The 72089-nt window shown below is 35.5% G+C and overlaps 4 protein-coding genes and 1 long non-coding RNA gene across 8 annotated transcripts; 3 read left to right on the top strand and 2 right to left on the bottom strand.

The window, feature by feature from the left end:
- Positions 1-1594: 1594 nt before the first annotated feature.
- Positions 1595-15887, top strand: LOC148912488 (uncharacterized). 3 transcript variants are annotated; one of them, XR_016119329.1, is made up of 12 exons: positions 1595-1864; positions 6972-7118; positions 8116-8752; positions 9179-9317; positions 10231-10396; positions 11213-11584; positions 12298-12502; positions 13016-13205; positions 14515-14715; positions 15119-15275; positions 15358-15425; positions 15820-15887. XR_016119329.1 is itself a non-coding variant. In XM_089027734.1 (11 exons), exons 1-10 carry the CDS (start codon positions 1843-1845, stop codon positions 15257-15259), a joined length of 2223 nt encoding a protein of 740 aa, XP_088883860.1. In that variant the 5' UTR covers positions 1595-1842; the 3' UTR covers positions 15260-15275; positions 15358-15537. The 3 variants fall into 3 exon arrangements, 1 of the variants encoding a protein (XP_088883860.1); XR_016119328.1 differs by having other exon boundaries at positions 6969-7118; XM_089027734.1 differs by lacking the exon at positions 15820-15887 and having other exon boundaries at positions 6969-7118; positions 15358-15537.
- Positions 15757-26846, top strand: LOC116299166 (uncharacterized). Its single transcript, XM_089027736.1, has 8 exons — positions 15757-15927; positions 16618-16746; positions 18167-18346; positions 19322-19407; positions 20167-20323; positions 20399-20544; positions 20617-20909; positions 23615-26846. Exons 1-8 carry the CDS (start codon positions 15865-15867, stop codon positions 24292-24294), a joined length of 1734 nt encoding a protein of 577 aa, XP_088883862.1. The 5' UTR covers positions 15757-15864; the 3' UTR covers positions 24295-26846.
- A 7050-nt stretch (positions 26847-33896) lies between these two features.
- Positions 33897-37253, bottom strand: LOC116299172 (delta-actitoxin-Aeq2a). 2 transcript variants are annotated; one of them, XM_089027742.1, is made up of 3 exons: positions 37121-37253; positions 34413-34482; positions 33897-34206 (listed from the first exon to the last, which is right to left on the bottom strand). In XM_089027742.1, the coding sequence occupies exons 2-3, from the start codon at positions 34471-34473 to the stop codon at positions 34019-34021; spliced, it is 249 nt and encodes an 82-aa protein (XP_088883868.1). In that variant the 5' UTR covers positions 34474-34482; positions 37121-37253; the 3' UTR covers positions 33897-34018. The 2 variants fall into 2 exon arrangements, with proteins under 2 accessions (XP_088883868.1, XP_088883869.1); XM_089027743.1 differs by having other exon boundaries at positions 33897-34203.
- Positions 37254-40499: 3246 nt separating this feature from the next.
- Positions 40500-53206, top strand: LOC116299168 (uncharacterized). Its single transcript, XR_004197434.2, has 3 exons — positions 40500-41377; positions 51288-51366; positions 53074-53206. It is a non-coding gene; the product is annotated as an uncharacterized LOC116299168 (long non-coding RNA).
- Positions 42572-65355, bottom strand: LOC116299167 (meprin A subunit beta). The gene is made up of 15 exons (XM_089027735.1): positions 64983-65355; positions 63437-63548; positions 57772-57983; positions 54015-54063; positions 53124-53279; positions 51468-51591; positions 51256-51347; positions 50523-50606; positions 49529-49668; positions 49066-49144; positions 48102-48131; positions 47568-47699; positions 46219-46457; positions 45354-45439; positions 42572-42696 (listed from the first exon to the last, which is right to left on the bottom strand). The coding sequence occupies exons 1-14, from the start codon at positions 65316-65318 to the stop codon at positions 45359-45361; spliced, it is 1866 nt and encodes a 621-aa protein (XP_088883861.1). The 5' UTR covers positions 65319-65355; the 3' UTR covers positions 42572-42696; positions 45354-45358.
- Positions 65356-72089: the final 6734 nt, after the last annotated feature.

The raw sequence follows: 72089 nt of genomic DNA, 5'->3' as shown, positions 1-72089 counted from the left end.
CTCTCTGGGACCAGGGTATCAAATGCTATGCCAAAGACCCATTTTCTCTGTAGGCAAAATGGCGGTTTTGAAGGTGAAGTTTGAAAATCCAGTTCTATGGGTCTTGTTGTTCCTGCTAGACGTTTCAAAAATAGCACTCCATATAATGATTCATAGTCACTAAAGCTTTCCGGGATATTTTATAGATTTTGGCAACGAATCTGAGGTAGATAGTTTGAAAGTAGCGATAGCTACCCCCTGAAAAAACGAAAAGTCATTATAATGTCAAAAAAGAGAATCTTTGTGAAAAATCCAACCTACTTGGTGTGGAATGGAAGGAAGCAAACTTTGGGAATTTGAGGACTTTTGCATAGCGAATTTGCAGAAATTTTGCTCCATCAGAGTATGGAAGAGCTTCTAGAATGATGTAGGCCAAAGATATAAACAAAAATATAGGGGGGCTCAGTGCATTGTAGTAAATTGACTAGGGTTTTTTAAAACCAATCCGGTTAGTATTCTCCTCTCAAGCTTGATTAAATAGTTACTTTCCTTTCTCAACTTTATGTTCTCGATTCACTATACTATTGAATATCAAGTCAATTGCCGATATAGAAGTAGGGGTCATGGCAACTGTCTAGCATTACAGACATTATCCGTCGTTTCTAAGAAAGAAAACTATTACATCATCTGCGATGAATTTTTGTCACAAAATGTCACGATGTCAGGTGAAAAATATTAAAACTGGCTCAGGCTGAAATCTTATGCCGAAAAGAACAAAGAATATATATATATTTTTTATTTCAAATTGAGAAAGACATCCGAAGAAAGAATTATATTACTGGCAATGAATAAGTGTCGACGTTATTTGTTTGAACACGGGCCACCCAAACAAGATTCCTGTGTATGGTTTATATGATTTATAAGGGAATGTATGGGATATATGATGTAGATATGACAATAAAATGTTTCTCTCAACAATTTGCTTCAAAACATGCTGAAGTCATTGCTTGGGCCTTCTTCAGTCTTCTGGCGAAGTTTCAGCGCGATTTGGGGCCGTATAGTGGGCTTTTCCAAAATTCGCCCTTCTCTACCTATAATGGGAAGGCCGGAGATTTGCTACCCGATTTCGATAACATCACGCTAGGATATCCAAAAAAATTCTCACCTGTCTCCTCGAACCCCAATACAAATTCAACATATCAAAGGAATGATAATTTCTCTATTGTTACATGTATTCAAAATGCCATCACGCCTAATATTTCTAAAAATATTCTTGCTTGGAGTCAAGCTTTTGATTTCTTCTACAGCTTATATGTGATCGATGGTGTTCAAACGGCCTTTGGGAAGCGTGAGCAAAGCATGTTACATATTGCATTCTCATTGGCCAAACGTATGATACCAAGCTAGAGACAAATCCCCCTTCAAGGGCGTTAGGTTTGCTTTGACACGACAAAAAGTCCCGGGTTATTAGCAGTGTTTTAGAATATACATAATTATATATATATATTTACAGGAAACAACGTCTTAAAATATATTATTTGGGGGATTTCCTAGCGTGATGTGACCGATATCGGGTTCAAGTAACTGGCCTTCCCATTGTTTAGGCAGAGATAAGGAATTTGATTCCGCGTATTGAGTATCATACTGCAAAGTGATAAATTCGGTAAAATTAGCCTGTGTACAGCCGCATACAGGCTAGGCAAACTAGCTTTCAGTAATCATTATATCTTTTCAGACGTTCAAAGGATTACATATACATGCTAAAAGATTCACAGAAGCCAACTGGAGTTCCCTGATTAATGATAGGGCTATATCTGAGGACAATTAAGACAAAGTTTCCGGCCCCAGCTGCAAATACTGCCGATGACCAAAATGGCTAACCCAGGTTTGTACCATGGCTTACTCAGGTTTGTACCATATTGACTCCTCATTGAGGTGAAGGTGCACTTTATGAGTTATTGTAGAGTTCTTACAGAAAAAGGCATACGAAGGTTTGTTGAATTAGCACTTTGAAAGCTATTTAGCTAAGGAGCTTTTAGTATTAGCCAATATGTATATATAAGGTAATATCGATCATGTTTCCGCATGACCTAAGTGAAGAATATATACCCTCGGATATACCTCATCCCTCGGTGGATTTGAGACTATATCAACCCGAGACGAAGTCGAGGGTGGATATATCTCATATCCACCGAGAGATGAGGTATATAACCGTCCTATGTCATCATTGCGGAAGTGTCTTAAGACGGGGTTGATATAAATATATTCATTTCAATCTCCTCAGAAAGTTGATAACTAGATATCAACCTGGACATTCCTTCGTTTAATTAAGTTGGGTGAATATGAAGGATAAAGTGAACGAAAGAAATTGACCCAAGGATGATGTAAGAGTCTCCCCGATTAGTAGGGCGCTTGTGCCCGGCTAGAAGTATTCGAGACGTTAATAAAGTTATTATTATATTAGAGAGTTTAAGATTCTCGTTTGCGGCAAACGTGAAACGCCATGGCCAGTTGACCATTAAAACATTCTTTAAAATTAGTGAAAAGTATACCCAGTTGACCATTAAAACATTCTTTAAAATTAGTGAAAAGTATACCCAGTTTTTAGAAGAAGAAGATGGCTAGTGTATGTTGTTATTTGAAACCCCGGAAAATTCTGATAGTGTGACCTTCCATAATTACTGTGTAAAAATCCTTTTCTTGGCTCAATTTCAACCAAACTAGCATCAATGGACACGGCTTAAAAACGCGTGATTGGTTAATTCAAAGTATTAACTGAGGATGGCAGTGTGCTTTTCCGCGTCAGTGCAAAATGGCGGACGAGAAAGGATTCTTGTGGAGCGCTATTTTTTTCCGAAAATCGAAGTTTTTTTCCAAACATGACTGGATTAAATGCCGTAATTGATCAAGAAAACAAGTCAGATGAGTATCTTGATCTTATGTGAATGGTTAATCGTATTGTTTTCAGTGTTATTCGCACAAAAACAAGTCATCAAAGTGTATGTATTTTAATAAAAAAACAGCGAAGAAATGCAATTATTGGGCCGTTATTCTAAGTCTTTTCCTAAGTTCTGACCTATAAATGCTGTTTGATTGTCAAGATAACAATGTAAATGTAGTCGTGAGTGCTTTAAATTTGAAAATATGTAATCAAAACTATAGATGAGCATGCTTTACTCCGATTAATATGTTAAATCTGTTCAACTGGGTTGCTGTAATTCGATATCGTGTGTTAGATTCCTAGATAATTCTTCCTTTTAGGTGTTTCTTGGCGAAAAACAAAACGTACAATGGGAATACTCATCATTGAACTAGTTTGAAAGCATACATGAACCTCCCATTGACAAACAGCATTTTTTTCGTGAGAAAAAAAAAATTTTTTTTTCAGGAAAAGGGTTCTTATTATTCTCATTATTAGCAATGAATTAAATGCTACTTCATTTGTGTTTGCATGGCAATCTTACTTTTTTCATTTAATTTTGATATCTCTACAATATCAATGAAGAAGTTCTTAATATTTATGTTAAGTAGATATGGGAGAATCTCTCTTGTAAAGTACTCGGTTTGATCTTCCTCATATCTTCAGCCAGTTTAGCTAGGCTGTTTTTTTCCTTTGACTTTAAACATTTGAGTCATGCACAAGAGAATATTAAAACAACTAAAAAATAATAATAACTTTTAAAACTTTTTCCACTTAATGTTAGTGCTGCATTTATAGTTAAGCAAAAGTTGTCAAGGTTCTGAGTTTTATCAAAAACCTGTTATAATCAGGTACTCTTCTAGATAAGCACAATGAAACAACATTAAGAATCTTTGGCTTTATCACATCTGTGTTTAGTTTATATATAATGAAATTATTCATCAATGTGATACTAACTAGAAAGCCCTTTTCATATGGTATAATTTGCACTTGCTTTATTTTGGGTTCATCCAAAATGCTAATTCCCTCCCAGTGTAGTAGCGTTTCATGTATACATCGGTTTCCTTGTTTTTGTTAGTTAATTCAATCGTATGTTGTTGGTTGTAAAGGTAAGTGATTTCAGCATTATATTTGCATTGTGTATTTCATCAGTCAACTTTCATAACAGTCTAGGGTAGTTTTAATCAGTAGTTTTGCCCTGTTTTTACCCACCCATATGGTGCACAAGGAGGTTCTTTTATATTTAGTACACCTAGTGGCCTGTGTTGTTTGTTATAGATCATAATAATTAGAATACATTTTCTCCTTTCTGAGAATTGAGAATTATGATATTACCAAAGTTAAAAACCAAAGTAAATAGATTTTCCATCTACCAAGATACAATTTTTTAATTGAGTAAAGGAATATACTGTAAGCACCCTTATGATACACAATTGCAAATTTTAATTAATAGGCCTTGGAAAAATTCCTAAAGACAATATTGGGTTTTTTTCATGTTATTTTTTTTGCTAATAGTTATTTTCCCCTCACATTGCTTCATAAATATATACCCCATCTTCCAATTTTCAACTGTTTTGATACACTAAAATACTAAATGATAGGATGGTTGTTAGGAGTATGATCGTAACCACCCATAAAATGATTACATCACTCTGGTTATACCTTCCTGGTAACTGGTTCATCATTAATTCCTTTTGTTGAATCAGTTTTCCATTTCTAAACCTAGAACTGAAATGTTCCTTATAAGTGATATTGAGGGTGAGACCTTTGTTGTGAAAATATTTTGAAAGTATAAGAAAAGAAGTTAGTTTATTAATTCCATTGTATGTGTTTATTAAAATTAATGATTACCACTTTCAGGTTATGATTTTTCTATATAGCATTGTAACAATTCCTTCTGTCTAACAGCCTCAAGATGCAGAATAGCTAGGTTAAAGCTATAGTAGAATATTCCAGCACCCAACTTATGATAACAGATGATGCAAAAAGGGCTGAAATAGTTTCACATTGAAAACTTGTTTAAAGTTTTATTATGAAAATTGGTAAACCCAAACCTAGTTTTTGAATCAACAAGATTGGCAGAACCAGGAAAAAATGTCACTATTAATATTTTCTGACATTTCAGATCTAGTATGTCACTCAAAAATAATTCAATAAAACAAACTTTAGATTTATAAAAAAAAACATCAGAACAAAAAAGTCAGTTTTGAAATTTTGCAGAAAAATGTGAAGCCTATTCAGTACAAACTAAAAGACAATCTTCCAATATCTTTGCCGAGTTTTTGGTAAATACCCTTTAACTAAAGACTTGAACTTGGGTAGGTCGAGGATCAGAGATACATAAAAATGATTTCCAAATTAAAAGAAGATTTTTATCCTTCCTATCACAACATTTCATCACTGACTAAAGCTTTTATCCTTAGTCTTAGCGCTCCTCTAAACCAGCTCTTCGAAACAGGTGTCTCCTTGTCCACGAATACGTTTTATCACGAAGAACTTTATTTTTCAAGTACTAATAACTACATCTGAAGAATTCCAATGAAATAAATATATGTTAAAATCTAATATAGATTACAATTGTCCCAGTTGAGCAAGCAATAGTTGATTGTACTATTAATATGTCTAACTTCGAATATTTTATTACTTTGAATGGGAAAATCTAGCACGGCCGAACTTCAAATTCAATGGCCATTTGCAGTTTCTTACAACAGATATTAATGAGTGAAAATATCATAATTCTAAGCTTATCTCTGTTGATCTGACCTTATTTTTGACTAAGACGTAAACGAAACGTAAACATGACCTACATCAATTTGTTTCACAATTGTCGACTTTTGTACCAAAAAGTAATTTAGCGTATCTTGATAACCATAAACTGGCGAACAAAACTGGACAAAGCTATTCTGACACAATAACATATATTAGAACAAAGTTGTCGTTTGAGATTTTGAAAGCTGTAATTACATGCATTAGAGGCTCCCGCACTCCTTTTTATAAGAACAACGAAAGTGACTTTCTATTGGACTTTAGCATTAATACTAACCTTGCCGATATTAGATAATTTTAGACCTTTTTATAATGCTTGTTTTTCATTTTGTTTTTTTTTTTTTCTAGTTTTTTGTAAATAGTAACTTTTTCTCTTTAAATTTTCATAAAGTACATAATGTAAATATTCTTTTATTATTATTATTTTTTTTAAATGATTTACAAACTTATTATTATTATTACATTATTGTTATTAAAATTTATATTCATTCTAATTAAACTAAAATTATTATCATTATTATTATTATTATCATTATTATTATTATTATTATTATTATCATTATCATTATTATCATTATTATCATTACTATCATTATTATCATTATCATTATTATCATTATTATTATTATTATTATTATTATTGTTATTTGATAAAGGTACTTTTAGGAATACAATTTATTAAGAATGTTAGTTGTAAAAGACAACGTTTCGCTGTCATCTCGAGAACATCATCAGGTCTAATGATTATTTATTTTTTCCTAAGCGCGCGCGAATTTGTTTAATTTAATGCGCGCGCACATATGCCATGGTTTGATCGCGTTTTTCTTTGTCAATAGTGTAAAGTTTTTCATTTCCCTGAGGACGGCCGAGTAGGCCGAAAGCTCGGATCATATTTATTAAATCTATGGTTGATAAAACAAATTATTATGAATGTAGTTCTAAGATTTTTATTGTCATTTTTTCACTTTATTTAATCTATTTCATTGTTATTCATTGAACTTTCACACTTACTTTAGCTATATTTACATATTATAGTACAGTTTACAGTTTTCATTAGACCTGATGATGTTGTCGAGATGACAGAGAAAAGTTATCTTTTACAACTAGTATTATTATTATTATCATCATCATCATCATCATCATCATCATCATTATTATTATTATTATATTATTAATTTGGAACTCGAAACTGCGGAAAACCCCTACCCAAGTCACTCTTATGATTTTTTCCTTCTTTCTTTCTTTCTTTTTTTTTCTTTTTTTCTTTTTTTTTTTTTCTTTTTATATGTTTCGCAAAAACAAGAAGCTCCCTACTACGAGAACGTTATCCAGAATAACAGAAGTAATGAAAGAGGGTCCGTTTATGGAGAAATGTATTATTTAGCAACAGGAGTTTCTTTCAAGGGACCATGGAATCCTTCACCTCTAAAAGGAATATCATCCTATCCCCCAGGTAGGTATGATAGTAACAGCCTATACAAACAAACTAACTTACGTTTAGGATGCTGTTCAATATTGCTCATTATTTTTTTCCAGTCCGGTATCCTTAAAAAAAAACGTGCGTTGTGATTGGCTGTTTGAGCGAGCGGTATTTTATCAGTATCTGCCCGCGCTCGCGGTCTGGTATCCTTTGCCGCTAAACGACAACACAAAACGATTAAAAAAACAAGTAAAAAAATACGGGAAAATAATAAATAAGTCATTTACCGTCCTATAGTCGGTCCGGATAGGGAAAAACTGTGTCCTCGGTCTTGAAAACGAATATTTAAGACCTCGGGCACAGTTTTTCCCTATCCGGACCGACTATAGGACGGTAAATAACATATATTGCATCCTAACGTTGACTGTAGTAAAGGGAAGCAATATGCGTCTGCAAATGCACCGTGTATCACAGCTGTGGTCATAATTCGATTCTCGAAACGCTTAATTCACAACACGGTTGATTAGTCGCTGGCTATTATGTTCTAAGAAATATGAGGCTGACGAGAGATTGATTGACTGATTGGATTGATTGATTGATTTAATTTCACTCGAAATGCATAGCCAAATCACATTGCACGAGACTATACTCTCTATCCCATAAAATGCTGAAACTCGGCCAAGGTCACGGCAAGCCAGACCAATCACATAGCGCAAGTATTTACTCTCCATCCAATCAAATACCCGAAACACGGCATGAACACGGTCACGCCAAGGTCACGGTACTGCCAGAAAAAAAAACCAATCCAAATTCTAGAAAACATCACGACGCGGCAAGGAACGCATACGGCACCGACTTTTTCACAGTCATACGAAAACCTCTCTATGTAGCAACCACAATCACTTGGATGTCATCCTATGTATGCTCGCGGCAGCAATTTAATTGAATTATGCAACTGCTCGTTATTGAGATATTTTTCATAAGGCTAGCATGCAACTTCATGTACTTATATTTTCTCGTTGATTTATAGATATAGATATTACATTGGAAGAATTTTTCAATGATTACCGAAAGATTCTACCGTGGATCAGCGATACTCCGGTTGACAAACGAAACCCTGAGCACGTCAAGTTCCTGCTTCATTCTGTTTTCCCTGATCTCGAGACCAAGATAGCCAGGACTGGAAGAACTGAAGACATTCTCGATATTATTTCAAGACTTTCATGTGTTAAGCAATGTCCTGTCGTAACGCGCTACGCTCTGCACATGATACTAGAAGCATTAACAAAGACCAGCTACGATTCAGGAGGAATGTTTAATGATTTTCTTTTGAAATGTGAATCATTTCTCAGAGACTCTCTTCTCGACAACAGTCTCTTTGATCATGAAAATGCCGAAGATCAGGGCCTTAGGATTTTTGTGTACAGTCGATGTTTGATGATCCTCTATGCAAATATTGTACAAGGGACAATTCCATTAGCAAACATAGACAAAAATGCTGAGCTCCTTCTCGTAAGATTAGGGGACCTTGAAGAACAAATCTTCTTTGCAGAAAAGGACAAGCCTCGTTATGCCATATGCTGCATTAAAGAAACAATCGCAAGGTTTTCTTCAATCAAAAAGAAGGACGAAGAACAGAAAAACTGTATTCATATGTTTTTGATTTGGTAAGCAGACATTGTCAGTAAATACCTATAGCTGCTATCCCAAATTTCTTTATTAAATTCTTCCTTCCTTCCTTCCTTCCTTCCTTTCCCCATCCATCTCAGTATCAGTTGATAATTCATAGGTCCAACTCTCCTTAAATACCGTCGTTATGTCCCAAACGCTCAACCAATCATATAGAATATCTCAGAATCTAAAACTCTGATCACGAAATTTTGAATATAAACTGTTTCAATTGTTTGATGTCCTGCGAAAATCCAATAAAATTGTCTCGTAATCCTTGTCGTACTCTTTAAAACAGATACTGTGTAGTCGTTTGTGGGACAATATTTTAACTCCACCTGGAAAGCAGCTGCAACAGTTATCGGTTCGATATTGTCTGAGTCCGGTCTGAACTATGAATTCTAATAGAAATTGTTACCACACAGGTTAAAGAAATACAATAGTAAAGGAGAAGAAAACAAAGGCCAAAGAAATGACAGTGTTAAAAATTTCCTCTCCAAACTCAAGACTTCCAAAACAGGCTGGTATGATTTTCATGCTGCAGTGTTTTGCTTGGGTTCTCAGGTAATCTAGGACATTCTTATTCTTGTCTTAACTACTTTTACCTTAGAAGTTTGCCAAGTATTGCATCTTTCATTTCAAGTGCACCCCTTGACAATACTTTCAGTACTGATTCTACATGAAGTAAATAATTGAATGGTAAAATATTTCTTGATTTGAGTGATGCGTCTCTAAGTTATGAAGGTTTATACTTCTAATATGCTAATAAGTGTGACGTTTATTTAAGGCTTAATTAAATATACGAATTGAACTGGTTCATAGATACAGTATTTAAAAAGCATCATTATTTTACTCATGGTTTACATGAAAGCTATTTTAAATTTGTATTTTCAAAGTTGGCCAACATTTAGTATTACTAGTTACAACAAAAACACTCAAATGCCTTACCTGACGTCGTCATCATTAACATATTGGAAGTATAAACCTTTATAACTTAGAGAAGCATCACTCAAATCAAGAAATGTCTTACCAATCAGCTATTTACTTCATGTAGAATCAGTACTGAAAGGATTGTCGAAGGGTTCATGTACACTTGAAAGTAGTTTTCGTGTGCCTCTAACTGAAGTCGGTGCCATATGCGTGCCTTAATAACCGCAACATGATATTTTCTAGCATTTTGATTGGGGATTTATTTCTCGCGCAATGGAATTTTTCTGGCATTGCCATAACATTGGCGTGTCCGTGTCCACGCCGTCTTCATGTCGAGTTTCGGGCATTTGATAGGATGGAGAGTATTCTTGTGCAATATCATTGGGCGGGCGTATGCATACCTTGCCGTGTCGCGATCGTGTTCGTGCCCTGAACTTTTCATAGCATACCAAAGCTCAAAGCGCGCAAGTAATGCTGCACAAATGAAAAAAGTGATAGCACAATCGTATCAGTATTATGTAAAATGAACTCTTTTTTTTTTAACCAGATCCATAAAAAGCCAAAAAATAAAGAAATTCTAAGGTCCCTCGTTGAAAATTACGTCATCCAGCATGCTGATTGTTGCAGTAAATGGACCAGCGAAGGAGAGTGGCAAACAGGTCTTGTTCTGGGCAATGTACTGGAAGACATTCTAAATTACAACCATGACAGAAGTATGTAGTGTAAATATGTCAGTTTTGATTCTTCAAGTTTTCCTAAAGCCAAAATAAACTCATGGCAGGAAGAATCGTGGCTTTTTAAACATTCCTTTATTTTCAAAGAGTTAAAAAAATCATCAGCTGCGTTGCTAACTGATTAAGAAAAGGAAGAAGGGGGGGGGGGGGGAGAAGTTTTTTGTTGCCGTCCTATCAAAACTAGCCAATCGGTTCCTTTTATATTTTTGACTGGAGGCAGCGAGAAACCGAAAAAAATAAATAAATAGAATAAATTAATAATAATAATAATAATAATAATGATAATAATAATAATAATTTCCACGTGCAGCTTGCGACTAGCGAGTTCGCATGTTTATAAAAATACCAGTAATACACATTATTAGATAGTAACTAAGAGTAATTGTTTCACGGGTTTTTGAAAACCACTCTAACTCAGTAAAAACACCCTACTAAAGGATCGCTTGGATGCAAAGGCACGGCTACCTTTCAAGATGGCGCAAGGAACTGTGAAGGGGACTAAAGATCCCTTGCAGCACTTTTGAATGCAGCTTTATCTGTGGGACAAAACAATTGGTTCCAATTCTCAGGAGATTGGAATTAATTTGTTTTGTCCCCCACATTGAAATGCTTTGAAGTCACATGTAATGCATGGGTCTGTTGCAAAAAAAAAACTTTACAATTTTACTAATATCTATATAAACAATGTTACTGTCGAACTCTGTTTTAAATTTAAGCGAAAAAAGATATTTTTGATAGCGTGACGTCAAAGTTAAAAATCTCAATACAACGTATTATAATTTTTTTCCATTCTAGGCACCCGTGCACTTTTCTGTCTCTGTCTTATTCACTGCTTCAAACATTTAACAAAGCGAAATTCACTTGAGAAGTTGATGGTACAACAAAGTTTGCAACGCAGTCTTTATGGACCAAACAGAGACCAACGCCAAGTCATTTTAGATCACTTGGAACTTGGTGAAAGAAAAAGAAGAAAAAAAGGCGTTACCATGGAAAACATGCACGAGCATATCGCCATCACTCATTCGATGGATTATTTGGTTCAAAAGTACAAGAAGCAGCTTTTACCGAGTTCACAAGATTTCAAGATGAAAAACAACTTAAAAGGCTACTTTTCAGTGAGCTTTCGTGGTGAAAAGGCGTTAGTCAAAATCATAGAAGCGACCAAAGGTAATACACCGATCCCGGCTATGCTTGAGTGACAACCAAACAATGTGTAGTTTTCCCAATGGAATACAGAATGTCCTACCAACAAACTTTAATTCATAAGATACTTTAGTAGTTATCGATATGTTTCTTAATGTACCTTTACAATGCATTGATTCTAAGAACAATTGTCTGCAATCTGTGTCTGTTCCATGCTGTACATCCAAAACACATTTTTGCTTATCCGACTTAGCAACAGTAACTAAGGAGTTAGAACTAAGGAGTTAGAACAATGAATTTGGGATCGGTGAATTATTAAATTGCTGTAACTAAACTTCGTGGATTACCATCCAGCTGATCTGAGAAAAAATGTTAGCCAATCAGAATCGAGAAAATTTGCTAAACTAAGGTGTCTCACTCTCCTCTTGAAATCAGGGACTTCCAGCCACCAAATAAATAAAAAGGGGTTCTAATACGCGCAATAATTAATGAGTTTTGTAATTCTATTCTGTTTTTATTTTTCGCTGATCATTTTTTGCACGCTTCATGACACCTCAGTTTGCAGTGACGTCGTTTCTACGTACGTCACTATTTTATATCATCTGGCTAAGTTCATTATTTACTGATCCCGAGACTGAGAGAGAGAAACCATTTAAAAGTCCCCTCATAATTTTGACCATATTCACAAGTTAAGATCACTTTTCGAATGATTGCAGCAAAAATGCCTTATTTTTTAGATGACTTGGTAAGAGAAGCAAGAAAAGGACCAAGCAAAATCCACCAACAACTTGTTATAGAAGCTTACACCCTACGACGTCTGAATTCCAAGCTACACCCTAACATACTAAGGGTGTTCGCTTGCGATACGTTAGCTCAGCCGTATCACCTAATCACAGAGTTGGTGTCCGAAGGTTCTCTTTTACAGTTTTTGCACAGCTTAAGGTATGTTTAAACAGAATCCCCAATTTAACTGTTAGCAATTCCTAAACCCAGTGAAAAACAGACCACTACGTACTTTTTCAAAAAGCAAAATAAATGGATATAGGCATTAAAAGATTTTTAAGGACGTACGAGGGAATTGTTTCTAATGGCGGACGCATGCGCAAAATCCCAAAATAAAACATTAAAGAAGTAAGTATGTCACTTCTCGTATTAAAAAGCGGTTTGGACAGGATATCGAAAACACGCCAGTAGACCTTCGAAAAATGGCAAAAAAAAAATTTTTTTTTTTAAATCGAATTTCGAAAATTTGGTCGTAGTAGCGCTTTAACATTTGGAAATTTCTCTGTTTGCTTATAAGTAATGGCGCGCTTATAACTGATAGCTCACACATTCTCTCTCTCCAGTGGACCGATTGCAGAAAAAAAAAATCACAGAACATTTTGCTCAACCTCGTCCAATCGCTATATATTTTACGATACTATTGCTGGTAACACGGCATTTTTTCTTTAACAGGTATCGCCCAGAACCCATGCCAGTCCCATCAGCTTTAATAGAAATGATGTTTGGAATCATGGATGCTGTAATCTACCTCAATGAACAACATCTTGTGCATCTTGCCGTCATGGCCGCAAACTTCTTAGTTTCCCATGACAACGTCTGTAAATTAACTGGATTCCATTATGCAAGAGAAATGATAAAACAGGTATTATTCATACCACAACTGACAAGTATATATATATAGTTTCTAGCCCAAATCAAAGTTTTAGATGTAAAGGAAATCCTAAAAAAATAACTTTTATTGAACTTTTTGTATGAATTGGTAGTAATGTATGAAGTACTTTTTAAAAAACGAGAAGGAGTGTTTTATCGCATATAAAGCACGAGGAGCAGCCAAGCGGCTTTAGACCCGATAAAACATGATCTGCGAGTTTATTAAACGGCTTAAAAAAATCATGATGTATGTTCTCATATTGTACTGAATTCTTTACGAAATGAACCAAGTTTGATAGAGAAAATCCGAGTTAAAGTTTGTGCAAATGAAGACGAATCTATATCAGATATAAAACCTCCTTCATGGTCATGATTTCTATTGTGTTTCCTTATTAATTATTGATAAGTTTTTTAATAGTATAACTCGAGAACTATCGGACACGAACATAAAAAGTACCGTTATCCGTCCCAGAGGGCTAGTTCTGCCCTTTAAAACGGCAAGACAAACCTTTTAATGGCCAGCACTTTCCCTGTGCTGGTTGAATCTACTTAAAAATAGAAAGAGGAGTACAGATTACTTTACGCTATGTATGTTAGATTCATTGGATCTTAAGTAATCCACCTTAGAAACGAGTGAAGGACTAGGAACTAGTATAAGGAAGGTATTGATAATTAATCTTATTTGAAAAAAAAAATTTTTTTTATGACGAGCTCATCAAACCTAACAGGTTTATGTAATATGGCTTCCATTGGATTCTACATAGGACAGCATGCGAATAGGGGATTTCATAGAATAAGAACAATGCCCGAAAGCTATTGGATCTTATTTTCATCTTTGATTTTTCCATTCGGTAAAATATTTTAGCACACTTTCTTGGCTTCGACTACAAAAAGATTAATGGAGTTTCTTTTTGGGATTTGATTTTCGTCTGGCTTTTAACAATCAATTAAGATTCTTTGATCCTCACCTTCCGCGTAATGTTTTCCTATTTCAGACCACGTGTCAGTCCCCAGAGTAACATTTCTTTGTTTAACGGTTGTGCATGAGAAAACACATTAATATGGATACAACTCAAACGAAGAATCATATTGTCAAAAGAATGACACCTGGTCTGAATTAAGGAAAAAATTACTCCCAAGACGAAAAGTTCAATTGGACCAATTAATACATCTTTTTTTGACTTACTCCGACGAAGGACTAACGTCCGAAACGTCAGATTCAAAAAGCCTTTTGCGGTGATTCAATTTATCCACAAGTTCCTACTGTTTCATCTTTCTTTACATATATTTTATGCTTGCAGCAAAGTGGCAATTATGAGTATGTGTCGATTCATGATAAAACGGCAATCCGACATGCAGCCCCAGAGTGTTTGGAAAATGGCCTATTCTCAGAAAATTCTGTTTCCTGGGCAGTTGGGATTATGTTGTTTGAGATGCACACCTATGGCGTATCGCCATACAATCAATACAGCAATGATCAAGCCAATCAAATCCGGAGTCACGTAAGTCCATTTTTGTGATCATTCGCTTATCTTATCCATCTCACAACCCTGCATCGTTCATTGAACCTTAATATTACGCCATACGCCCCTACTGTAATATATTTGTGGTACTTCATGCAGGATTTGAGTTTAAACAAACGGATAAATCTTCTGGTTGGTAAACTAACCATTAAGTGGGACTTTCCATTTATTTTTACAGCTTCCATCTCCCGATGACAATCTAGTATCATCACATAAAACCCTCATTGTTGTTTTTTGTTATTTTTAAGTCACATAGGTAAACATTTGATAGAAAACCTTCTCAACTGATAAATTAATCAATTTATTATCTCGAACGTCCGGTCTGTGAGATGTATTTGGCTTCTTGCCTCCGTTCTCGAAATTATCTCTTACTTATTAACAGGTAACCAGCCGTGGTAAGCTACGAATGGAAGAGTGCATCCCAAGAGACGTTTGTGAGTTAATTGAAATGTGTCTTATTTATGAGAAAGAGGACAGACCAAGTCTTGTACAACTAAGGATGGAGTTGGAAAGAATTCATTAGCAGATAATTGAAGAAGGTGGGAGTACTAATCCTACGAGATGTTTGAATCAACATTTTGATGCTTATATCTTATGTGTATATTTCTTTTTCTTTTACAGAAAGGGACTGGCCAGCTGCAATCTATCCAGATCTAACGAATGTAGATCTCTCTCAGAATAAAAATGCGGTTTGTTTTTGTTTGCTGTTGCTTTCTCTTTGGTTTTTTATTTTTTATTTATTTTTGTTTTTGTTTTGCTCTGCTCTGCTCTGCTCTGCTCTGCTCTGCTCTGCTCTGCTCTGCTCTGCTCTGCTCTGCTCTGCTCTGCTCTGCTCTGCTCTGCTCTGCTCTGCTCTGCTCTGCTCTGCTCTGCTCTGCTCTGCTCTGCTCTGCTTTGCTTTGTTTTGTTTTGTTCCTTGGTATTTGAGGAAGAGATAATAATGTTTGTTTATTTTTAGCTGGGGGGGGGGGGGGGGGGGGGGGGGGGGGGGGGGGGAGGGGAGGGAGGGACGCGCGATTAATATCTTTAAATGATTGTCGTAATGTTTGAGATCGTAACAATAAAAATATTTTTCATACACAGATAAATTCGATCGCAGCACTTGAGGATCTTGATGAAGAAGAGAATATGGGTTTTTTTGGTTCTGCGACAACATCAATTGATAGACCAACCATTCGTAACTATGACATGGTAAGGGGAAATGAATATTCATTATGGCCAGACCGTTTGATGATATCATGAACCGAATTCAATAATGGCCGCCATTGACTTTCAGAAATTAAAAACTTATCTTAAAACTAAATTTTAAAATAAACACCACCATCAGACATCAGAAAGGGCATGCAGAAATTTGTAACTTTGGTTATATACATAAAATTCCAGGGAAGTTATGTATTTGGAATCAGGATTATATGTTCAGTCAACTGAGGACTTATTACTAGCTTCGCTCTTGTGCTTTTCACATTTAAGTTCTCAAAAAATTAAACTTTCTAACTTTGTTTATGTAATTTTAATCTAGAATATAAATATAATTTTGAATTAATTTATTAGTTTTAAAACTTATGATAATGAAGTGGCGACCTTATTGCATTCAATGTTGAATAATTTATGATAATGATGATAATGATAATAATAATAATGATAATAATAATAATAATGATAATAATAATAATGATAATAATAATAATAATAATAATAATAATGAAAATAATAATAATAACGAAAATAATAATAATAATGATAATAATAATAATAATGAAAATAATAATAATAATGATAATATCAATAATGATACTAATAATAATAATAATAATAATGATAATGATAATGATAATAATAATAATAATAATAATATAACTCGTTTTGGGTGATTTCTTTTAGGACAAAGTCATCAGAGAACTTGTTTTGAAGACCCAAAAAGAGGATTTGGAAAAACTGAAGTACCTAAAGCATGAGAACATTGTGAGCGTCATTTCATTGTCAAATCACGATAACAAAAACGTTGCACTGGTGAGTTATTTTTAGATCTTATTAACCGAGCTGGAGGTCTGTACGGAATAATCTTGACCGAGTTCGGAATGTACAGACCGAGCACAGCGAGGTCTGTACCCGACCGAGGTCAAGACTATCCCGTACAGACCGACCAAGCTCGGTTGATAAGAGTTTTATCATATGACCCCTTTTCATTGAAAAGGACAAAATGTTTTCGCCGTAAGATTAATATGCGATCGGACCGGTTAATACCGGAGAATCCAGACCAGTCCGCGATGCGATCTATCCAATCAGATTGCTCGATTTGCTAGTGTCCAGGCTCTAAGATTCACGGTCATATAATAAATGGAAGTATATAATTTTAGCACAATCATTATCATCATTGTTATTCACGATTATCAAGTATCGGAGTGTTGTTTTGATTTGATATATGCCACAGAATCAGTTCATTTGTAAGTTTACATAAGCAACCTAAATTTAGTCCCTGGAATATGAATGCACTGCTTCGACGATACGGTGGCCATCCTGCTAGTGGGCAAAACAAATTAAACGAAAATGACGGAATATTTATAGAGTTTCGTGTGTTTGTCTTTCTTTTAAGACTGGTTCACAGCAACTCAAACGCAAACGCAAACGCAAGCAATGTTCACACGTACAACGCAAATGCAAGTAAATTAAGATACGCATGCGCAGTAGTGATTGTTTATAGTTCACACGTATTTTCCTTGCGTTTGCGTTTGCGTTTTCTCCGGTTCACACTTTAAAAACGCAAACGCAAACGCAAGCACAAGAAAATGGAAAATTTTCCATTCCTTGCATTTGCGTTTGCGTTTGTGTTACTGTAGTTCACACGTAGTTTTCTTGCGTTTGCGTTTGCGTTTGCGTTTGCGTTTGCGTTTGCGTTTGCGTTTGCGTTTGCGTTTGCGTTTGCGTTTGCGTTTGCGTTTGCGTTTGCGTTTGCGTTTGCGTTTGCGTTTGCGTTTGCGTTTGCGTTTGCGTTTGCGTTTGCGTTTGCGTTTGCGTTTGCGTTTGCGTTTGCGTTTGCGTTGCTCGTGTGAACCAGGCTTTATGGGTAAAGGTGATCAAAGATCCTTCTTAATTCATCTCTTGTTGTATTCTTTTGTGGTGAGAGCTGTAAATATCAATGATCGTCATTACTGTCACAAAGGTTTATTTCCCCCTGAACGTCCTATGATACCTTGCATTCTAAGATACCCGCCGTATCGTCGACATAGGAATTCAATCCAAGGCCTTCAAAGTATAAGCTTGATGAGCGCGAAGTTCAATGAATTCAAAAATACGACCTTCCCTAAGGATCAACTGAAAACTCAAGTAAAGGATTTTTTTTCTATTTACATTATGAAATATGCTGTCGGCTCTCCATCAACGTCGCACATCAGTAGCTTCATGGTCACTGGTTGTTTTTATTATCACTTAGGTGACAGAGTATTCAGGACTTGGTAACTTGTTACAGAAAGTGTTAGTGGAAAAGTATCTACCAGAACAGCTCGTGACTTTTGTTGCCCAGATATCCCAGGGAGTACAATTTCTACACGATAATAATATAATCCACGGTGACCTGAGAGCAGAACACATCATGGTTTTTCCTAATGATAAGGTTTGTTCTTCCTTTTTTTATCAGTCAATTGGACCCTGATCTATTGACCCCTTGTAGCACGTCGGAATGCAGCTCAATTTGGAGGACATAACAATAGGTTTCCAATTCTCAGGAGATTGCTTTGTCCTTCCATTTGAGCCAGAGTTCGAGGGCAAACGCTGCCGAAAAAGGTTTGAAACTAAGACCCTTGAAAGTGCGTTTTAAAGGACATTTTTGTCATTGGCTATAGACGTTTTGCACCATCACGTGACGGCAGCCAAGTTAGATAGCAGGAACAATACAATCGTTTTACACGAGAAATAATTCAGCCCAGGCTATATTAATGGCATGGGCACGTGTTGGTGCAAAACCTCTATCGATATCTTAAATAGCAAACAAGTATTTCAAAATATGGTGTCAAAACTATAGTCCCCAGTCTTCCATTTTTCCCCTCGGCGATGCCTGTGAGCTGCTTTGACGTCACATGAAAGAGTTATAGCTTCTATGATGGTTTTGTCTCCATAGAGCGGTAGTTTCGTTTACAGAGGGAATTTTAGACCTACAGCACGTAAACGTTGCGACAAAACAAAAACTTTATTAACGAGGAATGCGTAATTCTTAAATTGCACGTTACGTCATCGCGGCATCTCGGGGAAGCGTTGGTGCCATATAAGAAATATTTTTTAGCATCTCTTGTTAATGGCCCCGAAATGGCCGCCATCTTTTTTTTTGCCTTTAAACCCATCAATAATCTATTAACGTTTTCTAACTTTCTCATGATTGCATGAGTACATGAGTTTAGAAAATAACTTCATAAAAAAGCTACTCGACTATCTAATTGATTATAGCAGTTTCTCCATTTTTTATTTATTTTTTACTCGTTTTCAGAAAATAACTCGAATATCTCATATTTTTTTATCGCCTAGTTTCTATAAGTTATAACAAAACTATATAAACCATTTATCAAGCCGAAAATGAAATATCATATGTAAATAGGTAAAAGTTTCACGTCTTGGTCGATCAAAGGCTGTTGGTATGATGATTGACACTAAATGCCCTATGCCAGAAGATGCTGTAAGATGGTAAGCTGTTAAAATTAATTCATTTTTAAAACCAACCACGCCCTATTCATTTCTATTGTTTGATGTGATGTTTGAAATTCGGTGGAAAACCGGATTGATACTAGGGGAGGGGAGAGCGGGGCTGATTTCAAAGCCCGGGACACGTGACTTAGAGTTGCTTTTCAGATAGCTGATTGCTTTAAATAGTTACACTAGTATTTTACTGGGAATTATAGGCTTTGCACCATCACGTGATGGAAGCCATGACAGAAGGCACAGCAGTAGAATATTTTTCCACTGAAAGACGGAATTATTTCTCACGTATAGTAAATCAGATAAGACAAGATTCCATTGTTTTTGCCACCTGTCATGGCTGCCATCACGTGATGGTGCAAAACCTCTATACGACACTCGTATTTTTCATACAAACTACATCCGGGACGCCAGTGACATATTTTTCATGTCCTTACTAGTGAAGATATAAATAACGTCCTTTCCAATCTTTCAGCAAGCTTTTGTTCGTGAATTTATGGGACTAATGGTTGAAGCATTAACTTAAACTTATATAGATATAAATTTGCTCTGAAAGTAGTTTATTTTTTTCTAATTAAGTTATGATAATTATTTCGTTATAATTCCATTTCAACCATAAAGAGAAATCTACATTGCATTAAGTCCCTGTTTGGAAAATGCTCAACAAAACAAATTGACCCATAATTCCTTTCGGTGAATGCGGTCAAATCATCTGGATCCTATTTGAATTTCATTCAATTTTGCTAGGAGCCCTCCAGAAGTGATAAAAGACGGTATTTACTCGCATAGCAGTGATGTATATTCATTTGGTCTCGTGTGCTATGAGTTGTTTGATGCTCTTGATGCAGCAAAAGAGTGTAAAACAGACGACGTCAAACCATTTCCTACCATCGAAGACAACCAGGTTTGTGTTTCTATGGATGTCCAGATCTTGTCTTCCCTTTTGAACAACTAATTGCATCTGTATTTTTTTATTCAGATTCTGGCCCATCTACAAGCAAACAAACGTCCAGCGAGGCCACAACTTATGCCAATATGGGTTTACCTGGTTGCAAAGCAGTGTTTGCTGCATTTGCCTTCTCAAAGACCGCCATTCGTTCTCATCGAGGATGCCTTAACTTCCTGGTAAATTTTCTAACAGTTGCATTCTATTCCCATAACACATTAATGTTATAATTCATTTTTCTTATTGTACAGCAAACCCTTCGAATCTTGCTTGCTGTCTCATTGGGTTAAAAGGCACGAAAACGAGGCCGACAACATTGACGTTAACGTGACTCAGTCAAAGAAAGCTAGTCATGTGATAAAAAAACCTCATAAAACGTTTGGGGAGCTCCTCCAGCTTGCCCCAGTTGAGGTGTTCCTGGATCACACTTATGTATACGCACGTGGAAACAAAGACTTTGGCGAAAAAGAGGGTGGACCAAGCTTTGTCGATGAGAGTAAAGAATCCGCATACGAAGAGATTCCTCTCGCCCTAAATTCGGAAGGTAAAGATTCAAATAATGAAGTAAATGTGTTACTAGATAATTATTATTAGTCAAATTCAACTAGCGGTCTGTCATCAATGCTGCATTCTGATTGGATGAGCTACTAGTGTGCTATACGTTATGGCTTACTAGTAGCAAAAAGTGCCGGCTTTGAAAGGCAAAACATTGAATTTCATTTTAATTGAAGACTTGTTTGCATCTAAATATTTGACCGAATAGTTGGATTTGACTAAAATAATTAGTTCTCTCGCACTATGACTATTAGTCAATATCTCATTCGTGCTCGAAGACTAATTGCTAATTTATACTCTTTTTTTTTTTGTTCATTGTTACATCGTATAGTTTTTTTTAAATACATATTTCAAGTTTAAGTTTTTGTTTTCTGGGGCCATAAGTTAGATAACTGAGAGGTTTTGATTAATGCACAACCATTCACCCACATATCTGAATAATTGACTTGTAGCCAACAAAAAAGTTATGAATATTTTTTGAAAAACACATTGTTTTCGTGTTCAGGATTAAACTTTCAAGAAGGCAGAATGCCTCTATTTGGTGCTAAATGAGCCACAATAAGTTTTGATTGCAGAAGCATAATAACTAAATCTTGAAGCTCGGGTAGTATCATACTAGTGGACAGAAGAAACACTTTTGAAGAAGTTATTAAAAGCTTTACTTATATACTCTTGTGATATTGAAACATGAATAATGCATTATGAAGATTTATCATCGAACTATTCAAATTATTTTTTGTTTATAATAAAATCAAAAAAATTGAGCAACTTAATTGGGACTCTACAGAGTACGATTTTGGGATTTAATTGTACTCCTCTTGTCCTATTATTTTGTTGAGTGTACTACAAGAGTACTAATAACGCAGGAGAAAGCCTGGAGCGAGTACAAATATCCTGCGATATTCATACTCTAGCTTTGATATAGGTATTATACAATATTGATATTATTATATACAAAATATAATGAAATATTCGTTTTGAAGTTGTTGTTTTTTTCCTTTGGGAAAAAGTGAGCGCAGTTGGATGATAAATAACTTGTTAGACCAGAAGTTTAATGATCAATTTAAACTAATATTTTAAATAAATTTGATTTAAGCTTCAATTATAAACCTACTTTTCAGTTTTATCCTAATTTCTTTTCTCATGACCAATATATTGTAAAGCGTTGTTGAAGCCTGGCGATATTGACGCTATATAAAATACTCTTTATTTTTATTATTATTATTATTATTATTATTATTATTATTATTATTAGATTTAAGCGTAGAATGCGAGTGGACATTTATTTCCTCTTCTTTGTATTTTGTCTCGTCTTCTTGGGCTCGAAAAAATACAGTAGAATCGAAAAGACCCGTACTCCAACTTAAAATGTCTACTAAGGTCTATGTAAAATAGGTCCTTTATATAATCTCACATATAATGAATTAGCATATCGGACTGGCCTAGATGCCTCGTTTTGTCGTATATGGTTATTAGTTTCTGTACTGGTATTATAAGAAACAATCGTTTAAAGGCAATATGGCGTAAGTCTATTATCTCTTATTAGAGAGTTTTAGATTGACTTTTTTTTCTCCCCGCAAACGACAAACGTGACCACGTTTTCATAGTTTTCCTTTATTTTCCTTTTTTTTCCCTTTATTTTACCTTTTACAAACCTTCTCACCAAGCGCAAACACTCTTTTGTTTTTCTACTACTTGGACTTTTTTGCGATTCTTTTTCAGTACTTTAAAATGATTTTTTACTGGTCAACTGACGTTTCACGTTTGCCATGAACGTAAATCTAAAACTCTCTATTAATAAATATTTCCTGTGTCGAAAAAAGCCGCGAGGGTTTCATGGAACGTAAAAAATTTCTTTAGATTGAAAGGGAACAGCTTTAATGAATGTTTTTCATTTGTCACCTACATTTGTCAGTCCAAAAGTATAAGCTTACATTCAGTTCAACTTCGTAAATACAAGAGACAAATTTAATGTCCTTGAATAATTCTTTTAGTTAATCGAGTGAAAGACCCAGTTACTGTACAAGAACATATTCTTAAACGCAATAGAAAATATACTCTTCAGTTGGTGTAATTATACAAGCAAATGGCGAATATTTGGTGTAATGCGTACTCCTTTGCAAGTTTCATTCAACTTTAGAATAAACTAAGCCTATCAAAAGAAATATTGAAAAAACATTGTCCTTTGATTCACCGATCTGAGACGATCGAAACTTCTTTTCCTATAAAGAAATACATAAAAAAAGTTATTGCTGTTGTTCTTGGGCATAAATTTGTCTCAAGCCGACGTATTCTGTGTCTTACGAAGTTTTGGTTTTGAAATCCCACGGGAATCCCTCAATGTAGATGCATATTAATAGGCAATATGCACGAGCACGAATCTTTATCACAAAGCATGATGGGAAACCGAGTACTACACAAATAATCTGAGGACAGGGAAATCAATAGAATTATCAGGAAAAAAATACTCTGTTATTTTCGTCTGTTGAAATACTTTCTGTTTCATACAAAATTTTGAAATTGTCAGAGGAATCTTTAAAGGAGCTAAAGAATCGTAAGTACTCGGTTCATCATGCTTCGCGCCAGAAATTGCTGCTCGTGCACATTGGCTATTGTGCGCGCTGATAGCATTAGAAACCAACCATAAAGTCGACAAAAAAGTTGTTTATTCTTATTTGTTTTGTTCTCCAACAGAATTTTGTAAACAGCAAAGTCAAGTGTATATGTGTCCGCGGGCTCTTCCTCCTATTCCTGGCTCTTCTAGTGAAAGCGACAAAGATTCGTCCACACAAGAATCAGCGGATACATTAGGCCGAGCAAAATCAGAAATAGCTCTTTATACACCATCGTCGCCACCATTCAACATTAAAGCCTATCGTCTCTCTCTTACCGAACATGGGACTTCATACCGATTTGATGATAATGTTGAACATGAGACTTCAGATCATCCTTATGATATTGTAGAACAAAACAACTCTTGTCGCCGTCTTCCAGATCATGAGACTTCAGATCAACCTTATCAGAATGTAGAACAAGACAAATCTTGTCTCATTCTTCCCGATCATGAAACTTCAGATCAACCTTATTATGAGAATGTAGAAAAACATAATGAAGCAGAGCAAATGATGGAGGATGAGGGCGCTGTAGAAGGTGAACCTGTAGAATGCTCTTTGCAACTTGCATTGCCTCAGCGCAGACCTGACGACCAAGAGCACATGTCAATGGTCAGTAATGGTCGTGGTGCTACGGAATGTTCCTGGCCGTATTCTTTAAGATCACAGAATGGTCAGCAGGATGGGAGTTCTTCCAATGAAGCACCTGACGACCAAGACATACTGACATCATCTGACATACCTGACATACCTGACAACTAGTAAATTACATATAAATAACTCACTTTCCGCAGACAAACACCAACTTGCAGTACACTGCGTCTGAACAACAACTATTCCTGATGGCTCTCGAATTCCAACATTTGATAAAAACACCATTAGAAGCAAATCACCTTCCTTATTGGCTATGGAATGACTTTGCTCACCATCTTACACCGGTTTTCACCAAGGATTTAACAATTCAATCAAACAGCAGTCTGTTCCTTTCTTTTTGAAGACCTATTTCTCAGCAATAGCCAATAATAGGTTGTGCACAACTCAAATCAATTTCTTAAACCGATATCATCTTGAAGAGGTTGGTCTTAATCGAATGTTATCGAGAGATCATTAGCGAAGTTTGATTTGCCTTGCGCAAAGCGTCAGTGAACAAAATGACCCATCCTAAGCATTTTTGGTTCTTGAAAGACAAAGAAAACATGGCGGTAAAGTGAAAAATGTTGTTATTCTTCCTTACCACATTTCCGCTTCCTGTAGGCACGTATATTATATTTTAGTCAAAAGAAAACAGAAAAATACAAAAACGTTAGGTTACAGTAGCCCTTGGAATGAGGGCCGGCAACAAAACAGCTAAACGAGCTGTGATTGGCTGAAACAAATTTTACCGCTCAGTTGGAAGGGATGCAACACAACATTATTTCTTCTGAAATGTGAAGTATGCCGATGATATCACTATCGGCACATCAGTGAAGATTGGCTTAGATACTGCCGTCGCCGAGGTTGATGATATAGAAAGGCAGGATGAAAATAACGAAATGTCTCTAGATATATACTAGACGTAATAAATGATTATCATGCATGATAAAGTTATCGATTTGACGATGAATATTACGGGAAGTAACATATTGAAATAAGACGACGTTTTGGTGTCCTCATGACACCATCATCAGGTCAAAATATCTGTTGATTATTTTATTTTTGAGGATGGTGTCATGAGGACACCGGAACGTTGTCTTATTTCAATATGTCGTACCCGTAATATTCATCGTCAAATCAATAATTGATTATAAATGGTAAATCCGCAAAGCCAACTCCACCACCTCTACCAGGAATCAAAAGAAATACGTACTTGATCTTCATCACAAACGAAAATAAGAGTTTTGGTGGAAGTCAATCAAAAGGATTTCTATCGTTTCTATTGGTTTCTACACCAGGACTTGCGTGAATACTCACGTGAACACGTGCAAATGTGCAAAAACCGTTGCCCTTATCTAATGCTTCTTGTAGCTGTGAATCTCTCGCTCTGGAAATATTTTCTCAAAATTTCACAGGATTCCGGCTCCGAATCTCAAACGCTTGACTGCAAAGCTATCAGCATTGAATATGATTTGAGTTTCTTCAAGATCAGTTAAGTCAATACCGGTATCTTTGCAGTTAAGGAGGCTCGAAACGGTATTTCTTGAGCGCGCGCGCTCTATAAATTTTTAATATTCGAACTGAGAAAAATCAAAAACTCTGAGGTGAAATTTCTTCAAATTTTGCATATGGCTTTAGTTTATGTTTTCGAAAACTTTTTAAAAAATTTAAAAAATTCTGTAAGAGGGAACGATTCCAAACAAATTTTATTGATTTTTACGAAATTCCTATTACAGATTTTTTTTCTTTTTTTGCCAAAAAGAAGATTACGATACAAACTTGAGATATTCCGGTTTTTAAAAAATTCACCATTCGGTTCCTGAGTTATGATTTTCTGAATGAACATTTTTGATGGTCTTGGGCGCCGCACATCAGGGCCCGGTTATACGAAGCCTGGATAGCGCTATGCAACGGATAAATCTTACCCAGCGGATAGATTTATTGGATAACAGCATTGACTTATCCTATGGATAAGGATTCATCTGCCAGATAGCGTTATCCAGGCTTCGTACAACCGGACCCAGTAAAAGTAGTACTTTCAAGTGAGCGGCAGAGTCAATTTACCTCACTTCTTATATAACGATCATTTGTATCTTTGAGACACCCAAATAAAATGAAACCTCTTCAATAAGCCTTTTCATAGTTTAAGAATCGATTCGACTGCGCATGCGATTTTATCCCGAATTTCTCACCTTCTTTTGTTTAATTAAGAACAAAAGAAGGTTTAGACAAAAGAAGGTGAGAAATTCGGGATAAAATCGCATGCGCAGTGGAATCGATTTTTAAACTATGAAAAGGCTTATTGACAATTTCACTAGTTGAACGAGCTATACCACTCGCACATATTAGGTCTTCGCTGAACAGTATACAGGCTTTGTTTAGGTATTTAGGAAATGGATATGAGGAAATTCTTATTATCCCACAGAACCGCTCAGTCGTGCAATCGCCATTCACCCATATAGCCATTCGCTGTTCGGCCATTCAACCTCATTTGAAATAGCTGCTGTATACTACCAATTGTTAACACTGGTACAAACAGACGCCTTTTCCAGTCAATTGATTAATAGCTTTATTATTATCATAATTTCAATTCTATTTTTTCCTTTTCGTTAGTTTGTCAAAGATTCACGTTTGTTGCATCTTATTATTGTAATAAATGATAATTATTATAATCACTAAAATTATGGCAGTATATTTCGTAAATATGCCTAATACTAATAGAGACTTAGCACTATCACGTGATGGTAGCCATGACAGTGGCAGGAACAATTGAATCTGGTCTAATCTAGTTCTGATTTAGAGGAGAAAGAATTCACTTTCCCATGAAGAAAAGCTCTATTGTTGTGCCTCCTGACGAGGCTGCCATCACGTGATGGAGCAAAGCCTCTATACTATGATTTGGTGTATGACCAATAACTCCAGCTGATCTGAAATAGTGACGTAGGAATGATGTCACTGCAAAACTGATGTGTCATAAAGTGAGTGAAAATTTGCCAGCGAAAAATTAAAACCTGTCACCATTACGATAAAAAAGCTGAGTAAGCAACCGATAGTTCGCCGAAACTGGAGTATTCCGTCGTATGTGGACCAAATCAAAGATACTTCCAACTGTTTAATCCGTGACTCTCAATCTGTAATCGCGATATATTTTTTCCACAAGTGTTGTGAAGAGAGTCTGTGCGTGGCCGAGAAAAGATCAATGCCTCGACAAATTTAAATTTATTTAGGAGAATCGCTTGAAGTTTCTCTGAAAATTTAGATAGATTAGAATTTTATGTGAGAAATCGCCGAAAAACAACTTTTTTATTTCCTGCTTATCATCCTTCTCGTTTGGAAAATAATAATATGCATGGACACAATGGATTTTCTATAGGATGCTGTATTTGAGTTAGGGTTTGGTGACTTGTTTGTCGCGTGGGGACTGGGCAACGCTTGGTAAATGAAGCAGAAGGCATAGCGAAAGGTATGGATAATTCTGAGAAAAACAAAAGCTCTTGTAAGTAATCTGTTCCAAGGCAGCAGTACGGGTATGAATTCGATAAACAATTTAATCAAGGGAAAAAAGAAAGAAATAAAGAAAGAGAGAGAGAAAGAAAGAAAGAGAGAGAGAGAAGAAAGAAAGAAAGAAAGAAAGAAAGAAAGAAAGAAAGAAAGAAAGAAAGAAAGAAAGAAGGAAAGAAGGAAAGAAAGAAGAAAAGAAGGAAAGAAAGAAATAAATAAAAGGAAAGAGAGGGGGACAAATTTTCTCTTGATACGGTGTAGTTTAAATTGAAGTCAATCAAAAAAAAAAAAAAAAAAAAAAAAAAAAAAAATTAAAAATTAAAAATCGATTCCAATGTGCCATACCCCCGTGACATCCGCAGAGCTGAGGCGGCGTATGGACTTCGGACCTGACGGCAATTAAATCCTTCTGCCCTTGGGTGTACGAATTACGCAAGAAAATGTTCTAGCCGAAGCATCAGGGGAGAGACCAGCCGGCCCCCAGACCATATCGGCTAATCCCTTGCATCTCTGCCACGCACGGAATCGGTTGAAACTTTAATGTTAAAAAGTCTAGTCTATTCGGTGCATTGTTTTCATCGCTATTGTTATGATAATATAATAGATTAGTGGCATAGTGGAAAAAACTTGGGCTTCAAAGGCACTGAGTCAAGCCCGTCTGAGGAGGATAAGTACCTGGTTGGGTTATCTAAATATGTTTTTTTTGTTTTTTTGTTTTTGTTTTTTCAATACAGCGTTGTACGGTAGGACTCATGAACTTTGAGATATTTTTGTTTCTTGCACGTTGAATTTTATCACTAAATTCCTAAGCTTTTTTGTTTTTTAGCCCATCGTCAGGGTGAGTTAGTGCTGCCTTTGTAGTTACAAATGGTTAGACTTTCAAGCGGCTCGGATGACCACTTTAAATGTTGGTCCCGTCTCTCCACACTTCATCATTACTAACCAATATCGGAGGGACGTAAAAGAACCACTGAGGACGTAAAGAAACCCTGGCAGTGACCACTCTGTGCCTACACCTCATACTAACCCTTTCTCATGATTGCAAATTGCATAAAAAGAAATCTGACATTTACAGCGGAATGTAAAGAGCGTTTGATTATTTATATAGAAAGTAAGCCAAATAAAAGGCATAAATCATTATCATTATCTAAGGCGAAATGCTAGACTAAACGTTATGACATTTTTAGTATAATGCGGGTAGTATAATGTCAAAATGAGAAGAGCAAATGCTGATGTTTATTAGTAGGCTAACAGTAGAGGCCAGTTTCATGTTTATGGTATTTATATAGCTTCCTTTTTCATATGGATATGTTCAAAGGCGCTCTACGATGAGCTGTGAACGAGAGGTAGTTAGTATGAGGTGTAGGCACTGAGGGTGGTCACTGCCAGGGTTTCTTGAAGTTCCCAGTAGTTCTTTTACGTCTCTCCAATATATTTAAGTATATGACTCAGTACTTTCCTTAGAAAGACAATTTATGAACTTTCAAGATATAGTTTTATTACATGAACTTTTCGAAGTCTCTTTTCCGAACCAGTTTTAGTGTCATATTCGATAGTTAAGCTTGTAAATGAAGCGAAGCAGCAATCACGGTAATGGAGGGGTATCACATGCAGAAGCGTTATGCTAGTGTTAGGTGTGTGTGTGAAGCTATCCCTCTAACGAGTAAGATGTCTACTTAGTAAATGATTGTTATTGTTTATGTGTTCTTTTGTGGCTATGAAGTCCGATTCTAGAAAAACATCGTCTTTGACAGGTAGCACATACGAACTCTGTAGCTGTTGGTTCGACTGTTGGAGAAGTTTGTTGCCTTGATTTTCTTTGCGACCGAAGTCTTTCTCTGCGCTCTTTTCTTTCGTTGTTCACTTTGCTTCGCTCCTACGTAAATAGCATGTCTCCAGCCAGGTCTGTTGCCAGCCTGCTCCTCCCAATCATCTGTGTTGATAGCACATTGTTTGAGATTGTGCTTCAAATTGTCTTTGTGTTAGATGTAATTTACATGCGAATAACATTCACCATGGAGACCTCACACTTTTCAGTAATTTCAAAGGATCTGCCGCTGACAAGCAGCTCAGCTACATAATATTCGTGACAAACGACCACTTAACCTACACAATCATCCAATTGCATTAAACATGTCTGTAATCAGATTTATAATAATAATAATAATAATAATAATAATAATAATAATAATAATAATAGGTTGATATCTCAAATACTGTCTGGTATATAAAATATGATCTTTCGGATTGCCAGATGTCTATGAATGCACTAAAGGACGGCATAACTGCAGTGTAACTGCCACTTGACACCAACATCGATTGGCTCGTTCTACTGCATGTGCAAAAGAGGTACGTTGGTAACGGGACAAGTTGTGAAAAGGCCTTTTTAAGTAAGTTTTATGAGGTGTTATCGCTCGCTTCTCTTTCCTTATTGCCTTGACTTGTCTTGACTTGCCTTGCGTTGCCTTATTATTTTCATCATCATCATCATCACTACCATCAACCTTACCACGTTTGTGACACTCGTGACCATTGTAACACTCACGTTATTAAATCCCACTTTAGTTTCGGTTTCAGATATTCTTAGGGATTATGGAAACGCCAGTTATCATGTCGCTATGAAGTGTTTCATAGATCAAGCCTGAAGACATCGTTAACATTCCATGGATAAGATGCTGGATAGCAGGAAAGATGGCTATGGTTTCACAACCCCCTTTCCATCCTCAATGCTACGACAAAGGACCATCGGTTACTATAGTTAGGAATAACCAGTACATATGGGGTGGATGCACTGATGTACCATGGTCATCAAGTACGTTTGCTAATTACCGGTAATGCATATACATATATTTAATTTATTCAGTATATTTAATGGTATGCAAAACAGAAAAATCCCTTTATTTATTGTTTGTTTCATTCAATGACTGTCAAAATATTTTTTCTTGTCTATTAGATCGTACAAATTATAAATCAGTTGGTTTTAAGCGTTGAAAATGGTTATTTTGTTCTATGCATCTCATTAGATACTTGTATAAATGTATAAATGTATACTACACCATTTCTGCAATCGAGTGTATATATATATATATATATATATATATATATATATATATATATATATATATATAAAACAAAGTATGTAATGTGGTCTATACTGTTGAAACAGTGCTCGATGCGTAGGGATGCAGAGCAATAGATATATAGTAAAGATTGGATTAAAGACGAGACATGTTCACTGTAACTCCGAGTTTCGTGCTTACGCACTCATCAGACAGACTTTAATCTTAAAGTTAAAGATTAAAGTCTGTCTGATGAGTGCGTAAGCACGAAACTCGGAGTTACAGTGAACATGTCTCGTCTTTAATCCAATCTTTACTATATATATATATGAAGAAAATTTACTCAAAAAGGGTCTTACTTCTTAAGACCCCTTTGGTGTGATGTTCGGATTGAAGACCTTTTAAACACTGTGTTTAAATTTTAAGTTTTCCCCATTTTTTTTAATTAATAGGCCACACCCATTTCCTCTTTATAAAGACCCCATTTATCTAAATATTCTTCATGATGATTCCAGCAATAAATCTGACTACCTACAAATTCAACAGCCATCCAGGGCAAGACTGGAACATAAGATATGCGCGCTTTCTGTGTTTGAAAGGACTAACGAAATCAATCGAGAAAGGTTTAGGACTTACTTGGAGAGGTCAGTTGTGTAGGTCGTTTTATGGCTTACAAAGTAGTGTTTGCTGCCATATTCAAAGAGGAATTTAATGGCCTTTGTAGCCGTGTCACGTAAGAGGTTGCAGTCACTAACAACCTTTTTAATGTATAGGCCACTGCCTAAAAGCGGAGATCCCAATAGGCACAGAGAGCCCAATTTAGATAAAACTGAAATATGAAAATAAGATCGAGCAAAAATCTTCATTTTTTCTCCTTCGAGATGAAGATATCGTCCCCCATAATGAAAACTACGAAGTGAAAAAATGAAATAGAAATACACTACATCGTTTTCTTCGACCTTAGTACTCTCCCACTTAGGAATTTTGGGTATCATGGGTGGCGTTTGTCGCTGACGCCTCGTCTTTCACCGCTGTGAGTCCAACGGGTCGGGTCGCTACTTCGAGCCCTGAGGTCGCCACATGTGAATTGAGTTTGTTTGATGTGTTGTTCTCTCCTATGCTACGAGGGGTTTCTCCGGTTTCCTCCCTCCGTAAAAATCAACATGCTGAGCTGAGCGTTGTGTGCATAGAATATTGAATATAGTGGTAGTGCGTGTGAGCGAAAAGTGTCCCCAATTAGTGCGAAAGCGCTAGAACGACTAGATACTTAAATAAAGATGATTTATTTTTTCATTTTGTCACATGTACACAACCCACCACCAACCATCCCAGGGGCTAGTTTTGTTCAATTCTTAGACAAAGCTTTGCATGGCCGACATTATTACGCTTTGAATTAATTCCTGGTTAATTTTACTTGAAAAACGAAAGATAACTACAGTTAATCCAATAAAATGTCATGTTTAGTGAAATTTAACTTGGATGTCTTTCATTAAAACCCAAATTTCGGAGATTTCCTAATTTTTATGGACAAATCAGCACGGGCATAAGAAAGACTTGAAAACTAAATTATAAGAAAAGGTGAGCAAAATACAAGCTTACTTTTACTTCTTTTGCATAACAATGTTTGGTTATCCATTTGAAGAGTTTTATATTTTTATAAGAATTGTATTTTTACCGCAATGAAATTAAGAAAATAAATGCTTAATTGGTAGCATCAGAGAGTGATCCTAATTCTTCGTTAAAATATTTTTATTCCTTTCATATAAACCTTAAATACTTTTCGATAAGCTTGAAAGCTTAAGATTACTAGATTTTGAGATTCGATTTTACCAGTTTTCATCTGTTTACATATGAGAGAAAAATACAGAAACCACGAAGGACAAAAGTTTTCCAAAATCTAAGTTTTACATTCAGTTAAACTTGACAAGAACCGACTGATACAAAATGCCAAATACAAAATGACGAATTTCTTTGTCAGTAAATTGGCATTTGTAAATGTGTTTGTATTCAGTATTTTAAGCTTTTTAAAGTGAAACAAGGTCTTCATGCCATCATATCTCTCAAAAACACAAATTTAAGCTCATTTGTATAATCATACTAGCTCGAACAGCTTAATATACAGTTTAATATATGTTGTAATTTCATTGAATATTTAAACAAAATATCTGTAGAAGGATATAAGATTATTGAATGCTGCATTTTTCTTGAACGAAAAACATACGATTTCGTTAAAAACAACCGAATTACTAAAGATTTAGGCAAAGCTGAATAAAGGACAAATATTTGTTATAATATTCTCTCCGTGTTATATTTCATACAGTATTAAGATAAATTAAGATTATCTATAGAAATATTAAAAGTTTTGGGAGAAAGTCTTTCATTTGTCGATTCGTCAAAAAAGATGAATGCTTGTCATAAAAAATATTATTATTATAGTATTGTTTGCTAAAAATAACACACCTGAATTCTTGAAGAACACTTCTTGATCCACCTTTGACTACATGAAACTTTTTCTTGTTTGTTGTTGGTCTATAATTTAAACTAAAGCGATATTTTTCTGTGCATTTGAGAGCTGCATTTGCGAGTAGGTTTGCTTTGACATCAAGCGGGATCCCTGTGTTATGTACGTTATTAACGGCAACAGCAAGTGGAATTACTAGAGCTTTTCTGCACAAGTACCTTACCCAAATCAGTGTATATTTCTTGTCCTTAGGTATGGTAATTCTTTGACAGCCTACTGTTTTCAAGTTAGCTGAGATGTGAAGCGATTCTGTGCGTGGTAGTCTCATTTTTATTTTCACTTATTGCCCTATGTCTTGGCTAACTCCAAAACAATAGGGAGTCAACGAAATACCACACCTATGAGGTCGAGAAATGTACATTAGCATGTTTAAGACACATGGACGGAAATAAAAAACCACCACAGTGCATTGCACGCCACCATCCCAAATCTTTTGGGGCAAGGTCGCAGCTGTAACCCAATTGGATGAATACAATAGAACGAGAAACCATATAAACAAAACAATAGAACGAGTCGACAAATATGAAATATATTTTGTTTTGGCCAATCTCGACAGCTCTTCTTAGCGGGTTTAACGTTTCTGAACTATTCAAGCAGGTCAAAATGTCAATGAACATCGAGCAACTATTGACAAGAATTAACAAAAACGCTTCCAGTTTAATGCTCCACGTTTTATTGGAGTTTTTATTTCATTGTTATTTTCCCACTAATCTAACATTACAATTGATTGACCTGAAATCTTAGTTTTATAAGAATGGATCAGTACAGAAAATCACTGCTTGCAGCAATCGGAGAGCAAACCACGGCTTTTCCCGCAAAAATGCCAACCTTTAGGGCAGCCGTTGCCACCATAGCCACCGGTTTTCATCCAGATTGTTCCTGACAATTTATTGCCTCTCGTACTTGGGCCGTCACTTACACACAGGCACGGAATACCCCTCTTTGCTATGTCGACATCTTCTGAAATTGAAAGTTCAAATAAATAAAGTAAATATGCGGATAATTGGATATGAGGATGTTGGTACTAGAATTTAGCGCCTAGTGCATAGATAGTTTAATTCCTTCTCATATATTATTGATTATTTTAATATAATGTTTTCAAATCGTTTAAATTGTATGCCAACTGACTGTGTTTTATGTTAAAGCAATACCATCACCGTCATTACCATCTGCAGAAGCCAGAGCGAGGAATACGGCTGCAAATACCAGTATCATTAGGCGATTCATTATGAAATTCTAAAAAAAAAAAATCAAAATTACAATTTTGATAGATTGAAATTTATAAGTCATTTGCGATCTGTGTCAAAAATAATAATAAAAGGTATATACGCGAACTAAACATTTTAAGTAATGTTTAATAAACGAGCAAGAGTGTTTTATCCGGTATAAAACACGAGGCGTAGCCGAGTGGTTTTAGACCCGATAAAACACGATCTGCGAGTTTATTGAACGGCTTAGAAAACTCATGATGTATGTTCTCATATTGTACAGAATTCTTTACGAAATGAACCAAGTTTGATAGAGAAAATCCAAGTTAAAGTTTATGCAAATGAAGACGAATCTATATCAGATATAAAACCTCCTTCATGGTCATGATTTCTATTGTGTTTTCCTCATGCATTGTTAATGTTTTCTAATTTTAATTAAAACACTCATTAATAATTCATAAGCTTATGGTCCAATTGGAGCCACCATACACGTCACGTGCATGGACCTTTATACCCGATAAAGTCCTCTTTATTAGTATTCAAGTGATTTTATATAAAGACACATGTGTCTTTATATAAAGACACATGTGGTCTTTATATAAAGACCACTCGAATACTATGAGGATGACTTCATCAGGGATGAAGTATACATCCAAGTTTAGATGAAGACTTAGAGCCTCATCAAGGTCATAGTCAAACCTAAAAATCTTTGACTAACGTGCCTGTCTTTGCCTTGGCACGCAATATCCAACGTGTGGGAGCTTCTATTGAATCTGGTTGCGAATGCCCGTGACGTCAAATCTCTATCGAAGTATAAAAATCCATGCAGGTGACGTGTATGGTGGCTTCAATTGAACCAAAATCTTATAAATTGTTCATGAGTGTTTTAAGCAGTTCAAAAAACTCGTTTTTTAAACACTACTTATAAACTCTGAATCTATACTGTAAAGTTATTATAAATGAATAAATAAATAAAATTAGCAAAAATGTCGGTCTAACATGAGAACACTTTTCTACTGCAGATACAAAGAAGTTTATGGGATCAATACCTTAATGGGTCGTGTGTTGAGAGGCAATTATCGATTAGTTCCATATATTTGAATATAGTAAGCAGATATTTGGGAAGCGGACGTTAAAATTATTGTATTTACGTCCAAATTAAAGGTACTTCTCGCATACCTATAGGAAAACGGCTTCGGCCAGGAAGAAATACGTTTTTGTGCTTGAATGGATGGATGGATGGATGGATGGATGGATGGATGGATGGATGGATGGATGGATGGATGGATGGATGGATGGATGGATGGATGGATGGATGGGTGGGTGGGTGGATGGATGGATGGATGGATGGGTGGGTGGGTGGGTGGATGGATGGATGGATGGATGGATGGATGGATGGATAGATGGATGGAATGTTTGCCGAAGGATAGCCCCACAAGAGTTATTAAGATTTAATTTTTAATCGTAACGCAGTGAGGTAAAGATATAATTGCGTCGAAATCGCGTGACAGAACAATCGACTCTTAAATCGAGCTCACTGGTTCTATTCAAAATGATTGGTGCAATGACTACAAAGAAAACAGGAATATTAAGCATAGGTATTTCAGTCTGACAAAGGAGTGTATAATAGTAGATAATAGATTTTAAAGACCTGTTGGATTCGAACAAGCAGTCATTAGAGGTTTTGCGCCATCACGTGTCGGCGCCCATACTACAGCTTGGACTCCTTTGCTCTTGGGAATGTATTCTTTCTCATGTAAAACTTTTGTATTGTTCCTGCCATCTAACATGGCTGCCGTTTCGCGGTAGTGCAAAATCTTTATAAAAACTTTAATGCTACAAATTAATTGCACGTGGCAAGATCAAACGCATTGATCTTTTGCAACATGATTTTGATACAGAGTTCATTTCTGTAAGAACAGGATAAATAAGCAAATAAGCAAACCAACTAGTACCAAATATATTACATAAATAATATAAATATATATAAATAAATACATAGATATATAAATATAAATATAAATTTTATATAACATAGATAATTTTAAGGATTATAATTGCACTCAATTTATTCACAAACATTTTATTGTAACATTTCAAAACTCAAAATCATGTTTCCTGCGATGCCAATTGAACACAGCGAAGTTTACGAAAGGCTATTTCACACAATGTTTTTGGCTAATTTCGTGAATCTCGAGTCCGAATCACGTTTTGATAAATTTTATGCGGCTAAAATAATATTTCAGAAAACAAACTCCTCCACGTTTCTAAGTATACATTAGAGTGTCAATGGACAAGATATTAAGGATTTTGTTTTTTCATCATGTGCCACCCCCTGCTCGGTGATAGTGGACTTTCCCTCTTAAGCCCCGTTTACACTAGCAATTTTTGCGGCGATTTTTGCTGCGATTTTGTGCGACTTTGTGCGACTTTGTCCATAATAAATAATAGTAAAGAACTTACTTGTAAAGTTTTTATCAGGATACCAAGATTTTCCTAGACGAATGTCTCTTTTGAAGGATGAGACAAAATATTTCATATTTCCGAAAATTGCCACAAAAGTTGCAGCACGCAAAAATCACCGCAAAAATCGCCAGTGTAAACGGGGCTTTAAGCCCTAGCTCTACGAAGCATTAATGTATTTCAAATGTAGTATTGAATATTACCTTCAAGTGTCTCTGCAGATTCGTGGTTTTAGAAAATGACTGGTGTGCACTGCTTGATGTTGAAATATCAACTAACGGCTATAGTCATAGGTACTGCTATTTGTATGATCAATGTTCAAACGAAGGGTTTGAATTAACCACATTAGTATGCAATTATAGTATCAAAACCACTAATCAGCTAATGAACTTTCATTAGGGTATTTTTAATTATTTTTTAAATTTAATTTTGCAATAAAACCTTTGCTGGTAGACTTTGCCTACAATCGTATGTTTTCATACGAAATTTCGATTTTTGAAACATTCATATCTTGGCAAGTTTTGAACTTATTTCCTTCAAACTTCACAGGTTTAACAATTTTACATGCTTTTTTTCCAACGAAGGTAATCATTTTTCTATCCTGTGAGCTTTGAAGAACCTTGGGGATCAACAACGGTGTTAACAAGATCAGAGAAAGAGAACTTGCTCGTGTTAGTAATTTGCATATGTCTAGACAAATATGTCTTTTTAGCAAGGGTGGGCGGTTTACGCTGGGGTCCAGAGGTTATGGGCTCGCTTCAACGTTTGCTGTTTTCGAAATTCGAGGATTGCCAAAAGAAAGCAGGTTATTACAGCTTTCGTGTGTATATTTAGCAGGCTTTTTCCTTTACTGAGTTACCAACGAAGCACTATTTTTAGTTTAGAAAAGTTATCAATGCAAAAAACATTAAGGGGTTTTTATGCGGAGTGAAATAGAGCTTGAAAATGCGTTACTTTAATTTCAAAGAAATGTCTCAAAATATAGACTGAGGATAGCTGAATAGTGCATGTTTACATACCAGTATGTGAATATTTGGCAAGTTTTATATTCGCAAAAAATACTCAATCTTAAATCTTCAATACGTTTTCAGTTAATGTGTTAGTTTCGTGGCAATGAGCAAAAACGAATGTCGGGAATGCATGAGCGCACGCACCATGTTTACGTTCTACAATACGTGATTGTAGGTTTATTTAGCATCGCACTTGGTCAGTAAATGCAAGAATTTATTGCTACTTTTTTGGAATAAAAGCTGGAAAAAGATTCAATGACATTTATCTCAAGTTATGTCATTATTGTAAACGTCTTTGAAGTGCCACGATATGGGATCCGGTGGCACAAAACTGGGCGCTTCTTGTTCAAATGTAAAAGCTGCAATCGAAATACAATCAGTTTTATAAAACATTTTAAAATTTCAAGAAAATTGTTTTTAAAGTATAATAACAGATAAATTTGATTTGTTTTGGAAAAAAATGAAATAATGGTGGCTAGTATATAAAAGGTAGTCATGTATGAGAGAAAGCGAAAATTCATTGTTTTGCTTTTATGATAAAAAAGCAGTGAAAAGATACGCCAAAATACTTGCTTCCAGATATGACTGTCCATTTAAAGTTCTGCATTCTTTGTGAATTTCAAAAAAATTGGCATCCGCGATTTTGATTGAGGAGGGTATGAGACACAATAATATTGTTGCTCGTTTTTTCTCAAATATTGTCATTGTTACTTCTGAAAATATCATCAAGAAACATCGTAATAGATTTATTTTTATTTTTTCATTATTGACAGTTCAGGCAATTATCAATAACACCTCCAAGTTTGAAAGAGACCGAAATATTCTAATCCGCTGATAGCAACCTGAGTTTAGGGATATTTGCCTTTCCTTTCTTCAAGGTTGTTTTGCAGTATCATTATATTATATTATTTAATAATGTATTTCGAGTAGCAAATTTTTGCATGCTTGTTTCTTGTTCATATTTCGCTGCTCTAAGACCGCTCGTGTTAAAATTAAGTTTTACTGCACAATTTACTAGTCAAGGCCTCATTTCTTTATTGTTACTTACACTTTGTTAATAGAATACCGAAGACGTGGGTTCGATTCCCGCCAAATACATTTGATATTTTTCTCTCATTCTCTCTATTTCATTACACACACCGAACGCATAATTTATTACTACTTTATTATGTTTATTCTTTGCGTGCATGTTTACTGTGTTCAACTTATCTATAGAGAAAAAATTATATCTGGGATCCTCACGAGTACTCTACATTTCATATTCCGGCTGCGTTACCAGCGTGGTTGGTCTTGGTAGTGAGTGGTTAACACATCGGACTAGAATACCGAAGACGTGGATTCGATTCCCGCGAGGGCATTTGATATTTTTCTCTTATTCTCTCTATTTCATTACACACACCGAATGCATAATTTATTACTATATATTTACGGTGTTACCTATAGAGAAAAAACATCGCTCTGGGATCATCACGAGTACCCTACATGTCATATTCCGGCTGCGTTACCAGCGTGGATGGTCCTTGTGGTGTAGTACTGGAATACCGAAGCTATAAGACGTGGGTTCGATTCCCGCCAAGCGCATTTGATATTTTTCTCTTATTCTCTCTCTTTGCTAATACTGCTATTTTGACATATTTCACTATTAAGCCAATATCCTACTCTGAAAATTATTCCTGGCAATTTGTCTTTCTCATATATAGAATATGTTTATTAAAGTAACCTGTCGAGTTTTGAAAAAGATACGAAGTATTGAACTTGTTTAAGAATTATATGGATTTTAATATTTGGAAAAACAGTTAAAACGAGGCAACCAAGGCCACAAGCCTCAGTAATCTATACAAAACTCTTCAACTTTGATTTCGAATATTTTAGGGAGTTTTACTGCTATGCCATTCAAACGTTCTGCATTCACTGATCGTTAATCGCTCTTTCCTGTTTTATGATGTTACGGCATACTTGCTGTAAGACTTTACCGTATGTTTCCCAATCGTACATTCTTATGGGAAACTATTTCAATGTTGCGGCATTTCATTTTGCATTGTGTACGTCCTGTAAGTTTTAACATTCTTTCCCCACTACCGAGAAGTCATTTCGGTGTTGTCGCTTGTAAAGAGACGTAGCTAGGTAATTTGTGAAAACTAATTAGGGCAAGACTCTAATGAATAATATAATATAAATTTAAGATAGATCGCGCCCACCACCGATGTCAACGCCGCTAATTGAATTGATGTTTCTTGATTCTTCGCTAGACACCCTTCATAATGCATCCTCTTCTTAGGCAGGTTTTTATATTGCTTTTTGTTTAATTAGAAGGCGATATTTTAACCTAAGTTCTTAAAGAAACATGGGTTTAAAATATTGTTATTAATATCAAAATGCAGTGGCACGAAAAAAGTAATGTTTACTTGATAAGATGTTTGTTAAATATAAATATACGCAATGAGATGAATGATGAACAGATGGTATCTGGGGACGAGGCTTGCATCGGGTGCTATCCAATTTCGCTAACGCCACGTGCTATCCGATTTCGCTAACGCTATGCGCTATCTCATTTCGCTAACGCTAGCTTACGCAGTTTGTACGCTACACCAACGCTATTTGTTTTACGCTATACTCTCGTTATGTCTCGAGCTACACGAAGTAGTACGGCCGTACTCTCTGCAGAAGACCGGCAGGAGATTATACGGGATGTTGTTCAAGCGGTTTTGGAGGCATCCTCTGCAAATGGGTCAGGAAACTCTTCCTCCTCGCCACCTTATTCTTCACAGCCTGCACTGCCACCTTCTTCCACCTCCGCAGCACGTGTGATGAGTTTAAATGAATTATAAAAAGCTGGCTGTGTGGCTAGCTGCTTTTTGCGCATTCTGTGTTTAGATCACTCCTGAAAAATTCTATAGCAGGAATCTGGATAATAATGTAGTTATTGACTATTATTTTTGACTCTGAAGATGACTTCCGCTCAGGTTGTCGAATCGTCAGTCACATCAAACAGTCTTTCTTTTAGACTACATCCACCCGGATGATCATAACACTTCAATTAACAATGAAGTTATAATATAATAATAATAATAATAATAAGTCAACATAGTATTTGATTTTCTATCTGGGTATCACACGGATTTGATTAGTAAACTGACTGATGTAGGCCTCACTGATGGTCTAAAAATCGTAAGAAAGTGTCAGAAATGGGTTATTTCACAGAACTGTGAGATTGCGAAACGTCTGTACAATTGTTAAATTTGTATACATCTTTGTAAAACCAGTCATGCAGACATTTGCCTAGACTATTCATGACCGCAATATTCTGTATTCATGTAGCAAAAATGTCTGAAGCTGAAATAAACATATAAACAAATGCTAATAATAACAACTCCAATGTGAAGTTCGACGTTTGAACTGAGCCTAAGACAATATTCAGGAGGAAAAAAGGCATTGAGCAGGCTCGATAAGGTAACAGCTATCCAAGAATACTTAATGCTTACTTCCCCTTCCCCTTTCCCCAATTTTTCCATCAAAATCTAGTTCATATGTTGAACATATGTTAAAAAATATTTCAATATCTACAGTAATTTCTTTGGTTATACATGCTAGTATTGATTTCAATTGCTGATTTTATATTTAATGTCATTAATTCTATAGTCAAGATTTCCTCCTACTAATGCTCTTTTTATATTTGGAGTTTGTTTGATTCATTTGCTCGTTTAAAGCCGTCTGTTCTACCGACTTAAACTAAATTATGCTTATGGCTGCTAGAACTCTGTGTCGTTTATATTAGTCCCCACACACATCTAAGCGAGATGAACGGTGAGCTTGGAACGATAGAGACATGTGAGTTATTGTTAAAAGTGCGATGCAAAGGCACGGCTACCTTTCAAGATGGCGCAGGGAACTGTGAAAGGGACTATTGGTAATTAATCACATTGTCAACTCATGAAACAAGGGATAAATTTCACTTGTGTTTGTCAAAATGTGCTCAATTTCTGAGAGAAGCCTTGAGCAAAACAAGGGGATCCAGAGGTGGTAAAATGAGTGACTAGTCACTCCCTTTTCCTCGTACTACTCCTGGAAAAAAACCTTTATGTGATAGGATTAGTCACCCCTCTTCTAAAATTCCTGGATCCTTCCCTGCAAAGACTAGTCATTAGTGCCTCTTACTTTTTTTAAAATGATGCATTTAGATATAGCAGAAACTCAGCGACTCGCTCCATCAGTTTCAAAAGCAAACTTCAGTTTAAGTGAATCTCAGTTTAAACAGCAAACCACGTGATGTCTACGACATAATTGCATATGCTGAAACTCGAACTGGAACAATACGGCTGAATTTGAATTTGAATTTCAAGACGGATATTTTCGATAATTTTGATTTCATGGCATAGCCTTTTTACCCAAAATAGCTTTTCAATGTATCTTACTAGTTCTATCACTGTATTTAGAAATTTAGCAATTTATTTTCACAGTAGATCATGCTCTCAGGGTCGTGTTACGAAGACAGCACCTTCTCCTCAGTTATTTTAACACACTGAATTTTGGTGCGGTCGAGGCTTGAATTACGACCTCCCGCACAACAGACAGACGCTCACCAAGTGAAAAAAAGAGGTGGCGGATTCTTATTGCATAACATTTCAGTAATATTAGAACAAAACGTTTGGTAAACTTTCTTTATTAGTAGAACATCTACTTAATCATAAGATCGTTTTCCCCTTAATTATGTAATTATTTTTCCTTTTATCCATGGAAGGAGAAACTTGACCTTGGCATAGACATCAAATCTACCAGGAGAAAAACAAAAAAAATCTTTATAGAGCTGCTTTTCATTTTGGACACAGAAGTCGTTTTCTCTAAGAGTAAAGTCACAGTTAAAAGCTCAGAACGCTTATTGTTTTGCTTTTCTTTGACACTTGTTTTCTTTGAAGCGCAGCCCGCTCATCAAAATATTCTGGCAGTATAACAGTCCTTAAACCACATGCAACTCTAAAAATCTTGAGATTTTTGTTAGCGTTTTAAAGTGCTTAAATTTTCCCTATGTGAACATTTTGTTATTTATATTTATTTCATATTTGCTTCGTTTTCCAGAAGAATTCAACCATTTTGAAGCCCTTAGAAAAACTCAATTTCTTCCTATAGGCTGTAGGAATACAATTAAACAGCTTGATTGACAGACTGACTAAAAACAAGCTTTTTATTTGCCGAAATATAACTTTTTAGCTTCGATGTTTGTCGTTCTTATTTTATTTCAGAGAGTTTATTTCAGAGAGCCTAATGGTCGTGGGTCGTGGGTCGTGGGTCGTGGGTCGTGGGTCGTGGGTCGTGGGTCGTGGGTCGTGGGTCGTGGGTCGTGGGTCGTGTCGTGGGTCGTGGTCGTGGTCGTGGGTCGTGGGTCGTGGGTACGAAGTCGTGGGTCGTGGGTATGAAGTCGTGGGTCGTGGGTATGAAGTCGTGGGTTCCAATTTTTTTCCAAATTTATCATTTATAAATTTAAATTTATCACTATACTTCCAAAACAAGATCGTGTGGCTTTGTTCCTATAAATTCGGTGTAATTGTGGGTTGTGCAAGGTAGTCTGTGTCTGATTTGCGTGACAGTGTTATAAAAATATACCAAAATTGGTGGCCTGGAAAACCTTTTAGCACTTTCTTACATTTCATTTAAGTATATTGGCCTTGCTGTTTAAACATAAATTTAGCGAAAGAAAAAAAAAAAAAGAAGAAAAAAAACAAACAAACAAACAAAAACCACTAGTCGTCTACCCTGTTCGCTTAAACGAGGAGTCTTCAATGGACTTTATCCGGATGTTACCTAGAAACTGGAGCGACAAGCCGCTGCAAACGTGTGAAGTCGATGGACAGCAAATTCGTGTTTAGTTCGGCATTACGTTTCTCCTCGTTCTATGTGTTTCGTTGCGAGAAAGCTTGTTTCACTATTTCTTAGTAGTTCTCTTTGTGTTAATATGGAAATCCTGAGTAAATGACTTGAAAGTGCGGGGTTTACCGTTACCTACGACTCCAAGGTTGATGAGGACTGCTTTTATGCAGCGGCAGCGTATCAGTTGGGCTTAAATACCAAGAAGGTCAAAGAAGTTATATTCAGTAACTTAGAGAAGAACCGATTTGATGTAAGTATAATCAAAACGATGTTTTATTCTTGATTTTGCGGGTCCATACCTAAATTATAAGGAAAGTAGAAATTCCAATAGAGTCAGCTCTTTAAAAAATCATGTCCACCAACTACATGGAATGATGAATAATCGCCGGTTTAGGAGATTCCAACACGTGTCTCCATCTCCATCTTCATCACCAGTCTCAAACCTTATATTCAGTTTTATTGGAACCAAATTTTAATTTTATGTCCTAATGTATACGAGAGATCTAGTATCTTTTCGTATTGGGTGCGACTGGAAAGAGCTTAGCTATGCCATAGATTGAAATATTTTACTCTGCATGGCTCACGGTGTGTGGACACTACAAAACATTTTATGAATTTCGAATCATTCTCAACACACTTCTAATTCGAGCGCTTTTCACATAATCTATTTTTGCTTCTGATTGTTGGTGTAAAGTTTATGGAAATATCTGATAAGATGCTCCTCTCGTTTTCTATTATCACGCCAAAACTCAAAATATTGCTTTTAACAACTACCAATGACAAACAGGGAATACTAATTCGTTTCTTTATGTTATATAGAGCTCTAAAGTTGGTCGAGTATGACTATATTCTAATAGACGATAGGCCATTCATAGACGGGTATACTCTTCTAAACAGATCGGTTTGGACGTCTTCCGTCGGTCTTTTGTTTTGGTTAAAGTGGCAAAAGCTCTTGACAAGCAGCAGTCCAAAACAGCGTCAAGTGTTTACTTGAACAAATTGAGAGTTGTCAACACCTTTTTGATTAAAGACCTTGTGTCCGAATTGCGTGACGTTGAACAACATATTAGTGAACTAAATACTTGAAATATACGTTGATTTCAATCCTGCGCATTCTCTATTTAAAGTCAAATAGTCCTTTGTAATACCAAGGCATTGAAAACCACACTAAAAGTCGTGCTTTAGTTTCTGCCCATATTTAAAGGCCAAATAGACACGGACTACCTTGCACAACCCACAATTGCACCGAATTTATAGGACAAATCCACACATCTCGATTTGGAAGTATAGTGAAGAAATGATAAATTTGGGGAAAAAATTGGAACCCACGACTTCGTACCCACGACCCACGACCATTAGGCAAACTCTATTTCAGACCATGTCTTGCCACTCTTGGGAGTTGATTCTTTCATGTGCAAATATTTTAACATGTAAATGAAATGGGTATTTTGCATACGAATCTAATAAGTCTTATTGACGAGCGGGTAGCGCTTTTAAGAAAACAAGTGCAATGTAAAAACGTCAGACTCAGATGTTACTCAAATGTTGCTCAGATGTTACTTACCAGATCTAGCCACAGCTGCTGATAGATATGTCATCAATAGCGATGTCACCAGAATAATCTCTACCTCGAATACCTTCAAACAACAACTAAAACGACAAGAAATAATAAAATAATTAGACGCTTCCATCAATAATCATCACGTGATATTACGGACATGACTTACAGGGCTAATCCTTCATGTTATGTAGGTTTGATCTTTCTTTCTCGGATAAAAATATTATTACTGATTATTATTATTATTATTATTATTATTATTATTATTATTATTATTATTTTGAAACAATATTATTTGCTATGTTTTAAAGAATCCTAGTCAATCACAATGGACTACGGGCCGGGAAAAAATGAAATACTATGCAATGCGCCATTATCTCGGTCTTAAAAAAATGGCGGTTTTGTAGGTAACGTTTGGGAATCCAGTTCCATCGGTCTTGTTATTCTTGATAAATGTTTTACGAGTATCATAACATAATGATGCATAGCCACTTTATGCTTTCCATGATATATTAAAAAAATTGGCAACAAATCTAAGGTGGATTTTGAAAGTTGTGATGACTATCAGGTGGACGACCAAAAAGTCATAATGTCTCAAAGAGAATATCCCTGAAAAATTCTACCTACTTGCTGTAGAATAAAAGGAAGGAAAATTTTAAGGCTTTCGGATATCAAATTTGTAGAACTTTTGCTACATGACAAGAGAGGTTGGAAGAGCTCGAGAACGACGTAGGCGAACGATGTAGACAATACTATAGGCACGCAATGCATTGTGGTTGACTGGGATTCTTTAAACCCTCTGAAACCCTATAATCTGAAAGATAAGAAGAGCCCTTTAAACAAAAATAACTAAAAATCAGCTAGTACTAACTGTTTGTGTTCCTGTTTGTGACAATCGAACATTGCCTTTGATCCACATGTTTCCTTGGGATCCGCTTTGAGTGAACACTTTAGAAGTTCCGACAAAGACGTTAAGAGTACCAATGTGGTTACCATACATGTGGTAATAGAATGTCAAACACTGGTTGCTGCCGATGGTGACCGTCTTCTCGATGATAGCATTATCACCTTTCACTCGGGGAGAAGAAGCCTCGATGTACATGTAAAAACCTAGTAAATAGAATTGCATTGACAATGATCACGCAACACCTCATTACGAGTCTAGTAGTATTAAGCCCAGATATGATGAAAATGGAAGTACTTCAGAACAGGAGATCTGTCAGTAAAGCATGAGAATCCGATCAATAACGCAATCTATGTACTTCATGAACACGATAAACAAGTATATTCGAATGCGTGACCAAAAAGATCACGCAACACCTTATTACGAGTCTACACTGGACTGAAGAAGGAAGGTACTCTCGCCTTCCCAAACGTCTCCATCAAAATCATCAGAACTCAAACATGCAAATAGGTATTTTCAATTACGTTTCTTAAATGATGTCAGAGTTTAGAGTAACTTTCATTCAAAACAAATGACAATAAAAAAAAGTTCTGCAAGATATTTCTGATCAATGAACTTCCTATAAATATAAGAAGGACAAAAATTTTTAAGGGTTTTAAAAAACTTTTAGATGAACACATCTAAAAGTTTTTTTAAAGTCATCCCATTTAAGGTCCCATCCAAGATATTTAGCTGCTGCAACCCTCTTTATTTGTTTATCGCCAATGTGAATTGGGATAATCTTCCCTAATTAATTTGGAAAGCCTGAAATCTGAGCCAATAAACAAATACTCAGTTTTGGTAGCGTTTAGTCTGTTCGCCAACAACCAGTGATGTACATTGATTAAATCTTCATTCAACTTGACCTGCATTTCAGTTGTTGAAATAGAGGTAGTGCTCATGATAGTCTTGTCAGCGTGCGTATGGGGCTCAGTGAATGAAAGACACCCCGAAAGGTCGACAGACAGATAGACTGACAGAGGAAAAAGAACGTGGTCAATAATGTCCAGAACCAGCCTTAACTACAGATAGTTTAAAGAGAAAGTAACTGAACACTGCATTTGTTTCCGTTTCTTTCATTTATAATTTTAAAATAAAAGCAGGCATACTCTTGATGCTTACCCCGCCTTAAATCGCCTTAGATTCTATCATATTTTCTTTATTTAGACCGCCTTATACTGCCTTATGTCGCCCTATATCGAATAAATTTATGACCCATTGTTTTGGTGAGAACTTTGTATAAATTGCCCTGTCTGTCCGTCTCTAAGTCAATTTACCTTTTCCTGTAGAGTGGTCTCCACTTGGTCCAGTGTGTATTGACGATGTACCATACTGTCGTCTTGTCCAATCAAATTTATCGTCTTTTCGTTGAGTAAATCCACAGTCACGTTCAAAATCGCATTTGAATGCTAACAAGGATAATTTCATTAACAACAATTTGCGAAGGTCAAGATGAAACATTTTCCTCAACTACATTTATTAGTATTTTCAAAATTTTGTTGTTAGGTTTGTAAACTATATGTAATTGAGTTTCATGATGAAAAGAATTGTTTTTTCAAATATATGATTCTTTTTTTTTTTACCTAAACATATTTTTTTCAATCATAGTCATTTGTCACCTCTCCCTAGTGATAGGCAACCCCAAAAAAATATCAGGGATGATATCCCATAATTTCTGATATACTTTTGATATACTTGTATATATGTACAAAAGGATCAGAATTTATGCATATCGCTGTATATATATTATATATATATATATATATATATAATTGTGTGTTTATGTATATACATATATACATATAGCTTACCTGATGGCATTGGTGGTGGCGTCGGTTTAACTATTGTTGTATCACAAAAAGAAAAGATTGTAGGTTGTATCACATCAATTTTCTATCACAAAATCTGCAGTTTACTGGGAATGTATTATCATTACAAATGTTTGGCAACAAAAGTTAATACCTCTACGCTTCTTTGTTTGCTCCACAAAGTTTTGAGCTAATTCTCAGTTAATTGAGAGCTACATTGCTACGTTAATAAGAAATGTACTTTCTTTATTTGGTAACACTTTATTCATACACGTCAACTAATGCTGATTTCCACAAGAGGCGTGTGGTTATAATAATATTAAAACTTACTAAATAATAAAATTAATTAAACTACTTAAAATGGTTGTACCACTTCCTATTTCACTTGGCAAGAAATTCATGACCGTCCTGTTAAATCAATAAGGAAATGAGTTTTCGTCAAAATAAAAAGGGTTCATCCTCCAGAAATTTTGTTTGAATTGAAAACCCAACTCTTTGAACTGCCAGTACTCTTTGCAATAAAAATAAATACCATTTCTAGCTAAACAACTATACACTTACCAGTCCTAATACACTTATTAATTGTTTCACGATAATAATCCTTTTTAGTTAGACTAGAGCATTAACTAATAGATATGATATGAATATCTTTAGCATCTTGAAGTTAAACTGTTCTAAATACTGTTCATCAGTTAAAACTAGATAATTATCAGCACTGTTGCCAGCAAAAAGGCATAGCTACTAAGCATTTTGTTGTTTCATTCAAGAAATTCAGTTTATAAGTATATATTTTAAATCTTTTCTTTTTTTTTTTTTTTTTTTTTTTTTTTTTTTTTTTTTTTGACAATTTTCTTTCGATTTATATTTAATAACTAAGTAATTTTTGCACTCATGTTGACAGAGTAACCGTGATTACATAAAGTTTAAATTCAATTCAAGTCAGTTCAATCCTTGTATCCATACTTACCACCACCTTCACATTTGTACATTCTATTCAGCTGGATGGTGTCAATTGCACTTAAACCACGTCTTTGTCCAATGGTCACCTACAATGATTTAAAAAATGTTCGTTTATTTTTTCGTTTTTTGTGAAATACCCAATTATCAGACGACTTGACAATACATACCCCTTAGTTGGGGGGAACAAATGGTGCTCGAAAATTCATAATAATGAGTTATTTCTCTAATAATAATAATAGTAATAATGATAATAATAATGACATCGTAAATGCCCCTTGCTTCTTGGGTACAATGGGTACAAGCGATATATAATAATGAGTTATGTATCTCTGATAAATATAATAATGATCTTGTACCTACCCCTTACTTCTTGGTTACAATTGGGTGACCGAAATCTATACTAATAATTTAATCATCTAATCTAATCTAATAATATTCTCTAATAATATTAATAATTATCTTGTAAATACCCCTTGTTTCTTGGGTACAATTGTTGGCAGCCCATTCTTAGAAAAAGCTCTTGACCCATAATGCATCACGCTATCATAATCGTATGGGGTACCCAGTGAGTCTATGCCTAAAGACTGCTTCTTGAAGTTAGAACTTTTTCCTATAATCATACAAGGAATAGCTGAAACGTTGTAGCATACATTTATCGCATATATACACCTATTTCAATAAAAGTTGTCGACGCCCAAAGCGATAGGCAAAACTCAATACGCGAAAATCATCATTATCATTATAATCATCATTAATAATAACAATTATTATCATACATGATAATATGTAATATATATTCAATCATATTATTTTCAAGTTCGTTATGATATACGTCCCCAAAATATATCATTTTGTGAGAAGGTCATCAATGGATAATCATTTATTACAGTGCAACTACTCCAACTAAAGCCACCTTGACAAATTTTCCACAAATTATCCAATAGTGTTTGAGTATTTAGACAATAGATTAGTGGCAAATTTTGAATTTAAATATTCTTCTGTTGTTCCGGTTGGTAAAACTAAATGATGAAGAAGAGCTTGTAATATATTTTCTTCTCAAATTAGTGATTTGTGTCACCAAAGATATAGAAAAATAGCAATGTACGACTTCAAACACGACAGGAAAGCAAATTAGAAACCGTATAAAACACAATCTTTATTATTACAGTTTGTTTCTTCCAGACAAAGATATTATCAGGCTGACACTGTTAGATCTTATCACTATGATGCTATGCGACAGCACGTTTATATTCGACAACAAAGGTGCCGGCAGTCTTCTAAGCCGTGTAAACCCATGGTTATTTGTCCGATTTGTAGCAATTCTATTGTTCAGATTTCTACTTTTGATTGGCTAATTTGTAGAAAATTTGTCGAGGTGGCTTTGGTTGGAGTAGTCGCACTGTAATGGTTTTTTTTATGTTATCTAAGTCCTACGTCTACTTCACAAATGTTTTGTGGTCTTACCATCGAGGACGTTTTCAAATTTGATTTCTATGTAGTTGTCTCGATCTGGACGAGACTGTTCATGGTGGAAACCAAGAGCATGACCTGACGTTTAGTTAAAACAATGGTAAAATAATTCATTAAAAAAAATCTCCATGTAGAGTGGATAGGTATGCATAAAGTAGGATTAATAAGAAGTCGAAGAAAAAGGAGAGATCAGAAGCAGAAGCAGAAGAAGGAGGTTTTTGGAAATGACAAAAAAATGCCTGCCCACGAACTATTGTTGAATATACAGCTGAATCGCAAGTTTTTAATATAAAGCCTGGTTTTCACGCAAGCTTAAGCATATAAGCACCAGAAGACTCCATCCAACCACTGAGAAACGCAAGCACAAGCACAAGAATGAAACATGTTTGATCCTTGTGCGTGTGGTTGCGTTCCTGCAACTGTTTTCGGCTAAAGCAAATAATTTTCAGTGTTTGACCGCCATTTGGAGCAAATAATGAGATTCAAGCACTTCTCTCAGGTGACTGAAACCATGCAATATTTTGAAGAAAATTATAAAATAGAATGCTTATTACATTTTAGTATAATTGTAAATTTGAATATAGAGTTTCCCGAGCTGTGATTGGGCACAATGATTATGGAGATATTTACCTCGCCTCTCGCGGCTCGTTGAATATTCCACCAATAATACACTTCGCCTTCGGCGAATAATTGTTGCATATTATCCTTCTAATAAATCATTACTTACCAAATTCGTGTACTGCTATTCCTTTGCTCCAGCATAGACCACCTAGAGAGATCTTCTGTTTGCCTCCAGTTTTTCCAAGTAAAGACCAACACCTGGATAATTAAAACAAAGGTATTTCTAGAGTGTTAACAAGTGCTTTTATAGTATTGTATAACATGCAACACGCTAGTAATGAGAATGCTTCCTCGTTTATTTTTGTTGGCAAATCTTACCCGCCTCCTTTGTACACAGAGACATAATCTCTCTCAGTTGTTCTCTTTTTAAAGCGAATACACGTTTTCTGGTGGTACTCAGCAATGGCTTTGTTAACCATGGCCATAGCATAGGGTTCGTTGGCTGGTGAAAAAAGAGATTCGAATTTTATCCTGTGATCAACAATACCCGTTGGAATATTTTCCCATTTCAAACCTCGTGTCATTATCTTCAGAATAAGATTGTTTGCTTGAGTTGTATTTATATTTTTCTTCTGACGTGTAAATGTTAAACAAAGAAATGATACTATAGGGAATGACACGTGGTCTGAAATGAGAAAACATTATACCCAAGATGAAGAAGTTTGAACTGCTTCGCTTTTAGATGATTAATCACCAAATGATCAAATGTTAGGTTTAGCCGAAGATTTACGCAATGCAAGTAGCTATAATTCGATACGGTTGGGGCATTGGCTTCCATGTCAATCAAATATCTACCAGGTGATCTGACGGATTTCGATTAGCCTATCAGATTGCGAATAGCGTTTGCTGAAAAAGAATCAATCCCCATAGACCTTTGCGCGCCTCGAGAAGCATTAAAAAAAAACAAGATATGTGTGGATCGGTAATAATCAAGAACATAGCACATATAAGAATAGCACGTAAATACAACACATTTTTAAATCAAAAAAGGTTTATTGTTATCAATATACTTACATACACCCTACTACTAAATAGCAATTTGAGCAATCACATTTTCAATCATTTTCGAAGCAAAAAACTTCGTAAGGTTAACTTTGTTGGCTATACGAATTGCAAAAAAAACGGATAAACACTCTTAAAATAAGCTTTTCTTGTAAAATGTTTTCTTGTACATAACTTGAAACATTACTATAGACTTCAAATGTGCAGCTATGACTTCTTTTCGCCAATATTTCGCACTATATTTCAAAAGAATACATATTCAAATCCAACCCAAAACAAAATGGCGTCCTTAACGGCAATGTTTCGACTCTAGGCGCGCTGTCATGTTAGGGATTGATTCTTTTTCAAGTCAGAAAGTCATGCATTGCGCGCTTTCCGAGATCATCTTGTAGCGGTCTTATTATATCGATATCGATTATAATAAAGTATTTCTTAATTGACAGTCTTGATTCGTGCTGTTTGAGTAATTACATATCGAACAATGAGTGTCAAAGTTTTCTTTCCCGGAATTAAAAAAGGGACTGGGGAGAAGTAGTTTTTTTTTGTTTTTTTTCGTATTTTTTGTAGTTTTTTCTTGTTTTTCGTCTTCGCCAAGCTCGTAAATGTCTCTCAGTCGTTTCGCCAGCCGACGAACACGTTTGCCCTCCATCTTTGACCTCAGGGTAAAGACCCGCAATCCAAATATGGAATTATGTGATTCCATATATGGAGTGACCTTTCTCAACTCCAACTTTGACACTAATGTATGGAGCAAAACCTGATATGTAAAATTATGAAATATATACTCTGATCGAAACGCTTCAATTCTTTTACGAATTATGTTTAAATTTACTGTACAACTAATGTTACACCTTCTTGAATTTCGTTTATTGTAAAACTATATATTCTGGGAAACAAAAGCGTTACGCCTAATTCATTGTAGGGTCTGGGGACGAGAATGTGAACTTGACAAATAAAGAAAAATGTACTCACCAATAGAGGCTTCAACATCGTAGGGAATCTGTGCGTTAGGCCATAGTCTGGTATTGATGGATGCTCTTTCTCCTCTCGTCTCCAGTTCTGTTCTTTGTCCTTCAGTTAGTTTGATGTCTCCTTCAAACAGGTCAGGATCTTCGATACCTCGATTTTCTATTATAAATAGAAATGAATTCATTGAAGTAAGAAAAACACTTTAATAAATAAATATATCCACGTGGATTGGCAACAAATTGTCCCGTCGGGCCTCAAATCATATGAGTAGAATATTCCCTGTCACAGTTCTCTGCGCCATCGTGAAAGGTAGCGGTGTCTTTGAATCGAAGCGAGACAAATGTTGAGCTTGCAATAATAATAGCCTTTATTTATAGAGGGTAGCACCTAATAGCGTTAATAACACTAACAAACTTGTGGCTCAAACAATGATAGCAATGATAGAAACATGTGGATTAGTCTCGAAGGTGTAAAAAAGATCAATAGTGCTGCTCGGCTACATTCCAAGATAGTGCAGGCAACGGTGAAAATTAAAGGATCTATTGCTTGTCGGTTCTCTTGGATGAAGCATGGGTGGCGCACTCTAACGCGTCATCTTTCTCCAGGGCAGTTCAAAAGGTTCGGTTCAAATACCAGAACTTTTGAGCTTACTCCGCTTCGCGGGCTCTGAATTTGTTGTGTGTATTTATACATGTTTAGATTCATGAATTAAATCGTCCTTTTTTCTCGAGGATAGCACTTTAAAATAGCCAGTAGCTAAGAAACCTATGGCCCCTATTACATAATCAAATTGGAATTTAGTAGTTACTCTATTTTTAAAATTTAAAATTTAATTTTCTCAAATGAAAATAATCAATGGAAAAAAGAAATAGAAAGAATTGAACTTAGTAATACCTTCAAATCCTGCTAGGGCAGAGGCTGCAAGAAGAGCCAGCAAGATGATCTTCATGGTGTCCAAAAAAAATATCATACCTTGAGACGAGATGTGCGACTTTTATATTCAAATCTTTTCATCATATACCAGGGGGGTGCACGATTAATATTTGTCTTAGGTAATCAAGCTGATTGAAAGGAAATGTACTTGAAATTCCATGTTCACATATATCGGTTGCAAAGTAAAAAATAGTTCAAAATAAGGACCAATTGTATTGATTTATCGTATTTCCTCTATTTAGCTCTTTAATAAGCGCTATTCTTAAAAGAAAACCAGTTTTGGGCGCCAAAAATAAACAGGCCCCTAGATCCTAATAAGAACACACAGGACAGTATTTGGTACTTTTCCCTTGGCAGACCTCTGAACGTCATTTCATTTAATTAGGAATTTTCAAAGATCGGGAAAATTCATTAAGCTCCTGGTTCCTAATTAGCGCCCTAGTTCAAAAGCACTGACAATGAATCAGGGAGCTTAACAGAGGAAATATGGCAAGTCTCGAGTCCCCCTCAGAAACCTGTTAAAATTCTCGTCCGTATAGTATTTATTTCTACACACAGATACATTGCTTATATATATACACTTGATTGCAGAAAGGTTGTAGTATACATTTATACATGTAATGCCTAATGAGATGCAAGATATCAAATGAGATGCAGAACCTAAAACATGCTTAAATACAATTGCTTAGCCACTACATTTTGTAGAAAATACTTTTTTAACTTGACTTTGTGCAAATATACTTGTCTCTGATACAATAGAAGATAAATAAGACCAAATAAGTTACTTTTTAAGTTTTGCATCTCATTTGATATCTTGCATCTCATTAGATATATGTATAAATATATACTACAAACTTTTTGCAATCAAGTGTATATATATATATATATCTTCTAAACACGAGGTCCCCCCTTTACATTAGCATTCTTTATTCTCATCAAAGTTTTTGAAAATTCAATAAACCACATATACTTCTGAAACCTGATTAAACAAACAAATGTTTTAATATAAAGAGACACCTGGACCATCTGTCCACTTGATTCTATATACTTGCCCAAATGAAAACCATGCCATCAATCACAAGTTAAAGTTTGTGTAACCTGTGTCAAAAATGCGGGTTTTTCTGAAAGTGAATGTATGCAGTAATATACATAGAGCCAAGTACAACACCTCTTGACAACAAAAGCCCAGACTATAATCACAGGTATTTGTCCAGGTTGTATGGTCATCAACGTTTCTTGAGTACTTAAATTTTTTATAGGGAAAGAAAAATATATATTTAAAAAAATTTTTTTTGAGCAAGACTTGAGTTTGTTTTTTAATCAAGGGTTTCGAACTTTTAAAAGTAGCCAGAGAAATTGGTAGGTGATAACTACGAAATATATATGTTTCTTGCACATTATCGTCGATAATTTAAATTAATTAAAATTAAAGCATAAAAATGAATCAGTTTTATGGAAACTAAACACCACCTCGGAGCTGCTCAAAAGAGAGTGCACTGATCCCTTACCCAGCAAGGTTTGTGGAGGGAGGAAAACGGAAAAACCCGGAGAAAAACTTTCGTGTCAAGAGAGAGACCCAACAAACTCCACTGACATGTTATAGAGAGTCTAGGAATCGAACTCGGCGAGACCCCATGAATGATATTAGGGTACACAACACCACGCATGTGGCTACTGGAATGATTGCCAATTACCTGTAATAATGCACTTATAGTGTATTTAGTATTCCTATTCCATATTGCCCTTTACGAGTAAATTTTTACATCTCCCTTGAAATTGTATTTTATATAGGTCGCCACAAACATACAACCTACGCATTATCTTATCATTAGCTCTTGCTAGCTTCTGCTTTAAAGTCTCCCCTCGCTCGTCTGGCTCGTAGTTTTCCGTTTTGCTCGGCACACCAGTTTTTAAATACTTTCCATCAATTATCGATGCTGTTTTTTTGGTATTCTCACGTGTTTTTAAGTTTTCTTAGGGACTGGTCATAAAGTATAGGGGGGTGGGGGGCAAAACCAGAATAGAATCAGTGATTTTTTGTCTTGGCCCATCATAAAATGATGCTGAAAATGGGATGGCCCAACCCCAGTTTATAAGCAAAATTGCAGATGACCCACCCAAGAAAAAAATCTAAATCCCAAAAGAATTTTCTTGGTTTCACACGTTTACCACTTATTGTAACATTGACTGTTTCGACTTCGTCTTTCTCTGTCATCGTTTTCCTCACTATCAGTAATTCCTATTTCATGAGTAACAATGTCAGTTTCTTCGTCGCTATCCAAATCTTCAGTATCCTCATTAGTGTCCACATATGAATTATCATCATCTTCAGACAACCACAACAAAGCTAGGCTCCAAACTAGGTGAAAGCCCAAAGATCGAATTAGAATTTAGAAGTTGATTTTTGAGGAGGGATGAAAACCGGAGAACCCGGAAAACCCTCGAAGCACAGGAGGGAACCAACAAACAACTCTACTCACATACGACAACGAGATCGGCAGGACTCGAACTCGGGCCGCATTGGTGAGAGGCGGCGCATTAGCAGCGCACGCCACCGGTGCTTCTGATCATCATGGTGTAACTTTTTTTCGAAATTCACTTTTCGAAAAAAAAATTTAACCTTGGGAAACTGTCACTGATACCGGAAAGTTTTTTTTTCAAAGCGTCTTCAGACTTGTTAAACGAAGACGAATCTCGTGCATGAGAACAAGCTCGTCTAGGAAGTGGTATGAAAACGGCATTACTTTAAGACAAACGGGAATCAATCCAGTTCTAAACCTGACGCGCTCAGTTTCCGAGATTGACCACAGTACAAAATAATATGCCTGACCGAATGTGGAGAGAATTTATTTGTAGAGACAAAAACGAGTTTATCGTGGAGTTAAAGCCAGGCATGCACAAATGAAATCGGACGTTCGCGTATACATCAAAACAGATCTGAACTTCAACAGGTTAGGGTTTTTTTACAGCTTTTTAAATTTTTTTCAAATATAATTATGGTTTTAAGGTCACTAGTCTATCAGTATTATTGTTAAAATGTAGCGACGAGTCCTCACAGTTTTTATATATTAGACTAGAACCTGCATAGGAACAGCCACTTCCGGTTGTCACATACGGGACTTTATCTGTGACGTCAACACGTTTGCTTTGAGGACTTTTAGGGACAGTTTGTCGTTCTTGTAAAACCTATTCTTCATGAGCGTTCATTAAAAACCTTTCAAGACATAACAACAGTGATGTCACATTTTTCGTTCGACCGCGAGCTTAATTTTAAAAAAATATTGCACCATGAAAATTAAAAGCTCATGAATGTTATTATAATTTATTATTTAAAAATAAAATACAAGAAGTAAAAATTTGGTTTCATAAGAGTTTTAACAACATAAAGAGCGGTCGAAATAAATTTTAACAAATTTGCAGAAGCATTCAAAGCTCTGACGTCACAACCATGTTTACAAAGCCTCATTACAACACTACAAACAGCCAATGGACTACTAAAACGTAAGGCATTATGGGACATCAATTGGGCAAATATGCATAACTTTGTTACAGTAGTGGCGTCGATTGACATCAGTTCACCGTAATACAACTTGGCAAGAGATAAATTGAAAAATGGACAGCTCCACGATTGAGTGAATTTCTCAAAGATCGTGGGGTCGTCATTTCAGCATATTTGTCTCCCCCCCCCCCCCCCCCCTTGGGTTGCCACCCCTGTTACCTTAGCAAGGCTGCCAAGATCGACTTGAAACCACTGATTGACATCAAGAGTCTTGGATGCCCATGATCCACCGTTATACGAATAGTTTGCCTTAAAGTTAAGTCTCCCATAGGCTGGAAGGTACCTGCCATCATAAGTGGTTGAGGCTGTAAGCTGTTGGTCAGGAATTGTACCATCTTCCATTCCAAGTGCAGAACTAGTATTGCAACTTACTGAAAAAATAATTAAGATAAATGCAAAATTAATAAAGTTTTTTTATTACTTGACTCTATTAATACTAGAAAAGCGGAAAAAGATTACCAAAAAGTAGCATTGCTACCAAAAATAGCTAGAGCTAAACGGGTTATGCCGCTAAAGGTCAGTGAGCTTGCTTATATGATATTATTGTCAAATGTAAGTGAGAATAAATTATAATTTTAATAATTTTGCTACAATATAGCCGGTTAAAAACAAGACGGAAGATGCTAATAAAGGTAATAAAAAGCACAAATAAACAAACAGAAAATAAAATACAAATACCAGATATGATGGAGCATTTGACAAAGAGATTTGACAGAGTTTGCCTAATGGTCGTGGGTCGTGGGTCGTGGGTACGAAGTCGTGGGTCGTGGGTACAAAGTCGTGGGTCGTGGGTACGAAGTCGTGGGTTCCAATTTTTTTCCAAATTTATCATTTATAAATTTAAATTTATCACTATACTTCCAAAACGAAATCGTGTGGCTTTGTTCCTATAAATTCGGTGTAATTGTGGGTTGTGCAAGGTAGTCTGTGTCTGATTTGCGTGACAGTGTTATAAAAATACACCAAAATTGGTGACCTGGAAAACCTTTTAGCACTTTCTTACATTTCATTTATATTGGCCTTGCTGTTCAACATAAATTTGGCGGAAAAAAAGAAAAAGAAAAAGAAAAAAACAACAACAACTAGTCTTCTACCTTGTCTCGCTTCAACGAGGAGTCTTCAATGGACTTTATCAAGATGTTACCTAGAAACTGGAGCGACAAGCCGCTGCAAACGTGTGAAGTTGATGGACAGCAAATTCGCGTTTTCGGCATCGCGTTTCTCCTCGTTCTATGTTTTTTGTCGTTGCGAGAAAGCTTGTTTCACTATTTCTTAGTAGTTTTCTATGTTAGTATGGAAATCCTGATTAAACGACTCGAAAGTGCGGGATTTACCGTTACCTACGACTCCAAGGTTGATAGGGACTGCTTTTATGCAGCGGCAGCGTATCAGTTGGGCTTAAATACCAAGAAGCTAAGGTCAAAGAAGTTATATTTAGTAACTTAGAGAAGAACCGATTTGATGTAAGTATAATCAAAACGATGTTTTATTCTTGACTTTGCGGGTCTATACCTAAATTATAAGGAAAGTAGAAATTCCAATACAGTCAGCTCTCTAAAAATCATGTCCACCAACTACATGGAATGAATAATCACCGGTTTAGGAGATTCCAACACGTGTCTCCATCTTCATCTTCATCACCAGTCTCAAACCTTTTATTCAGTTTTATTGGAACCAAATTTTAATTTCATGTCTTAATGTATACGAGAGATCTAGTATCTTTTCGTATTGGGTGCGACTGGAAAGAGCCTAGCTATGCCATAGATTGAAATATTTTACTCTGCATTGCTTACGCTGTGTTGACACTACAAAAACTTTTTTGAATTTCGAATCATTCTCAACACACTTCTAATTCGATCGTGTTTCACATAGTCTATTTTTGCTTCTAATTGTTGGTGTAAAGTTTATGGAAATATCTGATAAGATGCTCCTTTCGTTTTCTATTATCAAGCCAAAACTCAAAATATTTGCTTTTAACAACTACCAATGACAAACAAGAGGTCAAGATTTGCGTGACTAGCTAATTTTGAGGACAGCAAAGTTTGGGGATTTTATAGACGTTACCGGTTAATCCTGGTTCAGAGCTTGGTTTGCCTTTTCAAAAAAAGGAAAAACCCTGAGTTATAACGCGGGGAGCTTGCGCAGTTTTGAGAACCACCTTACTGAGAACCACTTTGCATAGTAGAGTCGATATTTAAACCTATAAAAAAACCTATAAACTAATAATAGAGACAAAAAGCTATAAGCTTTACGTTAATACTTCGAGTCGAGTTCGCGAATTTACAGGAAGAAAGCTACACAATCTCGTTTTAGAAGAATAGTGAAGAAATGATAAATTTGGAAAAAAAATGGAACCCACGACTTTGTACCCACGACCCACGACTTTGTACCCACGACCCACGACCCACGACCATTAGGCAAACTCGATATGACATTAATATACCAACGTTATGAAAGTTGATACTCATCAAGAAAATAATTAATTAAAAGTTTTTTGAAGCAGCTATAAAGCTATGTCGGATAAATAACTATTTCTTTAGTTGGATCTGACCACGCGTCCACATTAATCCATTAATTGTATCATCACTCTATAATTCCATGTAAGCAACTTTTGTATCATTTTCAAATTCTCTTTCCTGTCCAAATTATAGATGAATTTGGTTCGTTTTCATTCGTATTTTCCTTGGGAGAGCTAAAATTATCCAATTACTCAGTAATTGGTTAGCTTTCATCAGCCAATCAAAACTCAGAAGAAACAATAGAAATTGACTTTGAACCAATCAGCACGCGACTTTAGCTTGCCGGCAGGCATTGTTTACTTTTTTTCATCTTGTAATTTTTATTTTTTATTTTTTTATTTTTAATTGGCGGAAGTTGTAAATTGGGATCTTTTTGAAGACCTTTTTTAGCATAAAAAACGATAATATGGTTGACATGGAACTTCAGGAATCAACTAACAGATTTCCCGAAGTATCTGAGGATAGTTTGAATGAAATGCGCGAAAGAAATGTTACCGCCACTTGGATGAAAGTATTTGACTTCTGGAGGATGCAGGGCAAGACAAGAAGAAAAGCGCTTAGAAGATATCCCCGTCAATGAACTCTTTGGAATATTTTTATATAATTAATCTGCAATAGGACTAAATGTACGTCCAATTTGGAAATAATTGAATTCCAAATTTTCCTCTGACTGCCAAATTGGACGCGGCCTATCGGCCTCTTCCAATTCTGTCAGTCCTCGGATTTTTTTCATCCAATTATTTCCGACTTGGGCAGCATATAGTCCTATTACCTATACTAATTAATTAGTTTGGATGCGTATTGTCCTTCTGTCCAAACTAAAACGATCGAAAACTCTTTCAACGAAAACGCATAACACTTGAAAACGCTCTCAAAAGTGGAGACAGTTGAAAACGGAGGCTTATCGTTTAAGTGTGGACGCCAAGTTTTCGATTGAGTTTTGTTTCGGAAACTTATTAATATGATTTATAAACTCAACGACGAATCATAATTTTATTTTGTTCAGGTAGATGAGACTTGGTTCTTGGTGAAACAATACTGGGAACCTTAAAAGCCAATCAGAGTCCAGAACTAGGGAGATCGCATATGAAGTATATATAGTAATATATAAAATATCCGACAAATATATCATTTTCGCTCTATGCTACGACTCGATTCGGGAAGCAATGGTATAGCGTAGCGATGACAGCGTGAAGAAAGAACCACTCTGTTAAACCACTGTTAATTCCCTTTCTTTGGTTGTTCATCACGAGAAAAGAGATTGTTATTATACAAATATAGTTGCAAAGGAACACACCAAGGAAAAGGGGAATATTTAAGTGAATGAAGTCATGTAAGAGTAATCCTTCTTTCCACTCAGTTATTGCAGTCATAATAGTCAGTATTACATAGACCCTAAAAATAAAGCCATGCACGAGGAATATTTCTTTACACTCAGTCATTGCAGTCATAATAACTAGCATTATATAGACCCTATGTATAAAGCCATGCACAAGGAATACTTCTTTATACTCAGTCATTGAAGTCATAATAGTCAGCATTATATAGACCCTATGAATAAAGCCATGCGCAGGGAATACTTCTTTGCACTCCGTTATTGCAGTCATAATAACCAGCATTATATAGACCCTATGAATAAAGCCATGCACAAGGAATACTTCTTTACACTCAGCCATTGCAGTCATAATAACCAACATTATATAGACCCTATGAATAAAGCCATGCTCAAGGAATACTTCTTTATACTCAGCCATTGCAGTCATAATAACCAACATTGAATAAAGCCCATAGCCAACCCTATGAATAAAGCCATGCTCAAGGAATACTTCTTTATACTCAGCCATTGCAGTCATAATAACCAACATTGAATAAAGCCCATAGCCAACCCTATGAATAAAGCCATGCACAAGGAATACTTCTTTACACTCAGTCATTGGAGTCATAATATCCAGCATTATAGCGGAGCACCATAGGTATAGAATATGGTAAACTATGCAACGCTAAAAGTGTCGCCCGCCAGGTGTACATCGCGTTTCTGATTGGTCGAGCTTTCAAATCACACGTCACTTGGAAAATGACGACATTTTTAACAACGAGCTTTTTAACTATCATTTTTTTGTAGATATTGTAAATACGAAACAAAAATTTATTGAAGAAATCATGGAAAAAAAGAATTCGCCACAGTGTGAAGATAGAGATTAGGACATTTTCTATTTTGTTTTATTTAGTGTAGATAACATTCCTAAAATTACCGGCAAACGAGCAACAAACTAGAATGACAAACGTGCGAAAAAAGCGTATCTGTTTTGTTATTATGGTAAGAGTACTTTCATTTTGAATTTCATTCAATAATTTTATATCTTTCTACGGATAATTTATCTAAATATTGAATGAGTTTTAAAATTACACCAAATATTCAACTGTTTATTGAGCTTTTCGACCTAGTACTTGATTATAAAAATGAGCTAAAATTTGTGTTGTTGAGAGATAAGTTATTGTATAAAGAGCGGTACCTTGTCTTTCACTTTCAAAAGCTAAGAAAATATTAAAAAACATTGCCAAATACCAAACTACTGACAAAGAAAATTTTATTTTGTATTTGCCTTGCATTTTGCGTTATTTTCTATTTTGCCTCAGTTGTTCTTGTCAAGTATAAATGAATGTAAACTTATTAGTTTTTCAAAAACTTTTGTTGTTAACAAAATGAAAACTGGTTAAATTGAATTTTCAAAATCTAGTAAGCTTATGTTTTCAAGCTTCTCGAAAAATAGTTAAGACTTTTATGAATGAAACTACGGTTCTCGTAAAGACATAAAACTTTTGATGTGGATAATTAACCAAACATCGTTATTAGTGTAAAAGAAGTAAAAGTAATCTTATGTATTAATTTTGCTCGCCTTTTTTTTAACCAGTTTTCAAGTCGTTTTATAAGTAAAATTAACCAGGAATTCAAAGCTTAAAAAATGTCGGCCATGGAAAACTAGCCCCTAGGGGGGATTGGTGGTGAGTTGTATACAAAATTCTTATAATTGGGATCGAAAGAGTATTTTCGCGCAAAGAAAACGATTTAGTGCAATTTGATTCGTTTTTAGTGCAGGTTTTTTTATTATGGGAGACATTGTCTTAATATTGAATAAAAAAATGAAGATTTTTTTTCCCATTTTAATTTTATCTTCCACATTCATTCAAATTGGGCTCCCTTTGACTTGCGTATCGGGAGCTCCGCTTTTAGGCAGTGCCTAAATATATTTAATATATAGACCCTATGAATAAAGCCATGCACAAGGAATACTTTAATTACTTACGGTTTAATTCGCATTCTTTGCCAGCGAATCTTTGTCTGCAGTGGCAGCGATAGTCGTTCACCAGCGTTATGCAAACCCCGTCATTCTTGCATCTCGGGGTGGCACACATACCCTGTAGAAAATAAGTTTAGTCTAGTGGTTTGGCATTCCTAACTCTAAACAATTGTCATTAAAATATTATGTAAAAAAGAGACGAGACGAGACGAGACGAGACGAGACGAGACGAGACGAGACGAGACGAGACGAGACGAGACGAGACGAGACGAGACGAGACGAGACGAGACGAGACGAGACGAGACGAGACGAGACGAGACGAGACGAGACGAGACGAGACGAGACGAGACGAGGGACGAGACGAGACGAGACGAGACGAGACGAGACGAGACGAGACGAGACGAGACGAGACGAGACGAGACGAGACGAGACGAGACGAGGACGAGACGAGACGAGACGAGACGAGACGAGACGAGGACCGAGACGAGACGAGACGAGACGAGATGAGACGTGATGAGACGAGATGAGACGAGATGAGACGAGATGAGACGAGATGAGACGAGAGGAGAGGAGAGGAGAGGAGAGGAGAGGAGAGGAGAGGAGAGGAGAGGAGAGGAGAGGAGATGAGATGAGATGAGATGAGATGAGATGAGATGAGATGAGATGAGATGAGATGAGATGAAGAAAAATGACCTGCAAAAATGTTTTATGCATTCTTTTTGCTTCACAAATGTTTTTTGGAATTAATATTAATCTGTGGTGAACAGATGTTCTGTAGAATTTATTGCTTCTACCACCCATCATGCATCAGGCCGGAAAGATGAAAAAAGCTCATTAATATCATTAAAAAAACTATCAGCTTCAAATGTAGTTGAATTAAAAAAAGATTACGAAAAAGAGCAACTAAAGAATGCAAGATTAAAAATAGAAAAAAGCCTGCAGTTTATTTATCGCAAACTGAAAAACATTGGAAAAAATTGCCCATACATTTGGAATATTTGCTCTTTTCGGTCTTTTTCCTTTCTTTCCAAAACAAAATGTTGTTCTTAAAATAAAGTTATATAGCACAAGTAAACTGCGTGACACAACACCCTAAATAACCCTGTAAATCTTCTGTTCTTTGCGAACTACTGTAGTTAGCGTGTTTTCGAGGCTACGAAACCTAAGAAACCATAAGAGGCGAACGTATAGGCCAACAGATAGGATGATTCTGTGATTCATGTTGGCCTCATTAATTTGTAAAATTTAAAAAAACGCAGCTTCAAATAAGGTTAAATTAAACTGAAAATAAGATTACAAAAAAAAAAAAAAAAAAAAAAAAGAAAAGAAAAGAAAAGATTCTAAAGAAAGCAAGATCAAAGAATAAAAAACAACCTTGAAGAAGCCTACTAATAGCAAACCGAAAAAGCCGACGTTAAATTGACTTGGTACGAAGCAGAAAACTCACAATGATGAAATAATAAAAAGGGGAAAGGAAGGGAAAAAAAATTAAATAAATAAAATGCAAGAAAAATGCAATATGTATAATGTATTTGTATCAAAGCAAACTCACCTCTCCGAAGCGTCGAAAGTAGTAATGATAGATCTGAGATAGGATGAAGAGCCCGGAAGAAGGCATTGCTAACTCTCTTAGAAGAATGCATTCCAACAAACCATCTTGCTTCTTTTGGTCAGCAATGTTCATTGACAAACATTTTGGCAAACGTGAGCAAGTAATGAAGCAGTCCATTTCATCTTCAACGAAAATCGTTTGGATTACATTTCCCAACTCAAACTTCCTGAATGGAAGTTTATCAAAATATAGTCCTTCAGAACATCCACTCTCGCAGAAGCGAATAAAGAATGAGACCAAAAGACTCAAAGATGTGATTTGACTTTGAAAAGCCATCGGTTTTGAGCAGATTCTTTAGCAATTAACCCATTTGCGATCCTTGTTCCAACTAAAAATGAAATGAATTTTTTCAAACTTATGAGATAATATGTGGATTAATAATTTATTCGATCATTTTTTTAAAAACAAGTGACTCTCAATTTCATAGGAATTATGAGTTAATTAATGGATGGCAAACAGCCACCTGTTCGACGACCTCTAAATATATAAGTAATTGTTTATGATGAAATTAATTTATTAGCTAGGAAAGTAAACACTGAATACTTTGTCATTTCTTATCGAGCATTTTTCTGTTAGGAAGTCTAGCTATAGTTTTTTTCGACATCCTTTCCGCCAACGGTACTTTAGAGGAAAGATGTCTGCATTCTTATTCTCTTCTCAGTTATAACATTGTGAACAGTTTGGCAGGCACCCGATCACTTACGCAGTTTATTTGTTATTTAATTTATTATTAATGTAGAGTAATTGGCCCGTATGTTATTCAATAATTTTTGTCAAACGAAAAACATTAACTTTATTTGAACTTATGAGATATTCTGTGGATTAATAATTCATTCGAACATTTTTTTAAAGAAGAGGAACAAAATAGGATTATAAGTTTATGGGTGCCTACCAGCCAATTGTTCAGTCTATTAACCTCTACTTTATCCATACACTTTCTTAGAGTATACTAGATAAATAACTCGTTTATGATGAAATTATTTATTGGTTAGGAAAGTAAATACATGATATTTCTTTTCTAACAATTTTCCCGGTAGAAAGTCTATATATAGCTTTTATTCGACATCCTTTCCGCTAGTACTACTTTACAGCATTCTAAGTCTCTTCTGACTAATATATAAGATTGTGAACAGTTTGGCAGGTACCTGATCACTTACGCTGTTTACTGAGTTATTATTTAATTAGTGTATTATTAAGGTAGCGTAAGTGGACAGTATCTTTTTCAAATTTTTTTGTCAAACGAATAAGAAGACAGTCATAACTTGAAGGGTGTTTCTTGCTCCAACTAAAAATGAAGTGAAATTTTTAAACTTATGGGATAATCTGTGAACTAGTAATTTATTCCAGCATATTTTTCAAAGACGTGTGTCTAAATTTTATAAGAATAGACTGTTAAACAGGAGAATAATCAATTCTATGATTCCTTATCGAAAAATCTCATAGAAATGTATGCAACCTTGAAAAAGCGGTCTGTTATAAATTGAATGGATGGCTAACAGCCACGGCCTGTTCGACGACCTCTACTTAAGCCATATATTTTCTTTGAGTATGTTTGAATAAATAAATAATTGTTTATGATAAAACTTATTTATTAGCTGGGAAAGTAAATACAGAATTTTTTGTCATTTCTTATCTAGCATTTTTCTCTTAGAAAGTCTACTAGCAATAGTTTTCTTCCGCCAACAGTACTTTAGAGGAAAGATGGCAACACTTTAAGTCTCTTCTCTGTGTACAACATTGTGAAAGGTTTGGCAGACACCTGATCATATGCACTTACGCATTTCATTTATTATTTAGTGTATTATCAAAGTAGCGTAGGGTAGCACGTATCTTTTTCAATATTTTTATCAAACGAATTAGAGGATAGTCGATAACATATCTTTTACCAAATATGCAGATGATTCACCACCTTCCATATATCGGTTTACTGGTGAAACATAAAGAATTCAATCGAGACAGCAAACGTCAGTTTCAAAGGATTATTAAAGTTTGAACCTTGTGAAACACAAACACAAATGGTCTTGTCTAGGTCCTACTATAGACCAAATTCAAAACTCGCACCTATGTGAGGCTTAAGTTGTGAACAAAGGAATCTGGCGTGATTCGTGACTTTTGAATCACGCCAGATTACTTTGAGTCACACCAGATCCCTTTGTTCACAACTTAAGCCTCACATCGGTGCGAGTCTTGAATTTGGTCTATAAATGAAGTGAAATTTTATCAAATAATATGTGGATAATTAATGTATTCGGTTCTTTTTTTTTTTTTTTTTTTTTTTTTTTAATAAGAGAGTGCCTAAATTGATAGTAAATATAAGTTAATGGATGGCTAACGGGCACCTGTTCTGTCTTTAAAAAGACATCTACTTAAGCCATATATTTTCTTCGACGGTAAATTTAAGTAAATAAGTAATCATTTATGATGAAATTTATTTATTAGTTGGACAAGCTAACACATAATATATTTGCTTTTTCTTATCTAGCATTTTCCTATTAGGAAGTCTAGCTATAGTTTTTTTTCAACATGCATCCTTTCCGCCAACGGTACTTTACAGGAAAAATCGCTGCACTCTATGTCTTTTCTCTATAGTCTGCGAAAGAAGCCGCCCACTTTTTCTCAAAATTTGTAATTAACGTTTAAAGTTATCACATATAAATAGACTTATATTTAGATATGGCTTACCTTTGAGTATGTTTTAGACATATATATTTTAACATTTAAATGTTGATATTTATTTTATCAGTATTAAAACGTTTTTTATCGTGGTTTTCGGATTTTGACTGATATTCAAATAAAACGTTGAACGTCCATTACAAGTATATCCCCTTTACATTGAGCTAAGAACATTTCAGAGCTCTTCTCATGAATTTAGTAAATCAAAAAATATATTTGCTATTTATTTAAAACCCCGCCATAAGACAGCATCATTTTTTTTACTAGCGTGACTAGAGTTCTTTACATTTGCATTTTCCACAAGAGGCACCTGTATGCCTTTTGTAAATTGAAAGGGGCCATTTAATGAATAGTATTCCTGGGACGCAAAAATATTATCACGATTATCAAGAGAATCGGTCAAAAGTAGTATTATTAATCGGGTTATTGCTTTTAATTGTTTTGACTAATTAATTTTTTTTTTTTTTTTGGTACCACAAAACACGTAATCCTTTTGTTGAGGGTAGTCAACAGTAAAAAATAAAAATAAGTGGAAAATAAATATTGAAGTGTCTGTTCGTTCTAGCACTTTCGCGCTAATTGGGGACACTTTTAACTCTCACACACTAGCACTACATTCAATATTCTATGCACACAACGCTCAACTCACATGTTGATATTTTTATCTGTACAGAAAAATGGTCGCTTGAAACCTGACAATCTAGACCAAGATGATATCATTAGAGATAGTTATACTTTTTTTGTTCTTCGTTTTTGACTCTCTTTCTCTCTTTCTCTCTCTCGCTGTCTCTGTGCAAAGCCGTTTTGCTGCAAATAATAGGCGGCTGATGCGCAATAACGTTGAATTTGTAAACATGGCTGTCTTTCCTGTGACTTGGTATGTTTAATAGACAGAAAAAACAACCAAAGCACGAAAAGAAAAAGGAAAAAAATAATTTGAATGATAAACCACTTATTGAACTCACTTATTGAACGAAAGATCGCGATTCGCGATTTGATCGAGATTTAAAAGCTCACTAAAGCTATTTGTTTTGCACACTTCTTTATACACAGAACCGCCTGGTGTTAAGGAGCACTTGAGACTCGAAGCAATTATTCTGTTTGATGCCAGCGCATGGAGCGGGTTTTCCTTACTTATTCCGGACAAAAATTTCCTATATGCAATTATATTGATTTACGAGCATCTAGAGTGGTAATGCGACATTTCCCTAGCGTAGCATGATATTTTACGACAGAAATGACGATTGCAAGCGCTTGTTTTTGTACATGCTCGAGTGCGTCCGATAGGTAGGCTGGCTTATTAGAAAAACAGCTGACCCGTAGTCTAACACACATCATTTGAATTAGCGAACACTACACCGTGTCCATGTCACTTGCAGAGACACCATACTTCCTGAGAGTTTTTAAAGCATAAAGCCTCCCATTGGCTTTCTTTATCATGTAGTCGACATTAGCGTTCCAGATCAAGTTGAGAGATGTATGTTTCAAGGATGTAAAAGGTATGTCTTGCAATACCATTTATATACCCCAAACATATCAAATACATACCAAAGAGCATACCTTATACATACCATATACATACCCGTTTCATATCAAAAAGTGGTATTTTAAAGGTATCTTTTAAGTACCAAAATTGGTCCATAATTCAATATACCCATACTATTTACATACCTTTAATATGGAAGGAAAAAGGGTATGTAATATGTATGTGGACAAGCTTCTAGATACCTAGATCAGGGAAGAAAACGTTACAGTATGTGGATTATTACATACCTGTGATATACCATATACGCACCTACGACATACCACAAACATACCTACGACATACCACATACATACTTACGACATACCACATACATACCTACGACATACCACAAACATACCTACGACATACCACATACATACCTACGACATACCACATACATACCTGCGATATACCACAAACATACCTACGACATACCACATACATACTTACGACATACCACATACATACCTACGACATACCACATATATACCTACGACATACCACAAACATACCTACGACATACCACATACATACCTACGACATACCACATATATACCTACGACATACCACAAACATACCTACGACATACCACAAACATACCTACGACATACCACATATATACCTACGACATACCACAAACATACCTACGACATACCACAAACATACCTACGGCATACCACAAACATACCTGCAATATACCACATATATGCCTGCAATATACCTCAAACATAGTTTTTCTATACCTTAATGATGAAAAGGTAAATTATACACCGTGAAAAGATGAAACAACTTACTGACGTTTCGGACGCTAGTCCTTCGTCGGAGTAAAAGAGAAAGAAGTGGTAGAAAGGAGTGTATATATGATAGAATAAGACAAAAGAAACCAATGTTTTGTCTTATTCTATCATATATACACTCCTTTCTACCACTTCTTTCTCTTTTACTCCGACGAAGGACTAGCGTCCGAAACGTCAGTAAGTTGTTTCATCTTTTCACGGTGTATAATTTACCTTTTCATCATTACTGTTTCATTAGAAACACCGACGCAGCTCACACTAGTTTTTAGCTAGTTATATCTTTTCTATACCTTGATTAATGCACTGCACCAATTGCACATAATAATGATAGTAATAATGCACAAGTGGCTATTATTTAATGCCAAAACATAAGATAAATCAATTTTAGTAAATAGTATATGCTTTCCACGTTTTCAAATATATTTCAAGAATCAATCAGAAAATGTAACAAAAAAATTTCATCAAGCTATTATGTACGAGCTATTAATTATTATTTTAGGTGTCCTAGATAATCATCACCCAAAAAAAAGCTCTGGATTCATATCATTATTGAAGCAAAACACTACATATTCCTCTGCAAGCTTTTATTTTTCAAAAGAAAATACACCAGCTAGAGATTCATTGAAAATAGATTTAAATATTTTACATGCGAATCTATCTTAGAGAGGGAAACAACATACACTTAATGTCTGGTCGCGAGGGGAATTGTTAGTTTTGTTTTCCCGAGAGTTTCCCGAGGGACCAGACATTAAGTGTTTTGTTATATAGCAATTGAGAAATATTGAGAAGTCAGTTATTTTACGAAATAAGGACTTTATTTAGCAAGCTAAAAATGCATGAAAACTGACCATGATTTTACAAATGCAAAATATGGCAAAATATCTGCTCCCGCTCTATTGCTTTTGATTGGTGCAAAAAATAACGCCATCAGCGATTTCCACGTTCTGATCACGTGCACTTGTTATTTTTACGATTATTGTCACGTGCAACTTATTTCCGGGATACATTTAGATTTAACTAGTGTCACGTGGTCATCTTTCAACCAATACGAGTGTTCGTTTTATCGGATAATTTCGTAACTACATAACAAACAATCTTAATATTCATCAAGACAAATGGAAACCGTTCCACAATTTTTTACCCCCAATTTTCAGTTAACTGCAATTACTAAACCAAATAATAATGGTAATGATAATTTCAAAAAAAAAATTTTTGTAAATCATTATTGTGAAAAGATATCTTTGTTTGTGTATATATACACCTACTTGCAAGAACGTTGTCATTTAAGCAATAGAAAACCTTTTCCGTGTTTACATAGCCTGATAGCAACACGAGGGGAGGTTGGGAGAATTCGAGACAGTTATACAAACCCGAGACGTAGTCGAGGGTTTGCATAACTGTCGAGAATTCTCCCAACCCCCCCGAGTGTTTCTATCAGGCTATGTAAACACAGAGAAAAAGTTTTCTATTGCTTTTATAAAATAAATACTAAGGGAAAACATTACCACTTGCAAGAAAATAAATCTTTATTTGAATTTGATTCTCATATCAAAATACAAATTCTCCATACATCACGAACTTCGATCGTTAGCCAATCAAATTTTGTGTAATAAACGCCAAGGAGGCAAATGTGAAGCGAGAAAGAATCGCTAGCTATTTTAAACATTTATCATTCTAAAACTTTAAAACAAATACAAAGAAATGCCCAAAGATTGAATAGCAATCTTAATAAAAGAATTCAGAATTGATTATCTTTACGAAAGTGATCAAAAGTGGATTACAAGTGTCACTGTGAATGGAATTCTCGGTTGAAAGAAACGTGGTTTTGCTCAATTTGACAGCGAGAAAACATGGCAGCGAAGTTGATTGTTTCGTCTTGCCTCGAGAAGATATTTTGTGGAGCTGAAGAGCTATCGCTGAAAAAAGTTTGAAGCTGCTGACTGTTTCCTTGAAATACTTGTATTCTTTATCGGGCGGTGCATTTCAATCATGAGAAAGCACGTCGCTGAACAACCGCAGCTGTCCTGACGGAGGACGTGTGTTGTAGCTCCT

This window comes from Actinia tenebrosa, unplaced genomic scaffold (assembly GCF_029948245.1).
Source record: "Actinia tenebrosa isolate PJP-AT-01 unplaced genomic scaffold, QUT_ActTen_1.0 PGA_scaffold11__36_contigs__length_13525064, whole genome shotgun sequence".
NCBI classification, from domain to species: domain Eukaryota; kingdom Metazoa; phylum Cnidaria; class Anthozoa; order Actiniaria; family Actiniidae; genus Actinia; species Actinia tenebrosa.
This window is presented reverse-complemented; position numbering and strand designations above follow the sequence as displayed.

Coding starts and splice junctions, on each gene's coding strand:
- LOC148912488 (XM_089027734.1), top strand. CDS start 1,843: ATGACCAAAATGGCTAACCCAG. Junction 10,397..11,212: donor AAATTACAACCATGACAGAA/GTATGTAGTGTA, acceptor TTTCCATTCTAG/GCACCCGTGCACTTTTCTGT. Junction 12,503..13,015: donor CAGTTTTTGCACAGCTTAAG/GTATGTTTAAAC, acceptor TTTCTTTAACAG/GTATCGCCCAGAACCCATGC.
- LOC116299166 (XM_089027736.1), top strand. CDS start 15,865: ATGGGTTTTTTTGGTTCTGCGACAACATCAATTGATAGACCAACCATT. Junction 20,324..20,398: donor CTACCATCGAAGACAACCAG/GTTTGTGTTTCT, acceptor TTTTTTATTCAG/ATTCTGGCCCATCTACAAGC. Junction 20,910..23,614: donor TCTCGCCCTAAATTCGGAAG/GTAAAGATTCAA, acceptor GTTCTCCAACAG/AATTTTGTAAACAGCAAAGT.
- LOC116299172 (XM_089027742.1), bottom strand. CDS start 34,473: ATGAATCGCCTAATGATACTGGTATTTGCAGCCGTATTCCTCGCTCTG. Junction 34,207..34,412: donor CGCTCTGGCTTCTGCAGATG/GTAATGACGGTG, acceptor TTTCAATTTCAG/AAGATGTCGACATAGCAAAG.
- LOC116299167 (XM_089027735.1), bottom strand. CDS start 65,318: ATGGCTTTTCAAAGTCAAATCACATCTTTGAGTCTTTTGGTCTCATTC. Junction 49,669..50,522: donor ATTTGAAAACGTCCTCGATG/GTAAGACCACAA, acceptor GTATGATTATAG/GAAAAAGTTCTAACTTCAAG. Junction 45,440..46,218: donor CACAAACAGGAACACAAACA/GTTAGTACTAGC, acceptor TTGTCGTTTTAG/TTGTTGTTTGAAGGTATTCG.